This window comes from Anomalospiza imberbis, chromosome 5 (assembly GCF_031753505.1).
Source record: "Anomalospiza imberbis isolate Cuckoo-Finch-1a 21T00152 chromosome 5, ASM3175350v1, whole genome shotgun sequence".
Lineage (NCBI taxonomy): Eukaryota > Metazoa > Chordata > Aves > Passeriformes > Viduidae > Anomalospiza > Anomalospiza imberbis.
The window spans coordinates 7,980,640-8,045,139 of record NC_089685.1 but is presented as its reverse complement, the minus strand read 5'-3'; the positions used below and the strand labels follow the sequence as shown (position 1 = coordinate 8,045,139).

Below are 64,500 nucleotides of genomic sequence, written 5' to 3'. Positions count from 1 at the left end.
ACACCACATTAGCTACATCTGGACAAAACTTCTCTTAAGATGTGTATTCAAAGTTGATTTATGTGACATGATGTATGCATGTCAGGAGATTTCTGTAAATCTAATTTTTAAAATAATAAATATTATATCTAACACTTACAGGCTTTATAAAGGTATTGTGAGAAATGATACTCACTTCCAAAAAATGTAAAAGATTTATTAAAACCTTATCAAAAATACAACAGAAGACTGAATAGAGAAATATATCATGGCGTCAGGAGCAGAGGATCTTTCTCACCATGTGCTCATCCACAGAATTAATGTTGCAGCTTTTAACCCTTTAGCCCCTCCCAAAGTTCTGTCCTTCTTCACTGTCCAGTGGTGGAGCTCACTTCCTTAAATCGTGATTGGCGGTCAGATGTTGCCATAGCAACAAGCCAACTGTCCCAAACCCAGGCCACCCCCTGACAACAACACAAGAGGGGTAAAACATAACTGTAAGTCTATAAAACTTCTCTTAACATATATACATAACATTTGCCTTTTAATGGTAAGAGTCAACCATCACATTACTCATCTATCACAGTATGTAAAATAAAATCTTCTTCAGCAAAAAAGAAACATTAAGAAAATTAATGTCCTATATGACTAACCCAGTGTAGAGACACCCACATGATGCATCTCATATTTGGTGTTATTTGTAATTACACATATACAAAACACATTTTGGATACTCCATACAGTTTGAAAGAGTAACACATTTTAAAATATTCTAGATACAGTCTGCTTCTCAGACATTTCTGAGCAATACAGCAGTAGTAATCAGCCTAGCTCAAAGAATGTTTTTTTAAAAGCTGCTGTGGATTTCACGTTGTGATTAGAAAGGAATTCCCATCCCCTGCATCTTCATTAGTCATGGAGTTTTAAGACTCTCACACTGTGTGCAATCCTGTGTTGCAGAGAGATTTCTTTCAGCGTAAACAGAGGACTCAGAAAGAGGAAAAGGAACAGGTTCTATGTCTCCTGGTTAAGAAATATACAACATACAGGGAAGATCTCAGGCACCACACTGGTCTTGAATTCTTTAGGCCTTATTCCCAATCCCCTCACATGTCTGTATTTTCAAAGAAGTACTATGGTAGCCTAAACTTTTGCAAGAAGGTAAAAACTCACTTAGAGCAACTCTTAAAACTAAAACCATTTCCCAGAATGCACTGGAAATCAAGGAGCCAATGGGACATGTGTTCAGGAAGACTGATGAGCTGAGGAAAGCTGGACTGGATGCAGAGCTATAATAACCACATGAGAGGAAGAGGAAACTGAGCAGCTATGAGGGCAGTCACAGACCTGCCACACTTGCCAGGACAGGCTGCAAATGTGTGTCCTGTCCTCCTTCTAAACACAGGCTGAAGGATATCTGAGAAACCCCTGTATGCCTAAAGGAACAAAGCATCTTTCATTTTGAGCTAAATTATACAGAAAGAGGTCCCAGAAGAATGGTGGTTGAAGACAGAAAAGTATTTGAACATGTATAATTCAAGGTCACATGAATGCTTATCACATCATGTCCTGAAATCATATGATATTTTGTTGTCCAATTACTCCATTCTTACCTAAAGGCTCCTGAGTTTGCTGGAGTCATTCAGCAAATCTCTGCTTTTGTGCTTCTTTTACAGTTCATTTCTTCCCCCTCATTGCTTCATTTCATAAAAGAGGAAGGAGAAGGGAGAGGGGAAATAGAAGCAAAAAAGCATATCTGGAAAATGCATTCAGTGAACAATCAAATCTGAGCAGGAAGCCTTCAGAAAGAGGGGCAGACTGGAAAGTGAGGCTCACCTCTTATGAATCATAGGTCAAATTTCATAAAGACAGACAGAAAAGGGCTGCATCTGCTCCACTGTCATTGTGTTTCATGGGTGTAAATGCAGAGAAAAATGTTCAGGATGGCTGAGTCACACCCCCCTTCAGGAAGAATCACTGAGAAAGGGACATTGTGACAATGTGGATACCCATCCTTCATAACTTTGAGTGTCATAAGGGCAAGATAGCCATGTTGAAGATCTCAACTCAACAATCAGAAGCCTTCAGATATTATTATGCCACACTTTTCAAAGGGATAGGAAGCATAACAGCATCTCACTATTACATCTGCCATTTCCCAGCCTCCCTCATGCTCATTGTTGTACATTTTATCCAAGTAAGGAGGAAAGAAGACGTCAATACCAAATTGTTGATTTGGCTGCTTCTGCATACACAGGCATTTCTACAGAAAGATCGGTGCATAAAGAATACAGAAAATACATTCTTTTTCCGTACTGTACTTCAGTCTTGTTTCATTCCCATCTCCATTATGGTCCAGAGGATTCCTAGATCTTCTTTCAGAGAAAAACTTTTTCTCATAAGGACACGCTGTTCAGAAATAGCAGAACAAAAGCTCACCATATTCAGGTTTAGTAGAGGCTCTTTTAGATCCTTTCTAAAGGAGCAGGTTTCTATCACAAAAGCTGAAAATATATGAGCACAGCAACAAGGTGGCTCTTCTCGGACTATGAAGAAGGAAACATTCTGGCTTTAGCTCGAAATAATATCTCAGACTTGAATTTCTTTAAGCCTCAACCGTGCAATTTTTTCATTGGTAAATTAAACCTTTTCTGATCACTTTACCCTTCCTGGCAACTGTTTACATGCAGCACACATCATCACTGATAGAAGAATGGAACAGGTCCTGGAACAAAAATTTCCAGTGCATTCTCTCCTGAAAACCCCAAAGTATTTATTGCCCTTACATTCAGCAGGGAGGAAACAAGCTGCAAGAGAATGAGCTCTTCATGTAATGCTTCTCCTTAATGTTTTTTTGGCTAGAATGGAATTCCCCATTTTTCCTTTTCCCTTCCTCATCACTCCACACAGCTTCTTAGGTGCCAAATCACTTAATCCAGCAAACTCATACCATCCCTAACACCTCCTCCTTTCTCTTCACACATTTAAACCTTCACCTTCATAGTACCTCATGAGAACAATATTAAAAATTTTACTATAGGTTTTGAGAGTGATGAAACAAAGTTGCCATCAGGTTTTGTTCCTATGGACTCTTCAATCTTTCAGGTCTTTCCTTTTCATATGCTGATTTTATATTGTGGGTTTACAAGCATTTTATTTTAGCTCTCCCATTACCATCATCTATTACAATGCATAGACTCAAGGAGACCTTCACTGGCTTCATTGCAGCTCTGTAGCTGTTTGTATTTACCCTTAATGAAGTCAGATTTCAGGATCAGAGACTTCAAAACCTGTTGGTCAGGAAGCTACATAGTGGTTTCCATGGAAGATCTTTCTACCATCATCTTGCTTCTCTAGAAGCAAAAGATGTATGTACAACTAAAATAGAAATCCACTGCATTTCAGGAAAGCCCTGAAAGTGCAATTTGTGCTTTCCTGACTAATTAGGAGAGAAGACAGTCTTGTACTATCTGCTGCACACCTGATGGCTGCCAGAATTGTTAAAACAATTTTTATCTTTGTTTCCAGGATTACTGAACTAAATACAATGTTTTAGTTGTGCTGAGGAAGAGAGAAGGGGGGGAAATACAGAACAGTAAGGTGAGTACAATTTTTCACTGACAATTTGTTTTCTGCTCACAACTTACAAGACATGAATAAAGATGAAAGGTGTTGTCATTAAGAATCAGAATGAGTGAGTTTCTTGGCAGAACCAAAGAAAAAAATATTAATATGCTGACCTATGAAATCTATAGGTAATAGTCAAATCACAATAAAATTCATTTGGCAAAACAGTAATATATGTGGATAGTAAAAACAATCTATGCTTTTTGATTTTTGACATCACTCTCTTCAGCCAAGACCATGCTGTTCTTCATCTTTTCAATGGTTAAGGAGTCAAATTTGCAAGTAACAATGGTTACAAAGTAACCACACATTCATGAGAAACAGAAACAGAAAACTATAATTTACATTTTCCTAGAAGGAAAAATTCACAATGAATATGACAAAAGTAAGTAAGCAAATAAGGACCTGGTTTTAAATTGTGAGTGATTACAGTGAAAGTAAACCCTCCTTAATCGGACTGCTATCAGTGCCTTCAACACAGTGGTGCCTGTTATCATTCTTATAAAGTAGAGTCTGGAAGCCTTTCCCTTACAAACCAGTTTTTCAGGTATATGCAACTCCACTCTTAAATGGAATGAGAGCCCACAATAGATTTAATTAATTTTCAATTGGTAAAAATACATTCCTTGATTTTTTTTTTTTTTCATTTTATCTCAAGGACTGTGACTCTTGCCACAGAGATCTGGGCTATAAGATGTAGCAAAGTTATCTGTCTCGCTTAAGCATGCCATGTTCGTGTCCAGAGAACGGCCCGTTGTCAGAACCCTTTCTGAAGATGCAGTTAGTTGAAAATTGCAGGTGCAGGTGCTTGCAACTACTCCAACTATTTGTGCATCCTTCTGAGGGAAGCACAGTCTGAAACGTAGGAGTGGCAGTATTTTGAAGGCAAGTGCAGTATAATGAGGGTAATTGGTTTGGAAAGGTAGGGATAGCACTACCTAGAATTTCACAAAGCATACTTTGAGAAAGGAAGAGCTGCATGCCTTAAGGTTCTTAATATGATCAGCATGTTCCATTCTGAACACCTGGACATGCTTGCAAAATGCAGGGCATGTCTCCATCCAGGCTGGAAAGAAGGAGCCCACTGCTGCAGGGTGAAGTGTGTTCCTTTGTGCAAGTCAGCACAAGTCCCAAACCCCTGAGGTGGTTTTGAAGGTACACAGCTTCTAGACACAAGCTATTGCCCGACTGTTTTTTAGTGTTGCCTGTTCCTCAGAGTATGGACTAATCTCCACACTTCATTCCCCATGCCTGTTTCTTTCATAGGACTCATGCCTTTCTGACGCAGCTGAAGGAAGCTGGCAGGTTGCTGAGCTGAGCTGAGCTGAGCTGAGCTGAGCTGAGCTGAGCTGAGGTGGTAGGCTAAGCAGAGCAGTAAAAGTGATTCACAGTCAGTGAGTTGACCTCAGGTCCTTCAAATAATGCAGTCCATGAGGATTTTGCCAGTATTTCCACTGGAAGCTTACCATGGGTAGCTTGTTTTTTCTGTGTTTGACTGGCTGGTGCATTGGGAGGAGGGACAAGAGACTGAGAAAGGTTTGACCAGGGCATGAATGAAATTACTTTTTTCTTTAGTTGGTCCTAAGCATCTCAACCTGAAGTTCTAAGGAGAGAGAGTAGGAGTAGCAGAGCTCATTTAAAGCTGCCTTTTTCCCAGGATCACTAAATTCATAGATCTTTATCACTCTGGGTCTAATAATGTGGGTTTTCAGAATAGCTTTAGCTGTAGGTGAGTATAAACCACCTCCCTTATAGTAGGACAGAGGTTTTCTCTTGTCTGCTTGATGCTTAAGTGACTGGAGGTCAGAAGACATTTTCCCTCCTATTCTTCATCTTATTTACTCATGTGCCTCAGGTGAGCACTCTGATGAGACTGGAAGCTTGTCATCAGAAGAGATTTATAATGAACAGGGTGATATGGGTTGCTGAAACACAGTAGCCTGTGAAATTCATGTCTCTCTCCTGTTTCTCCCTGGTGATGCCTGTGAATGACCGATCAGTGGCTGCTGTGATCCTGTCTTCCTCTGCTTCCCTCCCTGCTAGGTAACACTTGGGACGTGAAGCTGTCCAATAGTGACCTCATATAGATGGCAGAATTTAGAAGGCATTGTTTGTTATTATATAGGATGGTTCAGAAAACTGTGTTTTCTGAGTGCAGGCAACTGTTGCATCGCAGTTTGGGGTTTAGGTTAGGGGTTCTGGTCTGTTAGCTAGCCGAGTTCTGTGTACCCCCACACAGCCCCTGTGTCTGTTCCCTTTTCCCCCACCCCGCGGCTGTTCACTCCGGGTCCCTGGCTGTTAGAGCCACTCCTGTGACCACTCCCCGTCCTGCCTGGAGGGCTCAGTGCCCCTCACTCCAAATTCCCATCCCCCATCCACCCAGAGCCCAGGGTCTGCCCCGGTCGCGTCCCCGTTGGGTGCCATGGTCCACGTCACCGCCACAGTGCCTGCCCCCATTGGGCGGGAGGGCCCCTGCTCTCCTCGCTCTCTCCCCAATATAATCCTGCGCCTCGGAGTGCCCAAGGCCGTGTTTTCTAACACGCAAACTGGGAGCGGGTCGCGGTGCCTCGGCACAACTCCCCACGGCAATAAAAGACTTTCAGCCTTCCAACTGTGGGGAAATATGGACATTCCTTCACTCTTTACTGGTGTCTCTCGCTTGCAGTGGCGAGAATCTGCTGGCACCCCTGCCTGGACTGCGGCACGGAGTCAAGCCTGGAAACACGCGGCGATCCCGGGTCCTGGAGGGAGGCGGTACTGCTCTAGGTGCCAGAGCTGCCTGGGGGCCGGGAAAACACAGAGAGACGCCACAGGCAACTCTTGTGTCATGGGTGGAGAAGAGAAAGGTAATTATTCAGACATTCTGTGTTCTGTCAGCCCTCAGCTGATAAAGAGATCGTCCAAAAAGAATTTGAGAAGCCTAAGACAGCAAAAACCTCCCGCTGTGCTGTGATCAGCATCAGAGAAACTCTTCCCAATAAACTGCTCCATCATATGCAGTAGCAAGGATGTTCAACCAGAAAAAAAGCAAAGGAGGAGGTTTGTACTGAGGATGGCGTCCAAATGCAGACATGTCTACATCCCAAACAAAAAAGAGTTTCTCTCAGAATGGTTGTCATGCTAGGGTAGCCAGTTGCAGCAAGTGTCAGGAGGGGCACATCTTTATCTGTTGTTGGGGGAGAGCACATGAAAGTGGAATGAGCTACGCTCCAGAGGTTCTGTGTTTCGAGGACTTTTCTTTTTCCATTTAAAAACTTGTATTTCTTGATTACAGTGGCTTGCCCAATCTTCAGCCAGACTATTGATCAGCTATCTCTGGTGTAAGAAGTAGTTTGTGTGGGCCTGAGGATTTTTATACTGCTGTGCAAACCATAGGTTGGTCATGTGTGATCTTTTGTCAGTCAGTAAACAGATCTTTGGAAGTGTTCCTAGTTCAGAAGAGAAAGCCTACCACATCTTTTTTTTCACAAAAGATCTGTGAGGCAGGACAGTGCTGGTGTAAAGTAAGTGTAGGCCTTCAGACTGGATGACATTACAACTTCCTGTGCATCATTCAAGCATCGTGGATTTCTTTATTTCTCACTAAATCAGTAAATAAATATTAGCTGCTATGACATGTTGCCCCCAAAGTAATTGTCACGAATGGGTGTGCTTGAGATCACCCAAAAAAAGAAACAGCTGATCGCAGGTGGTGTGTCAAAGCCAAGGCCTAACAAGTATTTCTCAGACCACACTGCAGCCTGGAAAGGAGCAAGGGAGGGGAGATGCACCACCACAATAATAAATATCAATATAGATAGCAAAAAAGTTCCACCTCGCATAATAAATAAAAGCTTACACCTGTATAGTGAAAAGATCCATGGGTCATGTCACCCAAATTTGAATTTGACAAGGGTTGTGTACGAGGTTGCTTGTGCCTGCTTTCTCAAGGGGAGCTCTGGTGTTCCCAGGTTCCCGAGTGATGGATCTGCACTTGGTGCCTGTTGGGGCTCTGGGTGCCCAGGGCCACGATGAGTCCCCTGACCGGGCTGGGGACGGCGGGCGGGGCTGGCCTGTGACGCGCTCTGGGTTCTGTGACATCACAGGCGCCGTGTCACAATGGGGGCAGCTATAAAAGGCCTCAGCGAGTTCCGCTGCCCCAGTAGAGCCTGGGCAAGCGGTGAGTGCACAGCAGTGAGGAGACGGGGCTGGGGGGTTGGAGGAGGGCTGGGGGGAGAAGCGCGGGTACCTGGGGCTGCCCCCGCATCCAGGGCCCAGCCCCGGCGGGAGCGCCTCGCTGAGGGCGCGCTGCTTGCTGGGGCAGCGGTGCAGGCCTTGCCAGCTGCCGGGGGCCCTCTCCTTCCTGCCGCCACATCCCTGCCGCTCCTGCCCCTCGTTGTCTGTCTCCATTCCGGCCCCACTGAACCCCTTCTGTGTGTCCTCCTGCAGACCATGGCTTTACTGTCACTGCTCTTCGTGCTCGTGCAAAGCCTGATCCAGTACCCCCAGCCGGCTGGGGATGGGCTGGATGAGGCCACGCACCGGCAAATGAAGGAGCGTCAGGAGCTGCTGGACCATGAGATGGCTCGGCTGCTGCAGGAGCTGGAGCAGGGGCCCCTGGAGCAGCAAGACGAGGGCTGGGGAGCCGTGCTCTTTGGTGCCCTGCAGCAGTGGCCATTCTGGGTTCTTGCTGGCGTCCTGCTCCTCTTGGGCCTGTGGCTTAGCTGCAGGAGAAGGAGCTGTGAGGCCTGCAGCAGCAGCAAGGACCAGAGCTCCTGCAAGACCTTGGGCGAAGAGAGAGGAGCAGAACAGGAAGAAGACAGAGCGGATTCAGAGGAAGGCGGAGAAAACATTGATGTGACTGTGGAGACAGACGACAGCGAGACTGAAAATGACAGAGAAGGCAGTCCTGTGGCTGAAGATGAAAGAGACAATGATGATGCCATTGAAGGCAATGATGATGTGAAGGTGAAGGAAGACAGCGATGGTAACAGTGACAATGGCCATGACTTAAAGAAAGATGAAGGACGGAGTGATGGGGATGTGCCAGGAGACAGTAGTGGTGACGGAAATGAAGAAGAACCTGGCCATGGTGCTGGAAATAAAGAAGACCTAGATGAAGCAAATGAAGGAGAACACAAGGATGTGCAGGTGGAACAAGACAAGGACACTGGAAAGGAAGAAGAAGGAGATGGAAATGAAGAAATAACCAATAGTGTGACTATAAAGGTGGGCAACAATAATGATGTAAATGAAGGTGAAGACAACATCGATGGACAGGAAGAATACATGGATGTGAAGGTGCAGGAAAGCAGTGATGCCAGTGAACAGAGAAGCAGAGATGTGACTGAGCAGGAAGATAGTAGTAAATGCGGGAATGAAGGTGCCCGTAATGGTTTTGCTGGACCTGAGAAAGAAAATAAGGATGTTACAGAAGAAGATGGCAATGACAGAAACAAGGATGAAGAACAGGGTGATGAGAATGTGGAGGGAAACAAGAATAAGGACAGAAAAGAAGATGAACAAGGTAACGTGGCTGCCAGTGAAAAAGTTGGCAGTGATCGTGGCAAGGAAGAGAGTGGCAATGGTGGACCTGAGAACAGAGAAGACACTCAGAATGCTGGGAATGAGCAAGGCATCCTTTTAGCGGATGGCATACGGTGGCCTGTGGAGGACCTGGAGAGAGGTTGCTCAGTGATATCTGAGCTGATGGAGAGCTTCACGTGTGTCTTTGTGGACAGCGTGAGCAATAGCTTCTACCCGGTGCCTCAAGAAGCCATCGGGGTGGGCAGTGCCTTTGAGGGCTGGAGTCCCCGTGAGTGGGATGGGGTGTACCGGGTGCTGGTCCCACTGAATCCCCCGCCAGGGCACGTCTTCCACCTAGAGCTGAACAGTGCAGGGCAGATGGCAGCAAGGACCTTCAGCGTCCGTGTGGAGCTGGTGTGCATGTGCGAGAGGGAGCGGCTGGGCGAGAAGCTGTTGTGCGTCCTGCACCACTCGCAGGAGGAGCTGCGGCGGGAACAGAAGCGCAGCCTCCTAGAGACACTCTGCACTGGCTCCTACCTGGATGTGGAGAAAACCTCCCACTGGTTCTATCAGTTGGTGAGATGCTCGTGGCTGCACGTGCCTCAGTCGTACTCATGGCACTTGGTGTTTCAGCCCTGCAGCCGGTCCTGCCAATTCCAGCTGTGCAAAGGCAAGAGGAGCCTGACGGTGGAGATGCTCTTTGGGGTGCGCCAAGGGGACTCTGACATCTTTGTGGTCAGCCATTCCACAGAGGCCCAGAAAGGCAACTCCAGCAACTCCGTGAGCAGTCAGCCTGCTGAGGCCAACATCATGGCAAGCACAGCGTGGCCTGAGACATACGCCGTGGCAGAGGCAAAATTCTTCCAGCACATCGCCAAGCAGGTGCCATGTGAGAGCTTGCACCTGAAATGCCTGCAGGTCTTCACCTGCATCCTGAAGGGCACAGGTTTTTCCAGCTCTACCTGGAAGACTGTGGTCATGCACGTGCTGACCACCGTACCGCTGTCCCGGTGGCACAGGAGGGAATTTGCGCAGCGGCTGTGGGACGTCATGGCGTACCTGCGCCGCTGCCTGCACTTGAAACGCCTGGAGCACTTTGTGCTAGGCAACGAGAGGCTTCCTGCAGAGATCAGCTTGCCGCCGGCAATGCGAAGGCTTGAGCCGCTCAACCTCTTTGAGCACCTGGCCCGAGATCCTGCTGCCCACCTAGAGGCGCTGAAAGCTTATGGTCGGCTGCGATTTCGCCTCTGGATGCTGCTCTCCAGCCACTGAGAGGAGTTCCCTGCACAGAGCTGTGCTGGGGGGGTCACACCCGATGGCAGCCACGTGAACGCTGCATAATTGTTGCATTTGTCACTGGCAATCCTGAAGCTGCTTTCCTGCTCCTGTGGAAGGAAGATGCTGCAGCACATGGATTCATTGTGCAGACACATCTGAGTGGCCTTGCCCTTCACCTTCCAGTTATGACAGTGCTGTTGCCTAAGTCTGTGAGGCAGAAACTGGCTCCACCTGCACATCCTCACAGAAGAACAGTGAAGCTGATGGAGGTTGCTTGAAATACCTCGAAGACAGCAACCTAGCTTGTTACGAACTTAATGTAGTTATAATGTAGTGAGCTGTAGCTTTAATTAGGCTTATTACTCAGCATTCCTGCCCGTTAGTCTTGTCAGTTTACAACTATTTTGCAAAGTTACCCTTAGCGTAGAGAAACAGAGTTTAGACTAGGTCAGTTTAAACCCTTAGTTTAGAGAATTACCCTTAGTTTTGAGTTACCCTTAGTTTAGAGAAACACCCAACTGTAGTTGCTTGTCTGCTTTTAAATATTATTTGAATATCTATGTTTGAGAAATTAATAAAAGAAAATAAGTTTCTCAAATTGCCTGAAATATGTAATTCTTTGTATTTAACCCTCTGTATCTTAGAGGATGCCCTTCCTATACCTCTATCTGAAATAAAGACTCTTTGCAAACAGAGATGTTGGATATATTAAGTGTGCTGTCTCTTGAGAATTTCCATAAAGATGCTTAAAGCTTGAAGTGAAAATGCCCTGAAGTGCCTGAAATTTTGCAGCAGAGTTCTCCTGTATTTTTTAGGAATATTTGGAATAGTTTTCATTACACAGTCACTTTTATACACTCCTAGGGAACAATTCAGTCCTAAAAGATTGAGCTGCCCTTCAGTAATAGTTGCCCTTCAGTCATATCTACATATATATGTGTGAAGAAATAATAAAAGGAGAAAAGTTTCTCAAATTGCCTGAAACATGTCCTTCTTTTTATTTAACCCACCATTTCTTTAAAAATGTCCATCCAGTGCAACTACCTGAAGAAATGACAAAGTGGCTCAAATGGTGATTTTGTCCAGCAGTCACTTCTCGGTATTCTGCTTCCATAGCACTTTAAAGCAGGGCTATTAATTTTGCCTTGTGAATTCAACCAAAAGTCATGATGGTCAAAACAGCTAAAATATTAATTAATATTTTAGCTCCCACTGTCATTTTAAAAGTTCCCCTTCCTTCAGGGCATGGAAAAGAAAGCTGCTGTGGCCATGTCAGAGAGAGAAGCCTGCTGTGGGGACAGGAACAAGCAGATCCCTGTAGGGAGAGCAAGTAGGAACCTCCCGAAGGAGGATCACTGCCAACAGCAGAACTTGCTGCTGCACTGAGAGAGAAGTGTGCTCACAGAGGTCCCTGCTTTTTGCCTTCTTTGCTGGGCAGGCACTGCCCCCACCACAGCCCCTTTGGCCCAGCTTGTAGAAGAAGGAGAAGGCCCTCCGTGCTCCCCTCTCCCCAAACACACACACCCACTTTGTTCCTCTCTGCTCTGCCCCCAGGGGCAGAGACCTCTCCTCTCCCTTGCCCCAGCTCCAGCGCCCATCAGCCCCTTCCACAGGGACACGTGCTCTCAGTGGCAAGGCCTCGATCTCTGTGTGCGTCACTGAGCCTGACAGCCTGACCACACAGCTTGTGTGGGCTCTGGAACCCTGCTTGGAGTCACGGAGAAGCATGGCGCCCATGGCTTCCTGCTGCACAATCCACCCAGGGCTAGATTTGCCAGGGCCAGAATTATTGCAGGTGGTTAAACTGCTGGTCTGGCCCTGAGTTTTGATGCAAGTGCAAGCGTGCTGCGCTGTGAGGGGCATGCTGAGGGAGGGGAAGGCTGGAACATACAGCTGTTCAGTGTTGCCATTGAAACACTGTAACAGTGTAACTCAGGTGCTGATTTTTACTGGTGGGTAGTATGCAGTAACACTAGGATGGAAATTGAAAGCAGTGTTCAGTAAGAGCAAGCAAAGGCAAATGATCTGGATGTTTTTCTGTTGCTGAGCTGTTCTTTTCAGGCCTTGAAAACAGGAGGCAGCACTGATGAAGAAACTGAGCAAGTCCGGTGGGTATTAACTGCAACCAATCAGCTCTCTGTTCACATGGCCCTCACATCTCCCCAGCCAATCACTGCCTCGCTTCCAAGCGGCCCTAACCCCGCGTTCAACTGACTCTCAACTGGCTCTCACCCGAGCTGCAACTGAGCCCTTCCCAGAGTGTTGGGGAAGATGAAATAGGAAAACCTTATAAATATGACTGCCTGGCAAAAGATTTGGAAAATACAGACATTGAGATGAGAACTAGATTTGAAATAGCAAACCTTGACTACTGAATAACTAGAAAACAATAGTATAGCCAGGCTGAAAGCAATCCCCCCTTCTGATTAAACAATGCCCTTTACCTGCAGATAGGTCCAAGGGACAAATGGAATGCTCTGTCTCACCCCCCAATGTATGGTTCATCCCACACCTGTGGCCCTCCCCTGAAGTATCAGGTATCTGTGACCCCATTGGCCCAAGTCCTGTTCCAGCCCACCTTGAAGCCCCCTGATAAGGTGTGTCCGAGGGACCGGACGCTCTCTTGGACCTTCCTCTCTTGGACCTTCCTCTCTTGAACCTTCCCCTGGGACCCTCACCTGGAACCCTTGCTCCCTCTCTCTCTCTTTCCCTCTCCCCCTGGGCCTGCCACGAGTTGCGCCTGGCAACTCCAAGCAGGGCCTTTCCCCCTTTTAATAAACCACATTTTCTAAGACCTGACTTCAGAGATCTCTCATCCATCCAAACCATCCTGGAGATCCGCGCTCGTTACACCAGAGTGCCTTTCGGTGAGCAGAATTTAACAATTTTAATCGATTTAGCAAAGGCTGAATGGAGCAAAGCCTGGTGTCAGATGAGCATTCGGAGGAAGCAGCTTTGAGTAAAATGAATCACAGCCAGAGAACTGTCAGCGCGTGCCAGTAGTGTCAGAAGAGCTCTTGAGTCAGGTCAGGGTTTCTGTAGGCAGCTGTCCCTTGGATTTACTGAAGAAAATCACTTACAGGTTGGACACTGAAATCCACAAGAAAATTCACATTTGCTCCAAGTGTGAAGCCAAGTCCTTTCTCTTTCTTCCTGCTTCCTTCATCAGCAAAGCACAAACTGAGTTAGAATTTTAAACTGTGTTGTGTTCTGTACAGCTGCTACCAGAAAGGGTGAGAAGAAGCAGCAGGACAACCTGTTGCTGTCTTCAGGTTTATTACAGAAATATGAAATGTCATGGAATCTCACTGGTATAAAAAGATTGTTCAGGTTCCCAATTACCATTCCATAATTTTAAATAAAACTGAATATGGTCTGACTCCTAAGAATTTTACTGCACCTGCAAATCCACTGATTTGATGAGAGGGTGGGAGGACTCAGCCTTGGAGGGAAAAGAGGGTAACATAGGTCATGAAACTGAATCCTATTGAAATTATTCTTCATGATAAGGTCACATCCAACCCTTTGTGAATCTAAGCTGAAGTGGTTTTGATGCACCAAATCTCTTGCTTACAAAAATCTGAATCAGAACTATACCTGTATCATCTAAACCATCATTTCCAACAACCAGTGTGACAAAACACTAAGTTCACATAAAAGCAGATAAAATTTATCTTTTTAGCCATCATTTTTTTTCATCTATCCCTGGGATCTCTATTAAAGAGTGATGGTAGTAAGCTCTTCCTAAGGGATCAGTAAAAATATGCGATGAACTTTGCTAATAGCCTAGTAGAACAAATACTCTGTATTTTAACCCTACAGGGAAGCTCCATGAAAGGTTCGTTCTTTTTTATTTATTCCCACCCTGTCACTCCACCCTTCCTGACCCACCCCCAAAAATATCTTGCACTCATCTTGCATAATGCCAGCAAAAACAATCCATGTGTTATTCCTGACTGCTAATTTTTCTTAAGCAATTTTGGAGTGATCAGATTCTGGCAGCTTTTGGAAGCAGTCTTCACTTTAATCAATTTTAACAAGCCTATAAGCAGAATCATACAATCAGGCTAATAATGGGACAAATAGAGACATTTGTAAACTAGGAGGTTTGACTGGTATTCTTAACTATTTTCCAGACAACTTAAAAATGCTGAAGGACAAACTTCCTGACTTGTACCTCTCTTAAAAACAATGAACCTCTGACCACAGAATTTTTCATCTTTCAGTTTACATGACCAAGATCTAATTACATTCTTGTGGATTGCACCAAGAATCTGGGGAAGGAAACTCATTTCATTGCCCCATGACATTGTGTCAGTGAAGAGAAAGGCATTTTTAACTGGGGCATAACAAAGAGTCAGCTGGTGACGTATTTTCCATTGGTTTAAGTGGAACGTCACATGGTCTGAAATTCTGAAAATCTAATAAAAATGAAATAAATTATTTTTAAAAAGTAATTCAGTAATAGAATTCATAATACCAAAAGTCACAGTGATACCACAGTATATTTAAGTTTTGTTTTTTACATGTATTTTCAGGCTAAACTTCAGGAAGGTGTTAATTTCTCAGTAATGAAATCACCCAGCGGAGCCAAGAATGACAGATCTGTTACCATCTCTACCAAAGCTTTTCCTCTGGTCTTCTAACTTTGACTCCTTATCATATATGTGTTGCCTTTTCTTCATATTCTAATAAATATTTCTTCATCTTTTAATGGTTGGACAAAGCTCTAAAGTGACCTGAAAAATATTTTTGTTTGTACAGGGGTTTTCAGGAAAAAATGTTTCCTTTTCTCCAGAAGAGGAAAATCCAGACTGAATCAGGAAGAGCTAATAGTTAATTCAGGTTCCTAATCCACAAACAATATAGATAAAGCATTCAGTCAGTTGGAGTGAAAATTGTACTCTTTGATACTTACTTGTCCCTGATGAAAAAAACTTCAGGAATTAAATGCCCACTAATATAAAATTCTATTTCTAATAAATTGAAAAAAAAAAAAAGATTTATGGCACTACTAATTCACATGATGGAGAGGTGAACTTTAGCAGATGTAGAGATCTCCAGCTTATTACTGCAAATAGCCAGAAAAACATTTCTCATCCTTTACACAAACACATTGTAAAAATCAGCATGAAAAGCACTGCCACATTCTAATTCTCAAGCCCTACTTGATAGCACCTGAACATGTAAGAAGCCTTTTAATTATTTTTGTCCTGTCTGCTTTTGTATGCATTCCATGTGATACTAAAGTCAACAAATTTTATTTATTTTCATCAGCAGAGATAAAAATTAAAAATTCATAGCTTCACTTCTAAAGGTTTGTTCTGAGCTAGGAAGAATCAAGGAAACAAAAGAAGAGAAAAGATCTGAAAAAGAAAATGTGCACTAGAACTTTTCCATTTGGATTCCTGCAGAGACTTTTTCTTTTCAGGAGATCATACAGATTTTTATGTATCTTTTTTTATGTAATATGAATCTATCTCTATTTATTTTTTTTTTCCCTTTGGTCAACAGGGGACTTGGATTAGAAGAATAGATGACTTAAAACATGATCAAAAGTGTATCCCACTTGCCAGATAATTTACCAGTAGAATATTTTTCTGGTCCGAAGACTACTTACTCAGGCATTTCTTGGGTTCACAAGACCTTATACTCCGCAACTATCTTGCTGTGCAGATAGATGGAAAACTTTCCAGGTCTGTCACAGATCTATGATTGTGGAGGAGCCTTCTGGCTGTCTTAGTCTTCTGGGCTTCTTATCCAGATGCAGGGAAATCTTTCTTCCCCATGATACAATGCTTAGTCCTTCAGCACTATCGGGGGCTTCTTGAGTCAGGGTAGCAGCTAAACCTCCAGTGCCAGCATCTTTGCTAAATTTTTTAGGAATTTTATTTTCCAGGAGAAGCTTCAGACTCTCTGGTTTTTGTTCAGATTTAGAATAAGATTTCTCCTGACATACTGGATTTTCCCACAGAACAGACTTTTCAATGTTGGGTCTTTTTAAGTATACTAATACATCTCTATTAGTATTCTGATTACTTAATATCTAGTAAAATCTTCTTCTGAGGTTATAAAATCAAATAATCAGTTTTCTGCTGTACTGCAAACATAGCTATATTTCTTCCAATTAGGAAAAACTGATGAGTCTTCATACCATAACAAAATGTTGCATAACATAAAACTTGGAAATTATGGCTTCAGCTTCCTTTAAAATGGTTTACTTTTGTGTGTGTTTTTTTCCTCTAAGGAAGATATTTATTCGTCTTTCAGAAGTGGGGGATTAGGTCACTAGTAGAGGAGTAATCATGGTGTTTGCTGTGTTATTAAAATGGAGATCAGTAATGACATTATCTCATCAGTAGTGTGACATACCATCAGTTATTCTGTCACCATGGATTTGCAGCTGCATCATCAGGAGTAGGCTGAACCTAACTTATAGCTCGACAGCAACTTCCAAACATTTAAACTCAATTTTCATGGCTATTCGAGGTAAGAACACATGGTCTTGTGTTGTGTGCCAATTGAAAAGTACTCCATGATTTGAATTACTTTTTTGAGCCAGGGATGATTTTGTAATGGACAAGTACAGACCAGTATAACAGAATTGGTTCCATCTGTCAGCTGAGTTATGATTCTATCACCCTATATATTAGTCCTTTCAGTATTTCTGGAATTTCTTGCCAAAATTAGCCTGGCTTTGGATTCAGCAGTTATTCAAACCAATGTAAAGGCAAATTCATGTGAAAAAAAATAGCAAGTCAGGCTAAGATCAGGGAGTTTATTTGGCAGCCTTGCTGAATCCCTCTAAGGCATTTGATTGCAAGGAGCATACTCAATCTTTTATGGTACTCTTTATCTACAGCCTAAAGGAATATTTAGTTTTATCTCTTGATATGCCTTCTTTAGGCAATAAATACACAGAGGGTGCTGTTTTAAGTTAACATTTACCTCATGATATTTATTGCTACCCATACTTAACCACTCATTTTCAGCAAAGTTCTCTCTCCAGATAAGGTACTTTTAAAAGAAAGTATTTACTATTTGTACTTTTTCTCCAATTATTCAATTTAATTTAAAAGTTATAGACATTATATCTGAGTGGAATCATTTCACATACATACAAAGGGAAATGAAAGAAAAAGTAAGAATAGGAAGATAACTTTATATTAGCCTGTGTTTAACTAATTAATTTGTTTAATTCTTATCCTTGAGTTTGCAACTAACCTGAATATCCAAGAGAAACCAAATAAATCTTTATTGCACCTATCAATGTTGAACCTCATCATTTTTAATTAAAACTAAAATAACTGCATTTTCTAATAAACAAAGGCACAGTCTACCCTCATCACCATCATCTAAAATGTTCATTCCATTAAGTTCTGTAAGATTTTTCTTTCAGAAAGGTTCTGTGAACTAAATTTCCATACAGCTGAGTGAGCAGGACATTTGGAAGTCCACTCCACACCCCCCACCCCCCGCCATGGTACAGCTGCTGCACAATGTCAGTCAGGGCTTATGACTTCACAGTGGTTGTGTGCAACCACAGCACAGAGCATCAATTGTGAGGTTGAATGATGGCATAAACATGACACATGGCTCCAGTACTGGATGATTTTGGAAATTAATTGTGGACTCATACTCAGCACATCTTTCTAAATTTGCTTAAAAACATTCCATATGACTCAGTCTTCCACTTGAATATTAATCCAAATTTTCAACAATTTCATCTCCTGAACAAGGCAATAAATATTAATTACCAAATGCTACCTTGAATATTGCAATATAGGCTGTATAAAATGAAACAGTTGGTTTAACTTTAAAGATAAGCCAGTAATCTCTTGCCTCCAAAATAACAACAATCTCCCAGTGGTGTTTGGCACATCTGATAAAGAAAAGAGTCAAGCAGTAGGTCCAGGAGCTGGAATGTGTAAGCAATCTTCATCCCATCTGTGGATGCATGCCATAGATGGGTTGGCCAAAGTTACAGATGTGATTGACTTGCTACCTAAATTGCTCTCCTTCAGAAGCTGATGATTATGGAATGTAGAGCTGTATGTTGAGAAAGTCCAGATTGGCTAATGGCAATTTCCTGCTGTGCCTTTGACACAGCTTGACTCTAAATCAACAAAAGGTTCCTTCTCTATAGCAAATGCCTACATTTTCATTTGACAATGCTAATTGAATACTTCCTCCTCAAAATTTGAACACTGGCATAGAAGATGTAATTATGCGTTGACTTCCAATAGTGAAGAGTTAATGAGCATGCAACAGTTCAGGGCAGAATCAAGTTTCATGTGCACAAAAGCCAAAACAACCTTTTTCAACATCCTATTCATTTAACATTAATTTCAGAAAATAATGAGAGGCCACACTATAGACCAAGGTGTTATTGTCTTTCAGGTCAGGTTTGTTTGCTGAGAAAGGGAGGTTTAATTTGACTTGATCAGCTAAAACAGTGTCAGCTGTGTTTATTACTAAATGATGCAAGCATCTAGACAATGAACTCATAGATACTCTGACTAGACTGTTTCCACAATACTGGTAGGCAAGGATCACAGAATTTAAAGAGAAGGAAAAAATAATCAAGCCAGGAAGGTATCTGGTGTTAGAAAACACAAATGACATATTTCTTCCATGTGCAAATTAGTTCAGTGATTAAACTACAATGCCATTTGTGTATTCCTTGTGTTCAATTATATACTAAACCTGCTACACCCTTCAAAAGCCACAGCCTTCCCTGGATAGGGAATTCTTTTTGTGCCAAACCATGTGGTGGTTTTATACTGCAAACAAATGAGAACTGGTGAAATCAACATCTCGTTTTGGGTTATGATCTAAGACCGTATGAACGGTGTTCCCCAGAGATGCATCCCCAGAGATTATGTTCCTTTCCATTGCACTGTGTATTAACATCTTTTAACAAGTATCTGTGACTACAGTCAGTGGAAAAGAAATACTCATCAAGCTAAAAGGTAGAATTGAAAGAATAACCATTTCCTTCTACTCACAACAATTCATATTTCAAATAAGAGTTTGAGTACAGCAGAACTCCCTCCTTAAGGCAATTAAAGCTCTCAACTATTGGCCATATTAGCATCCAAGTTCCAATGAGGATACATTTTTGTAAATCCTTCTTGTTAATTAAAAGGTTTCATAGTTTTTGTCATGCTAGAAACAGAATTTATATTTGTATTATCTTTGTGTTCATAATCTACAAATGTGGCTTTCTTTTTTTTCCTTTATTTGTCCTCCCCCCAGCCCTTCCCTCTTATTACAGTAAAATAATGTAACTTAAGTAGGGAAGTAAACCGAACCAAACATACAAACAAATCTCTCTGCATCTCCAACAGCAGGATAAAAATGCCAATAATGCCATTCAGTATTCTTCCTCTGGTTCTTTTAGATTTAAATAAATCAAGGTATGTTGCTACAAAAAAAGTGCCACCAAAGTCAGGTTGTTTCTCAGTCTCATTAGATGGAATTAGCTGTGTGAGTTTCAAAAATCAGTCACTATATACAATGTGTTCTGGTCACTTCAAAAATATGGCCAAATTTAGAAAAAAAGTTATTAAAATCATAATCCTTTTGCGTTAATTAATTTTGTACATTCCTGGAGCAAGTGGCTCTCTATAATTCAATGGTCAGGGTAATCTGAATTGTAGTTTACAGTGAAAATTCTCTCTGTCATACTGAGGAGTATTGAACTGAGGAAAATAAATAACTCTGTAATCTAATAGTTTGGATTTCCAGATCCTAATTTCTTCCCATTTGAGCACTGCAGTGTTTTGAAGAGTAGACCAGGTTTCACAGGCGATATCAACATTAAGAAATCGTAGACTGAAGAGTTTGTGAAAGAAAATTCTCCAACTTGAGCTGGTGGTAAAAAATATTGTTCTAAATCTCTTGCCCTGTTTCAAGGATTTAATATTTGACTCAGGATGTTTCAAGTCCCACATAACACTGGCTTATACATCAAAGAGCATGTTGTAACATCACCTCTCCTCACTGTGGAATCAGCCTTTTTCATATACTTTTAATAGCCAGAGGGAAAAGCATGGTAGTAAGAATACCTTTCAAAAATTACTATCAGGCCATTATTTAAACCTTTTTGTTCAGACACTGGAATTAAAAAATAAATTGGACAAGAACCTGACAATGACTGACACACTAATAGTGAAAAAATGGTTTGATCCCCAGGAGACTTTGTGAGCAAGGTATGGACAAACACAGTATCTACACCTTCATAAAAAACCTGAAAAGCTGAAGCCTACATTAATTGAAGCAAGAGATATCACAGGTATGTGGCTGATTAACAGTAGAACAACAAAAGTTGGAAGAGAGAGAAGTTTGACAATATTGGACAAGAAGATGATAAAAATTACTGGAAGACTGAAAGCATGGGAGACAAGGAGGAGACAAACTCAAATTACTTCAAGAATGTGAACATGGAGAGGTGAAGCTTCCAACAACTGTGTAGAAAAGCAAGCAGAAGAGATACCAGGAGGAATTAGTACTTCTATCTCCTTAGACATATTGAAGTTCAAACTGGCATTAGAACTTTAAAAGGGGGATATTAGACAACTCCATACTGACTATGATCTGGAATTGCTGAGGTAAAAAAGTAAGTATGAGTGATCCACTTTAAAAGAATCATTCATATCTTGAAGTCATTAAAGAGAGAGGTATGCAAAGCAAGACAAAAAGAAATGGACTATATAAGATTTTGAGGCAGTGGAAGGAAAAGGCAAAGCTGGGTAAATAATGATCAGATTAGACAGAAAGAAAAAATACAGGTAAAAACAGAGCAAGAAGAAGGCTGATGTGAGGCTGTGTCAGAGACTTCAAATAAGGCAAATAATAGTTTATTTATAAAGCATGAGAAATAAATATGCAGAGTAATGCTTAGGAAGTTTAGGCACAGCAAGGAGAATGAAATCTATCCAGGAAGAAATCAGTCAGCTGAAAGAGAAAATATGATTGCTCAGGTCCAATTCATAAAGTTTTGGATCTGGGTGATTAAATGTCATTTCAGGCTTAGCTTGCTGAGTTAGCTTTTGGACATGTAACTACAACAGCAGGAATACTTTGACTGAAAGATATGAGTGCAAAGGTAACATAGTCAATATGGTTATTAAATGCAAAGCCAAAAGAATAAGGAAACGGCCAGACTCAAGCTCTCTTTCAATGTTGAAAATGTAAATCTCATTAGGTCATTATAGTCCATGTCTTGTCCCTTGATATCCCAAGCTAGAAAACAATGCTACCTTTTAACTGCTTCTATGCACAGAGAGATTTTCCTTTACTTCATGCTCACAGGGGCAAAGTCAACAAAAATGCTCCTAGGCTATTCCCCACTACTGGCTCTGTCAGGCAATTACTGTGAAAGGGGTGGCATAATAGAAAGGACAAAACAACTACTGTGTCTCTGGCTCCAACTGTAACTGCAGCTCCTTTAGCTGTTTAAAACATTTCCTAGGCACCCATGCTGAGAGTCAGCCTTGGCTGTGCTGACAACTCTGGACATTTTCAATGCAGTGCAACAGTAGGAATCTTTCAAAGCCACAACCAGGACTTCTTTATTTAGTTTTGTTTATTCCTGCTACTATGTTTTGGATTAGGTTGGATGTCAGAGTGATTTCATGCACCAAACCTGCAATATATTGAACAGTGAAGTGAGGTAACAGCTGTGTTGTATGGTTAACCAAAATGTGCACTCATTACATTTCTGTTGATGTTAATGTTTTTGGACAGCAAGCTTCCCTTTGAAGAACAGGAATATTCATGAAACCTGCTTATTTCTTTTCTAATCACTGTCCCCTATTCCTCCCCTCTCTCTCCATCCACTTCCTTAAAAAAAGGCTCCAAAAAGCTCTGGTCAGTGCCAAAGCCCTGAGGAACTTCATTTCAACGAGAATTTAAGCCTATACATCAACTCCTACTCTAACACCAGCTCCTTACCCAAGTAAATCATTGAACTGCAATTCCAATGCGAAATTCCACATGAATTCTAAAGCAAACTCTCATTTTAGGGTTTTATACAGTAATATCTGACAGTGTTTTTCTCATTCACTTAGTAGCAAGTGATCTAAGATTCCTAAGACTTGGAACTTTGGGCCAATTTCCATTCAGAAAATATTCAACACCTACTTGAGCCCTTTCAATAGGTGAGACTTTTGTTTTCAAAGTCCTTTTCAAATGGAAGCTTCCCAGAAAATACCCCTGGTCTCAGTGTGTCAGAGGAGCTATGTAATTATTACCAGCGGACTGACAGGGATCGTTCCATTGCTTCCTTTGAACTCTCCTCTGCCAACAAACTACTTGAAAACTACTGGAAACCCTTAGCAAGATATGAGGTTTGCTATGGCAGTTGACTGAGCCTGCAGAAGGTCGTTCAACCTCTTAAAAAGACGAATGTTGCTGCCTTGAGGAGGAGAACTCAAGAGCGTGAGAGGCGCAGTCAAGGAGGCAAGAGCCAGGGTCCGTTTGTGAAAAAACACTATTTCTCAGGGAGCTGGGAGGGTCATTAACTGTGGTCAGTGGTATTCAGGGAGAGGCTGTTTTAATAAAATCACCCACAGAATCATTTGGGTTGAAAGGGATCTAACAGACAATGTCATTCTGACCCCTCTGCCACAGGCAGGAACATCTTGCAGGAGACCAGGGTGCTCAAAGCCTCATCTAGCCTGGCTTAGAACACTTCCAGGGATGAGGCAGTCACTTTGGGCAACCTGTACCGGTGTCTTGACACCCTTACAGTGATGAATTTCTGCATTATGTCTATCTAAACCTACCCTCTTTCAGTTTAAAGTCATTATCCCTTGTCCTATCACTACATGCCCTTGTAAAAAGTCTTTCTCCAGCTCTCTTGTAGCCCCTTTAGGCACTGCAAAATGTTGTAAGCTCCTTCCCTTCTCCAGGCTGAACAACCCCAGCTCTCTCAGCCTGTCTTCCCAGGAGAGGTGCTCCAGCCCTCAGAGCGTCTTTGTAGCCTCCTTTGCACTCACTCGAGCAGTTCCGTGCCAGTCTTGTACTGGGGGCCCGAGCGCTGGACACAGTGTTCCAGGTGAGATCGCACCAGAACAGAGCACAGGGGGAGAGCAACGTGGTTTGGTGCAGCCGAGGATATGGCTGGCTGATAATCACTAATCACAGCCCCCGTCTTCCCCTGGGGAGCAACAACAAGCTTTGGTTTCCCACGTCGGGCAGAGAGGTCATGGCACTCCTGGTGCTCCCAGCACCTCCTGCTGCCCTGCCCAGCTGCCTGCTGCGGTCACTGCTGCACACAGCAAATCTCTCCTTGGTGTGACGGCACCACCGCACTGCAAACCAGGCTTCTAAGTGCTAAGGCAGTGCCATAAACTAAACAGATTCTGGGGAGCCAATTCATATATTCTACCATTCCCCAAGTTTCCTGAGTATTTATTAATGTTTTAAAAACAAACATCCAAGGAGTCTTTTGTCACACATTGCAGAGTGTCGGGAATCCTGTTCAGCTTCAGCCAGCAGATGCTCATTGCGACAGAGCAGGGACACTGCTGTTTGTTTTTAAATATTAGAGGAGACACTTTGACTATCATCTCACCAGATAAACATTTGGCCTTGTTTTGTACTGAAAGAAGAGTTTCCTTGATGCAACAGCAGATTATGTAGCTCTGCTCAGAGGCCCAGGAGGTGATAATGATTTAAAGTATCTGCCATAAACAATCACTTAGCCACAGCCAGGGGCAAGGGAGAAGAAAACATCAACGAAGTGAGAAGTGTCAGATTCCGTCCTGGCAGGGGGTGGGAAAGAGATAACGTCCTCTAGGCCATAGTGTCTGCCTATAAACACCCCCTTTGAATTGGTCAAGTAAGCACAGAGTTGTGCCGTCCACCTTTGGCATGGCTTCAATAAATCAGATCTACAGAAAGATGTTTGACAGGCTTTTAAAGTCGATAGGGAGTGTTATGCTGAGGGAGAAGCTGTTTTTCTCAAACTGCAAGATTTAGACTTTTGAAAAAAGATAAGCAAACAAATCAAGGAGCCCCTTTCACAGATGAGGATGAAAAGAGCAAACCTCCAACTTTTAATACCAGTAAACAAATGCAAATTGTGAAAGTGGAAACGTTCTGAAAATATCAGAAGTATGTAATGTGATTACAATGCTAATTTTTCACCATCTGTTTTACTAGCTGAAATTCTAGTCCATAAGTTATTTATTCTAAAAGCTTTTTTTTTCAAGTTACAGAATGTTAAAAAAGATTTCTGAGAGACATTTCGTGAAGTACACATTCATTAAAAAAAAAAAAAAAAAAAAAAACAACAAATATGTTCACATCTACCCTTTGTGGGTTCTGCATCTATAAGAAAAGGACAAAACGGTGCATTTAAAAGTCTTTGACTAGATTCACTGACCCTCTGTGCAGAGAGCTGCCACAGTGATGTCCTGGCTCTGGCTGACTCCTCCAGTCCAGTCTGGTCCGGTCCAGGTGGGTGGCACAAGGATTTTCAGGATGAATAAGGCCAGGTAGGCACATACAAACATATAGCAGCTAATTCCATTTGGATGCCAACAGCAGGAACAGAGCAAAGAGCTGAACTCCTGGAATTAAGGTAGCCAGTCACATATTTTGGAACAAGCCACAGACTATATCAGTGCTTTACTTCATATGATTGCAGAATTTTTGATCATGTATTAAAGTGTTATAAATAGATTTATTGCCTCGTGAAGTCACAGCCCTGGTCCTTTCAACCGAATAGCTTTTGCTGCCCCAGGTGAAGAAAGAAGAGAGTTAAATACGTTAATTATGACAACTGATTGTAGCTGTTTCAGTTATTTACAAGGGGGCTAATTAAGTTTGATGGAAAATATTCTGTAGAAACTGAATTTACTTTGTCAAGCAGATGAATGAGAATCAACAGATTCAATACAGTTTTGATGTTCTCCACGGAAGGCAGGAAAATTAAAACACTCCCAAGTAAATTAATAGCTGGGATGTTTCTGTTATGATTGCTTTGATTCTCAATGCAGAAGACTAGCATAAAAACAAAATGAAATAATCTCTTTCTGCAGGAATTCCTTTACATACAGGCTTCCCCGAAGTCATTGCTGCTTATTCAATAATTGCATAGCTATAAATTTTCTGTCTGTCTTCTGCAAAGAAAAATATGGCTGCAGGCCTACAGGAGGAAACCCAAAACTGCGCTACACCTGCCCGGATTTACCCATAAGTAGCTGTAGATGGCTTAGATACTGACAAGTGAGTTCCTCTCCTTTAGTGACAAGATTTATAGCAAAAGAGGTAGGCCCCGTGAAAGGCTTCATTGTCTGCAAGTTAAATGCCAAAGTGGCTCCTGATCCCCCGGAATGGAAATCAGAAATGTCTTAGTGCAGCAGAAAGCAGTTTTCCAACAGAAAATTTGGGGAGAAAGAAGTACATTAAAACCCATTGTGTGGCAGATGGGTCATTTACAGCTACCTGATAGAAACAGGAGCATAGGGTTATATCCAGAGAAGTTTGATACTTGACTGAAGGCTACAAGCAGTCACCTTCTACTTCTTGCTGGTCCAAACCTCAGGACCTTCTCCTGAGAACAAGGACCTGCCATGCCAGCTCAGGAAACAGCACTTGTTCCACTTGCTCCTGTATTTTTATGCTATCTAGCAGTACTGCCACTATCCAGGGAGCCCTGTGGCTGGTAAGGATGTGCCAACACATCCTGGGGATACCTCCTGTGAATGGCTCATGACTCAGAGGTTCTCTGTTAATGTAAGAAGCCAACAGGAGGTGTTACTGTTATCAAGGCTAACACAACTGTCCTGGGTGATGGAATGAGGTTTGCCTGTGTGTGTTGGATCCTCTTTGAGAAATAAGCCTTTCAGCTGAGTCTTGCACAGCTGCAAGATGATGTTCTGTATAGGGAAAAAGCACTGAGGTGTGAAGTTTGGGTGGTTTAGGGTGTGAATGGCCTGCGTATGAGAATCTTTAGACTCCATGAACAAGGAAATGGGTTTTTAGGTAGTTCAAGGTGCCTGTGTCATTCTTCTTCTTAAGCATCCAGCTCTGGAATGCCCAGCACAGGAACAACATTGACCCGTAGGAGCAAACCCAGAGGGAGACACCAAGATGAGTAGAGGGATGGAGCACATCTCCTGTGAGGAAAAGCTAAAACAGTTGGGATGGTTCAGCCTGGTAAAGAGAAGGTGAACTAATTGCAACTCTCCAGCACCTGAAGGTGGCGTGCAAGAAAGATGGGGAGAGACTATTTGCAAGAGTCTGTAGTGACAAAACAAGGGGAACAACTCCAAACTGAAGGATTGTAGGTTTAGATTAAATATTGAAAGAAAATTTGTTATTGTGAGAGTGACGAGGCACTGGAACAGGTTGTCCAAAGAAACTGTTTTTGCCTCATCCCTGGAAGTGGAGTTTTGACCAACATGGTCTAGTGAAATATGTCCCTGCCTACAGCAGGGGAGTTGGATTAGATGGTTTTTATGGTCCCTTCCACTCCAACTCACTGATTCTATGATTCTACAGTCCTTAGATCTAGCTTTCAAACTGTTTGAGGGTTATGGAAGAAAGCCCTCTAGTGCTTGGTATGTTGTTCTGTGCCATTAGTACTGTTCTGAGGTCAACAAGAGCCTCAATCCCTATTATCCATTCCCATGACTGCATGGAGTGCTGGTAAACCTCATTCTCTTCACTGTCATGACCAGTGACAGGACCCGAGGGAATGGCCTGAAGTTGAATCAGGGGAGGTTTAGGTGGGATATCAGGGAAAGTTTCTTCACCCAGGGGTCATTGGGCACTGGAACAGGCCCCCCAGGGAAGTGGTCCCAGCACTGAGCCTGACAGAGTTCAAGAAGCATTTGGACAACTTTCTCAGGCACACTGTGGGATTCCTGGGATGGCCCATGCAGGACGAGGAGTTGGGTTCAATGATCCTGATGGGTCCTTTCCAGCTCAGCATATCCTATGATTCTTTTATTTCTATTCATGCTATACTTTAAGAAGTTGACACATCAGGCAGCAGCATAACACCCTCATCCATAAAGTAGCAGTTACTGAGCGTAACATACTTTAATAGCAAGCTTGTCTCTTTTCATCATCCTCTCTTCTCTCATCCTTTCTAAGTAATTTTGGCTAGACATGTTCCAGTTCTACTGTCAGAAAGGTAATTGTCCAAGTATCAAATATTGATGTGTTTTTCTTATCAGGAGAGAATACAGCTTGATTTTAAAGAAATTGATAGCACATATTCTTCAGAAACCAGTTTGTTTGTCAGGTCACACAGCAGTACTATCACTGCTCATCTTCTGATAAAGTCACAGATTCATCTCCTTTATCATCAGCTGTCTAAAGGTTAGGCATCTGGCCTCAGCTCATCATCTGGGCTCTCCCAGTAGTCTCTGATGAAAGACAGACTTCCTCCTCATCCTTCATATACATCTGTCCTTCGAGAAGATGAATTGTCCTTTGTAGGTGCCTGCCTCTTCATAAACTACCGAGTACTGGCATGGCTGGCTTGAACTCAATGCCTAGCCCTTAGTTGAAATGGGGTGAGATGTATTTCACCCTGTGAGGACATGATTTCCTCCTTCTATTTCTGTTCTTTCAATCCTTTGAAAGCCATGTCAAGAATTTTTATTTTTCTCTGTGTGCCCGTTGAAAACAGGGGCAGACATTTGACTTGCAGGAATGCTGTTCAATTCAGTTGAAGAATCCTGATCCAAACATATCAACCTGGGCTTAGGAAACTCTGCCTCTCCTTATGTGTGGCACCTTCAGGTTTGGTGGGTTTCAAAGTCTCTGCAAATCTATTCTTTTTTGACATTGACAGAAAATCTTCTTAATCCCATGCATAAAGAAAAGGAGCAACAACAAAACCCTCAATAAACCCTCAAAAGAAAAGAAGATAGTTTTGATAGCAAATTTTGAGATAATCCCATGGAAAAGGTCCTGCTGTATTCTGTCAGCACTCCTACCTTTTTCTTCTCTTGGATAGAGGGAGTGTGGATATTCATGTATCCCATTGTCCAGGAATCTGTCATTCAGACAAGCATGGAACTACCCCCTCAGGGACAGTCTCAAGCAATCCCCCTTCCTGAGCTAAATTGGGATTTAGGGAGGGCTTTTTTCAGTAAAAACTGCCTCAAGGGTCTGGAGAGCAGATGAAAGAAATCACAAACTTCCACATTTTCTTGCATTAACACCTGGACTTTTCTGCATGCTTGCTAAGTAAGGTAAAGTTTAAAATCTATTATCTCCTTCACAATCAAGGATATAACAAGTTCAGCAGGTGTAAATAAATGCCATTTTTCTGTGAACCAACATACTATTTCTTGAATTTGCTGTTTTACTACTTTAATGGCCTTCCTTATTTTTGATTGCAGTGATAAATGTAAATATATTTTTTAAGGTTGTAGTCTGATGATCCGTTTAAATTAGGTGGTGGGTTATTGGTTGTTTGTTTTTTTTCTTTTTCTGGCAGGGTGACAAGCATTGGTTCTGATTGGGTTTTGTGTTTAATTTTCATATTTCAACAGCACTGAAAGGTCCTCTGCACTTCTAATGAGCTAGCCACATATTTATTTTAGGTACTTAACTTCTGGCATCTGACTTTGAATGCCTTGTTCAAAGATCAAAGTCTCTGAATTTGACAGCTCTAGTTAAATTATACTTTTTAAATTATTTTATGCTATTACACAATTTATGTGCACTACATATCAAAGCTGTGTTGGTGAGACAGGTAAAAACATGTTCATACAGAGAAAATTGATCAGAGTAAAACTTTAGCTGCTGGGGAGACAGGAAGTGATCCAGGACTTTCAGTTCTAGTTTCGAGCCAAATCTGGTGGCTCCTGCTGCTCCCTCAACTCACTTCTCAGAGGGAAGAGGAGTTTCCTGACTCCTCCTGATCTCACTTCCTGCTCCCAACACACATACCACCAGAGTATGAGAGGTCACGCAGTTCTGGGCTTAGTCTGAGTCTTGCCCTGTCCTTGAGTCCCTGTAGGTCCTGGAGCAGACCCATCCCTGCAAAAGCAGTATGGAATAGATGTACAGGGCTTTCCTGATGAGAATGTCCCACAAGGCAACTTCAGACACAGGAAGGAGAACATGGTGGTAAATGGGAATGTCTCCAGAAGAAACAGAAAAGAGGAGATAAGCTAAGTTAGCTGCTGACTGCATTTGCCTCTGAGTAAAGTTAGTTCCAAGAAGATCAGAGTATTGGAGAAAGCAGGGGAAGGGAAAGGTGAGTGAGCAAAGCAACAAACAAGAAAAGAGATCACTATGGGGACACTTCAGAAGAAGGAGAAGTAAAAAGGGACAGCAAGCAGTTTTCCAGTTAAAACCCTCCCCCTGTTGGACACCAGAATTTTCAACAGAGGAAAAAGCCCCCAAATGCCCATTTTCACATCATTCTTGATTTAAGCATCAGCCTTTTCCTAGTGCAGGATAAAACCTCTGCTCAATGTAAGCCGCTAAGCAAGCTGTGGCTAAAGCACCCCACTGAACTGAAATGGGGAGAGCTTTGATCACAGTGTCTGTTGGAATTGTTTTCTGAGCATTCACCTTCTCTTCCCATGCAGATCAAACGTAAGGATATCACTCTGTGTTTGAGATAATAAAAACCTTGCTGGAAGGCAGACATCAGCTCAAACAAATCTCTTCATTAAGATGGTTAGCACACTTTTGCTCTGGGGCTGCCTCTGTGGGCTCAAAGGACAGGATGAGCCAGATCACAGCAAACTACACCCATCTCTGTATACACACTACTGCATATTTCACATAAACTTCTTATCTGTACTACTGCATCGCTTCTACAGTAACATTTATAACTAAATAAACCTGTTTTCTTATTGATGGATCCTTCACAGCTGGGGTCTCTAGGGTGAGCTTTGACAGAAATTCTCCCTTTAATAGGCATCTTCATTATGTCTCACCCTATCTGGTGAATCTAAGCCTCCAATAGAGTCTTTCTCTCAGTGGAAAACAAATACTGTTTCCCCTTTTAGTCAGCTGCTTCAACACATGAAGGGACAAAATATCTTTGAGAGTTTCAGATCTCTGTCAAAATGCACTGAATTTGACAAATGGATTCAAAAGGTATTGTGGGGAAGGGGATAAGACAAAATGTGTAGGTGTACATAAGTGATCCCATAAACTCTCATTTTGTAAGAGATTAAGCTAAAACATCAATTTACTACTGTCTGAAGCGTTCTTCTCTTTAGTACAGGGATGTTCTTTGGAGTCAAGAGAATAACCTTCTGACCTCGAGCCACCTCCCTGACTAACAGCTGGCCCGTACAGCTAATCCTTCAATTTCATGAGCTGACCAAAATAAAGCCATAATTATGCTATTTGTATTTTCTCTGTTCTACAATTTTAGGCCATCCGTAAAAGACATTTGCCAGATGTTTGAGAAAGACACAGGGTGCTTATGGACAAAGCCATTTTCGAAAAGGTAAAAAATAAAGGAGAAAAGAATTCACCTTTATGAAGTGAATACTTTCACCTATAAAATGGTATATTAATATGTCCCTGTATTTCCAAGGATTCACAGCTTTTGTCTTTTGTTAGATTTACTTTTACACTGTTGTGGTTACAGTGTTGTGCTAAAAGCAGTGCAAACAAATGAGAAATCAAATCTTCTAACAGTTAAGATAACTTCCATGCACATCCCAGGAGCATAAACTAAGCATGTATTTCCATTAATAGTATATTCCAACATTATGTTCAAAACAGTAGAGCAAAAGGCAAGTAATGAGATCTCATTGGGCTTTTAAACAATTATACCCAGGTGTTTGTGGTTGGACCAAACTGGCAAAATGTGACAAGAAGTAAGGGATGCATGCTGGACATCCTCCCAAGAAAATCCATTCACCTGCCGCCCATGGTATGGCTCTGTGTACACCAGCCTGGTACAGCAGCACTGGTACTTTACCATCCTGTCCAAGCAGTTCTGATGCTCAGCAGGGCTGAGATCAGCAATGCTGAGCTAACACAGATCTGCTGAATCTGCCTCTGGACCCAGCTCTGGGGGCTTTGGCATCTTTCTCTTTCAAAAATGAACAAATCCTCTCCATCCAACCTAAGTGAAATGGCCTCAGAACGGGGAAACAGATATTGCTTTTGTAGAAGATGAGTGCTGGGGTCCTCACAGACTGCCTGGCAAGCAGTGTGGGGAGCACTGCTAAACCCTTCTTTGTACTTCAGCGTGTAATTAGAATAAATGCAGTTCTTTGAAACAAACTGGCATCTTGTATGTTGTTCATTACACATCTTAAAGCCTCATACATTTAGCTCAGGAGAATAGTAAATGAGTTATAAAATTGCCCATGGAACAGCATCACTGTAAACATTAGGTACTAATACATTACGGAGTAAAAATGTCACTGAAATATTAGCTGAGGGGAAGCAGTTTCCTTCACACAGTATAAATGACATTTTTACCCCAAAGAAGAAAGGAGTTGTTGTTCTGCTATTACAAAGTAGCCATGGGAGGAGGGGGAAGAAAGCATGTTGGGGAAAAATAAGGTTAAGGGACATAGAACTGGCCAAGGGGATGCTAATGTCCATTTTATTGTGATTTTTTTTTTATGAAAGGCTTCTGTCTTTTGTCATTCCTCCCTTTCTGTGAGGCATAATCTCTCAATTTCATTGCTTTTGCAGAAGATCTGTTCCCTCAGGGGTTGTCCTGGTAACACACTGGCAGGTTATCTAAAAGACAACCAGAAGTATAGAAACGAAGAAGTATGCCTAGCAATTATAATTTATAACTTACAACTATAATCATAGTAACAATAATATGTTTGTGGCCATTTCTGTTTTCTTTCTCTCTCTGTGCCAAAAAGTGGAAATTTAAAACATCCTTGCATTAAGATAACAGTGTTTCTATATTTGTTTCGTTAATGTCAGTGGTGATTTCTCTTTGGTTTCTATGAGAAGAAAAGCATGAAATTGTACACTTTAATAAATGTCTCAATGTTTCTTAATGCATTTTTAATTTATGGAAAAGAATGGAAGGAATAAAATAATGGAAATATGAAAACTCCGAATTGAAATAGTTATGTATTTTCCTGTCACTCTAGAGTCATATATTTCCAAAGTTTTGTCTAGTTTAAAACAAACACCTTTCTAGTTTCAAGGCAGTTTCCAGCAGAAGCCCAAAATAAGCAATGTAGAAGGCAGAAAGAACACAGAAGCAATTGTAGGCTGAGCAGATGGGAAGAGAAAGCACCTAAAAGACAGAGGTGAAGGAAATGCCTAAGATAGTCTCCTATTTCAGTTTTCAGAGGATTTTCCAAGCTTCCCCACAGTGTTAGTCAGCACCCCATCATTTCCCTTCTACATATGGTAACAGTGGGTGAGCTAACTCCAAAAACCACATTTTCTCCCTCAGTTAGTGAAAGGCTCCTCCACGGGCCCTGCTTGGCGACATTAAATGTCAAACACGCCTTCACTCCCACCTGCTCCGCCCAGCCTTATGGGAAGGGAGCCAAGTAGGAAGGTTTGTTCTAGCAAGTATGTGGCAAGGACAAGCAAGACAAAAAACTCAGTCTTTTTAGGAGTGTCCCCATTGCCTTTCATCCTTAAGAGAAAAAAAAAAAAAAAAACAAAACTTAAAAATAAAAAGCTATTCCTTTCATAAGACACATAGCTGTTATTTCACCCATTTGGCAAGACAGTGCAAAGGATGTCAGAGGCCTACTGGGTTTGTTATGTTTGATCAAGCTTTGGCATTGCTGTCCTATGGGATATTACTGTTAATTATCAAATTTATTTATTCTAAGGCAGCAGATGTTGAGACGAACACAAGTTCACAACAACTACTACAATCATGTTGATTTTCCCCTCAGTGATGGCGTTTCATTAAGAGAGTAATTTACAAAATCTTAGGGGGCTTAAATGAAAAGACCTAACTGGAGGTGAGAGCCACTGCCCTACCATCTTTCCTGTGCAACAGACGCAGCACCAGAAAGACAGGGAATTACTTTGGGCTTCATTTTCTTACCTGTAAAACGCTGTTATTTGGCTCAACACATAGTGCAGTCTGGAGTCTCCTGTACCTGGAGGGGAGGAATCTGCATTTGGCTGGATCTTCCCTGAGCCACACGGCTGCAACCCACTCTGGTCTTGAAAAGGCTTGAGAAATCTCAAGTGTATCTTGTATTGGGTAGCACAATCCTTTTAGTAATTTTTGTTTCTGTTGGCTGGAGACTATTTTCTCATTTTCCCAATTTCAAAAGACTTTATCTGCTGCTTGTAATCCATTGTAGGGCCAAATTGTGGCAGTATACATCACAGGGGTCAAACCTGAAACTTTTTCAATTGATTTTCAGTATGTATAATGAGTAAAAATAATTTCTATTTGAAAATATCACATCATACTTTGTGTATCATACTTTGTTCACTTATGTGATACCTTCACAAATTTTAAGGCTTAAGAGTACTTCAACCTTCACACACAGCTACTGAAGATAGATATGAAACACATGTACCCTTAGATGTTATATTATACTGTATGAGAAACAGGCTATATATGTTAGACCAATTAGTGACGTTTTAGTCAGCTGTGCTTAGTTAACATGTCATTAAATGGCCAACAACAACCACATAAGTGCAGATTGTCAGGGTTTGATTATACTTCTCTTTAGTCAAATAAAGTTTTGTCAGACCTTTGATGTATCCCTAACTCTCTGATGGGTTCCATATTTATACCAGCAGGCACAACAATGCTCAAACTGCTGCTCAGTTCCCTAAGGGAAGCATATTTGCCTTTTTGGACACCTGCAGTGCTCTCCAGTAGGTTTATCCTTTCACCAGCTACTGGCTCTAAGTGAAACGACATCAGTATGGGTTGAATTTTACATGAACAGATGCTAAGAAATTTATATCAAGAGATAACACTCCTGCTATTGTAACCTAAGCCATGGCAGAAGAGATTTTTCCTTGGTTTAGGGAAACAGTATACAAAGTATAGAAAAAGTACACATTTATTTTTTCCCCAGGCAGCTAATGCATTGATCATCTGCTAAAGCAAATAAAAGCAGCTCCTTTCAAGAGAATAGAATTTAAAAAGCTAGTGTTTGACAGGTATTTAGTACAATTCAACATGATGTTTTTCAGCACTGTCAATCAAAATATATCTCTTTTATGTCTTTCTGTCTTTTGTCTGTTGAAAAGTTTAGATTTTTATGGAATGATATCTTTTCTTTAGCAGCAAAAAAAGAAAAAAAAAAAAAAGGAAAAAAAAAAAGGAGAAAAAAATCCTGCAAAAGAAAATCCTCCAGGACATCAGAGATCTAAGCTTCAAATACTAACACTGTTCTTTACCTGAAATCCAGCCCAAGATGGGGGCTTCTGTAGGATAAAACTTCAAACTAGCTGTACTCTGCCAGGAAGCCCCTTGGCATTAGAGCATTCCCAGACCTTATCTTCTGCTTTAGGAAAACAGTTGTGGCTTAGTGAAAAGAAACAGTTTGTGTGCCTTGAGACTGCTTCTCTAAGCAAACCAAAAGCACAATATTTAGGGACAATAGGTGTCTAGCTTCAAATTCACACTTTTGATGTGAATTAAAACACTAATGAAGATGTACTTAGAGGGGTCATGAGGCCACACAGTACAGTTTCTGTGACAAAACATCCCACTAGCCAGCTGCTGATGGAAAAAGAACACTCTTTGTGAAGGAGTATTTTAAAATAAAATATCATCAGTTCTGGTTTGCCTTAATCTTCTGCTTTGTAAATAATGATCTCTGAGCAGCTGTGTCATGAGCAGTCCCTCTGCCTGGATGCCCACTGTTCCAGAGCAGGGTGGTGGGGCTTGGGCAACCCAAAGGCAAAAATACTCTCCTCTGCTTGCTCCCATTTACATTTGAACTAGATAAGAGGGTGGGATGTACCCTGCAGGCTTTTGGGATCTGAAGGAAGGAGGGGACCATTGGCTCCCATTCCCTCCGTGTGCCTCCCACGTTGGAGCCAGCAGGTTGGAAGCAATCTCTCTCCTCCTGCCTTTCTGCCCATGTTGGTAATTTCTGTAATGTAAAGGCTACCAGCTCCACACAACTTCTGTGTACATTTCTCCCTATGAGGTCCCACTGCAGCGGCTGTTCCATGTGTGTGCTTTCATTTCAACTCCGAGATTTGCACAGCTGAATCCTGTATGTTTGAAGCTTTTACTGGAAACACTGTCATAACCTTAAGCATAGCAGCATGAATGATTCTTCTATAGCACTGAGGTAAATTTTATAAGGTAAATAAACTCCAGTTATTGATGTTACAGAGGGTACCTCACAAAAGGGATGAATTACTTTGGATATATTCTGGCTGCTGCTGCTCAAAATGGCAACTTTTACTGTAAGTGAAGAAAAGTGTATATTTATTCTCTTTGTGTGTCTCTTTCCGCAATACTCATGTTCTTGATGGGGGATGACAGTAATAGGATCAGCTGTTAATACTTCAGCTATATGATATCTGACTTCACAGGCTGCTCAGCCAGTGAGTCACATTGTCCCAGCAGGTGCAATGTGAAACTCATCTTTTCCCCACTGTTTTAGAGACCATTCTACTAAAATACTGAAATGAGCTGGAACAACAGAACCGAGTTACTCAAACTGCCCTGCATTTCAGCTGTGGTTCTGTTCTGGCATGTTAAAGAGATGCAATCATATGGGTTATGGAATAAAATCTTTTTATTATCACCATAGTAACATTGGGTTGGATTTTGTTACAATATGCTGAGGAAAAACAAATTAAATATTTTTCTTTGTGTTTCTGTACAGAAAAAGGTCGCAAAGACTTGCCATTTAGCAACCTTAAGGATTTAGTTTCCAAGTAATAAATTCTTAAATGGTCTTAATACAAACCTAAATATTTAAATAAATGCTGCCTGAGGATGTTTATTAATCCAGTTTAATATTAGCTATAGACAAGCTCTGATCTAATCTCACAGATTTTTCATAAATTGTTTGCATGTAAAGAATTTAGCTCATTAAATTACTAGATGACATGCCTACTCTTCAGGAAAACATAGAGACCATGGAAAACAATGTAATTTAAAGGATGTCCATGTTCAACACGTGTGTAAATGAGAGCAGCTCTATTTTTTCTTGTTTCATAACTCTGTGTCTTTGTCCCTACTATATATTTGTCATAAAAATGAGCTTGGCCTTACATCATAGCATGTCCCCAGCTCACATTTTTAAAGACTTCTGCCTGGGCTATGTTGATCTCTGGTTAAGACTTGGAAAGGTTTGGTGGCCCAGAATAAAGGTGTGCTGGTCCATGATAGCATGGGCAATGCAGCTGTCATAGCTGTTTAAAAAGCTATTTCTGAGTGCCTTACAGATATTGAGGGCTGCTTTCTTCCTTACTGAGTAGTAAGGTGATAAACACGTTCCTCCTCCCTTAAGTTTTGGGAGATATAAGGACCAGCTAGCAGAGGGGAATTGGCCCAAATATGATCATGCTCCAGCCTTGGTAAGACAGTACTGGAGAATCCCAGAACTGCTGATGAGAAATAAAATATCTGGGAGAGATCCTCCTCAATGTTTTGGTGTTCTAAGTGTACTTTGAAAATGATAGATGAATTAACCTTTTCCAGTAGCCATGCAAAGCAAGCAGCAAGCCCAGCTTGCTTGAGAGAAATAAGATCTACTGCATATACAAATTGATTATACGGCTCATAGACTAAGGGAGGATGACAGCCTATAGCCTTTTCTTGCCTCCAGAATATGTTGTGTGGCCTGTCCAGAAAGGCTGAGCAAAAGATTTGAGCTGGAGTTCACCAAGGCCATCTAAAAACTTGAAGGGTGAAAGTTGAATCATTAGTTTGAGGTTTTTCCATGGATTTTTTTTATACCTAATTATTCAAGATGTAAAAATACATCATGCTAACAGGATTCATAGATAGGACTCCCTTTTCTCATCCAAATATCCTAACCAAGCTATGAACAGATGTTCCTTTCTTAACACAAAAAAAAAAATTAGCTTCTTTTTGAACAGTGTCATGGACTCCCAGGTAAGATTTAGTGTGCCATTGCCAGGTCATCCATGTAAGATGCACTAGCAAAGTAACAGGTATTGCTGTGAACCCCTGGAGACTGAGCAGAAAACTGAACCCAGAGGTCTCATTAGAGCTAAGAATTGAACCACACATTTTACAAGAAAATCAGGCTCCCATAAACACACATGAAAATAAAGCTGCAGATGTGTGCAAAACTTTCAGGGGAAAGGAGAGCTGTGGTTCCAAGTATGTGCAGGAATGACTGACTTAGTTTTCTTTGCTCTGTCATCTTTCCCATATAATTGCTTATGTAGCTGTTATCTCCCAACTTCTCCTGGGAAAAAAAGTATATTTATTGACACAGGGACTACCTTTACCACACGTTTGCACTGTACATCACAGTTCATAATACACTCTGCCTGCATGTGCCGTACAGGGTCACCCTTAATTCCACATCATGTTAGCAGAGTATTCAGCTAACTCTGAGGGCCTTTGCACCTCCAGAACAGATGTAGCCAGTGATTTTCATCTACAACTCAGGTATAACCATGGCCTCGAGCCAATGTACACACAAAATACATAAAAATTAATGTGCACTTGATCCTGGTGTTGGCAGCAAAGAGGCAGCTCCTCTTGGCTCTTATTTGGAAACATTCAGCTAGGCATCCATGTATGCTCCAATGTAAGCTTCCCAGAGTTACTGTAAGAATTCTGTTAACCACAAGCAGGTCAGGTTCCCTGCTCACAGTTCCTCCTGGTCTTGCAACCTACAGGCAGAACCATTTATTGGATTTATACATGACAGTGCTGGGTTGTGAACTCCTAATGGCATGGACTGTTTGCTGTTTGTGGTCCCCACACACCTACAACAGACTGCTCATGAGCATTTATGTGCAGACCCTAGATTTCACTGGAGTTTTACATGGGGCCATTACACCCTATTGATTTGCTCGACTCATTCTGTGACCCCTTTTAGAATGAAACAGATACCTGGGATGCGATCCAGCTGCCTAAGTCTGTGTGTTTTATCACATGAGATGCTACATGTTATTCAAGAGAGGAGCAGAAAAGACATGGGCCCCTAAGGGACACCTAGCAACTTCCTGAAGGGATAGTAGGTAAACAGGCAGGATCCTTGGAGCACCACAGACATCAGCTTCCTGTGACTAGCCAGCTGACCAAGCCAAGATCCTCATTGCTTAGTCATGCCAATAGAGCTCACCTGGTGACCAAAAAGGTGTGCATTTTATGGAAAGCTGCATAGCTCCTTGGTCTGTGTATACTAGATCACTAGTGGTGAGAGGGAAGTGTCCAAAACCTACAGTCAGACATCAAAATTGAGTACCTTGGTCTGTGAGTGGGACCTGTTTCCTGAAGATTTTTCTCTTCATAATCCACATCCACATTAGATGAACATCACACATCCTTACAGGAATGAAGGGAATGATGCAGTATAACAACAATTATGCACTGTCTTCATGATTTCCAAGTGTGAAACATCACTTCTAAAGACATGGCTAAAATATTTTACAGACTTTTGGATTTGTGTTGTGGACATGGACGTCTCTCAACCCCAGTGTTTAGACTATGTTTTTCATGTAGGCCAGGTAAGGTCCTGTAATTTTATCCTGATTTTGAGGCATATTCACATGTCCTTTGGTAGATCTAGCAAATATGCTGAAGCTGTCTAGCAAATACCTTGAGCTACTTGTGACTGCCCATGACCTAGCGTTCATTGTTTCTGTAACTGAGATGTGGTAAAAGATCAGGTAGGAGCAAAACAGGCTGAGTGGCTTTGAGGGTTGTAATAAGCAGTGTAAGCGATGTTTGTGTGGCATTTACTGATGTGGGAAGGATAGCCAGCTTGATGAGAGAGTTCGTAAAAAACAGAAAGAGGCAGTGGTATCCTAAACTACCATTGCAGCATCCAAAAAGGCAGGACTGATTATAGTCTGCAGTTCTGACCAGATCGGGGCATGAACCAGCTTTTCACTGTAAGTTTGTTAACACAAAGGCATACTGGCCTCTTACCAGGAATCCCAGTACCTCTTACCAATGCCATGAACTACCTTTGGAGTGATTGAAAGACTGGGCCATCTAGACTGGTGTTCTGTTACAGCTTTCCTCTGCTAACCCCATGACTTCAGTACTTGCTCCCCTTTTCCTGGCACTGCTTCCTTCTGCCCATGCTTCACCCACTCATTTTCTCATGCATCTACTTGAGTGGATGGATTATGAGTGAGAGGAAGGAACATGTCCAGGTTAAAAGCAGAATATTTATTTATTTGTTTATTTATTTATTATTCAGAGACAAGACAACAGGTAAAGGTATGGCAGAGGGCTGGGAGAAAATCATGAACTGGGAAGGAAGAAAGAAGAAAGAAGAAAGAAGAAAGAAGAAAGAAGAAAGAAGAAAGAAGAAAGAAGAAAGAAGAAAGAAGAAAGAAGAAAGAAGCAGTATCTGTTCAATACCCATTCAACCACTGCTTTCATGCTCACAGGCTGCTCTCCATGAAGCTGAAAGCTACAGCAGCCAGTCTCTGTCTTTGTGTGGCTCATTTAATGATTTAAACTCTGGGTTTTCACATCTCTCTGCACTTGCCAGAAAAAAAAAAAGAAAAAAAAAAAAAAAAAAAAAAAAAGAAAAAAAAAAAAAAAAAAAAAAGGAAGGCTGTAAACAGGCTGGAAAAGCCCTGCACACTACAGGGTTTGTAATAGCTCTGGTATGTTTGTGTTCAGAGATTAATTTTACAAAGCCGACTGGAGCACGTTTTGTGTGTTTGTGCTTACTACTCCCCTGGCATGCATTTTCCCCCACAGTAAGTGCTTGAAGTAAAGTAATGCATCTCTAATCCTACCGGTGATTTCTGCCCTCCTTGTTTGTGTCACACAGAGGGTTTGTGCTGGCTGGAGGAGTCTCCTCCTGTGGTTTCACTCGGGTCCCCTTCTTTCAGCCTTTTGCTGAGACTCAGCACTCTGGGGGTGTGTAGAGCCTGTGCCACGAGCTGACTCCTGACTCAGCGTTATGGCTGGGTGGACACTGGGCTTTGTGGTCACCCACTCTGTCCTGGTGACTCAGAGATAAAAATTCATTCCCTGCCTTAACTCTGGTGTTTACAGCCTGCCAAGCTCCGGCCTGGAGCATGCTGTAAATCTCAGAGAGCAGACCATAAACAAAAAAATGCAGCCCAGTACCAGTCCAAGCAGGGCTGCTAATATTATGCTGCTCATTCTTAGAGTATGGAGAAAAACAGCTTACATCTCTCAGCTAGAAATCTTTTTTTTTTTTTTTTCCTATAGTAGCCACCACCACAGCCATAAAGTACTTATAGAGATTTCGATTGGATATTAGGAAAGATTTCTTCACCAAAAGGGTTGTCAAACACTAGAACAGGCTGCCCAGGGAAGTGGTTGTGTCATCATCCCTGAAGTTATTTAAAAGATGTGTAGTCATGGCACTTGGGGACATGGTTTAAAGGTGGACTTGGCAGTTCTGGGTTAACAGTTGGACCTGATGACCTTAGAGGTCTGTTCCAACCTAAATAATTCTATGATTCTCCTGTGCAGCAAACTGCATTTGCAGGGCAGTGCTGCCAGTGGGCTTGGACAATGATTCTGATCTCCCATCTGCAGCTGGGAAAACATTTCTAAGCACAGAAGCAAACTTACAGTCTTTTCATTTAAGAAAGTCTTGGTTGTTTGATTGTCACTATAATTAGACTTTTGTTGATTACTACTAATATGCAAATAGCATTTGTCAGCTGTGCTGAAGATCTCAATGTATTAGGAAATATCTGTATATTGGAAATAAGAGCCCAATATGCCAAGTACTCTCTGAGTAAAAGGTCAGGAGCATTGACTGTCTAAATATAACAACAGACAACTGAAAAGAAAAAGGATGTTGCATCAATAAAATAGCAACAAGAAAAAAGTAAAGCAGCAACTGCAGTACTCCCACAACTTAAATTCTGAGTTACTGTAGAAGAAGTTTGTCTGATCCACAGATTATCCACAAAGCAGTGAATGAGATGGCTCCAAGGAGAATTGCCTGTGTTGCCACAATTTGTTTGAAAGCAGAGCAGCTCTGCTCTCTCTCACACTAAAAATTATTTATTCACTCAGTATGTGGGTTTGGGAGCTAATGCAATTTGTAAATTGGACTTTGTTCATTCAAGAAATAGTAATAAATTTGGAGATGATGAAAGCAAGTAGTTTGTTAAGTGCTAGACACAAATAGAAAATTCAGAAACTTGAGGAAGGGGGAGAAATTTTATCCCCTTGTAGGTGAGTGCAATAGTGCATTAATCAGGATGCACACCTAAAATATTAGAACATTTTACTTGGATGAGAACAAAACCCAAATGCCTGGATGCTGTGTACATATTTAATCATCAGCTTATAGGTATCTTCAGGCACTTCTTATCCAGTGATAAGGAAATCCAGCTGCATTTGTAGGGACCTCTGTGAGATCTCTGTTCCAGTCTGCTTTGCAGTACATGGATTCAGACTGATGCCTCTCTGGATGCTGTCTTTAACTTAAAAAAGTGAAAAGCGTGTAAAAGAAATGGATATATTTTCTGTGCCTTGGTCAAGCTGATGGGTTGCCTTGAGTTCCCAGCAGGACTTCAGAATTTAAATTAGTTGCAGGTGGTGACAATAGGCAGATTTGCTTTAGCTGTGGTCTGGCTCCATCAAGTTTTTGGTTTACTTCTCCAAGGCTCTGGAATCAGGCATTTTCTCTCAGCTGCCCATTATTTTCTGAACTCCACCCAGCCCTGGCCATCCCTGGCCATTCTCTTGTACACAATGCTTCACTGAAGGGTGATCTTCTAGAGATTCTTTAGAAAATAGTTGGAGTCAATATTTTTTTGTGTTCTAAGACATGCAGAAAGAGACACTGAGACACTACCAAACCCTTCCACAAAATGCCAGCAGAGAGTCCCTCACCACCTCTAGTATTCTCCATGTACAACGCTGAAAACTATACTCATAACAAGGCTGCTGCCTTGTTTTTCTCCTTTCTCATTTGCTTTCCACTATAAGCATGATGAGGTCACTGCCAGGTTTTGTGGATCACGGCGGGTCCCCTTCCTTCCGTCCCTGTCCTGGATTCCTCAGGGCTGTAGGCACACATCTGGCACCTCAGCCCACCAGTGCCAACCCTACCGTCTCATTTAGCCACCGCGAGTGGGCACACATCCCTCAGTGGTTGTGGTCAGCCCTCACAGTGCTGTGGGCTCACCCTGTGATGCTGCTGTTCAGCTGAACCGAGGGCCTCCTTGTGCTGTAAGGGCCTGGACAGATCCGAGATGGAAAGTTAAATGAGCCTTAATAATGGCAAATTATCGACGGATCACTCAGTTTTGCAGCAGCCAGAAATTTCATGGTTCTCACGACCCTCCCTAGTACACTTACAATGCTGGCACTTTAAAATGTCACAGCTGACAACCAGAAAGCAAGGGTTTTAGGCATGCTGGACTTGTTCCCTATATTTTCATTTGAGAGTGCCAATCACTGTGGTATCTAAGTACTAGTTGTCCTCTGAACAGCCTGTGTCACGTAAAAAGGGATCCATTATAGTCAGCTTTCTAAAAGTTGCCTGGCCTCCCAAATTCAGCAGGTTCCCTTTGCAGATGAGGTGAGGAGAAAAACATGTCCAGAGGGTTAATTTTCACACTTGCTTCTTCTTGCCTCTGTCTTGCAGTGGAAGTCAGGGAAGGTACAAAGCTGATGGGAGCTGCTGTTCATAGACAGCTTTGGCTGGAAGGGTTTCAGACTGCTGAATGAAGATAGGAGGAAAAATCAGCCTGCAAGGTATATGTACCAAAAACAGTAAAAGATCCCTTTTCCTCTGGTATTTTGCTGTTTTGAGATGTGGTATTGTGAGGTGATGTGGAGGGGGACACCTCTGACAGTATGTATTTCACAGATAAGAAATAGCATGTTTGAGATCTAACAGCCAGAAGCTAGAAATTCAAATTCAAGCTAGAAATTCACATTTTAACAATATAAATAATTCATCATTGCAAAAGTTTGATGAAGGACGTGGCAAATTATTCAACATATGAAATCTTCAACATATGAACAATATGCAAGTGATATTTATGCTGTAACTAATACAGGAATTACAACATGGATGTGATTGGGAAAGGTTCATTGCTCTATACAATACAGAGAATTACATTTGAAAAAACAATGTTTCTTTCTAACTTACAAGATTACTGAAGTGTACAGTGCCCAAAGATGGCAGCCAGAATGGGAATATGCAGAGAATTCAAAGAATTAGGAATCTAAACCTCCTGGAGCAGAGATGTACTTGGTTTTCTATCAAGCTGTGCATTTATGGTATTGTGTGTTTTGTTGTCTATATTTTCCTTCGCAATTTTGCCCTCATTCTAACTGCAAGAAAATTCATTGTTGTAGCAATTACCGAAAAGCTCACTCAGATTGCAGGCTGAGTGGAAGCAGTGAATTTTCTGCACTTTTCTGCTTTTGCTAATCCCAACAAGTCTGATCCTGTTGGGAAATCCTGCTGCAGTGGTAGCTGCAATGCAAATTAGTGCTACACTTGATGGCCTTGAACCAAAGGCAGTTGAAAGATGTTTAGTAGTGACTGAATGACAAGGGAGCCCTCAATTCTGAATGGAATCCTGCTAAAAATGCAAAGATTTACAGGCACGCAAAGTACAAGTTCCTCTCCAAACTTGAAAGGGGTGCAAACCACTGTCTAGCTGCTATTTTACCTACACCCATCCCCAGCAATCCAGAGGGAAAAGTCCACAAACCTTGTAGTGAACTCTGGGTTTTCCCATGGAGCTGATGATGTTATTCCCTTATCCTGATGTCTTTGCTCACTGTCTATATTTGCCTATGCCTAAACATCCCCCAGCTGGTGTGTCCCAGTCCTCAGAGTCCCTGGAGTCCCCCTGTCTCTGGTGTTCCCCATGGCAGACCCAGAGACACAATATTTCCAACAACCCAAGGTCCTGGATAGATTCCCTGTAAAGACATCCATGCCTGCAGCTCTGTCAGCCACTGGATGCAGCAGATGGCAAGAAGTCAACACTCTGCATTTGGTGGAAGATGTTCAACAAATGTTGTGACCAGAGGATTTCAGATTTAGCTTTCTAAAGGAGCAGAGCTGTACCACAACATTTACAAACAGCTCCAGTTACAACTGCGTAACACCAGCCAGTATTCAGAAGCTGTGCCAGGAAGCTCTCCACGTTGTTACACTCCCTCATTAATAGCATTTTGCCAAGCTGCCCTCTGGGACAAAATTATTGTAGAGTGGTTAAATGTCTGCTTGTGGAGGAAAGCTTTATTTTACCGTTTAACCGCAGTCTGACTCGAATTCCAACGCACAAACAAGGAGGTACCTGGGATGCATTATAGCTGCATCTGGCTAGATTTTCTGGCCCTACAAAAGACCACAGACATGAGTGAGATTGATTTATTGATCTCCCCTCACTCCTACAGCTTACACAAGCAGTGGCAACAAGCTACTCCCACACACACACACACACACCTGCATCTTGATTTACTACATAAATGTTACAACAAGCAGCACTAAGATCACACCCACCTTTTCTTTAGCCTTCCAAAGCTCCTAACCAAAACAGGTTTATCAAGACAACATATTTCTCTGATAAGAAAACCCTGATATGAAATATGTCTGTTGAAGCAGAATAGGGAATATCTAAGAGAAGACTATTCTTCTATATGCTGAGTGGGAATGTATGTCCCACTGCTGACCTCTTTTGTGCAATGATCTCCTTCTGTAAAGTAGGTCTGAAACTCCTTTATATTTTTCTGTCTAAATAATTCAGTAGTCATTACTGTGAGAAGGGAAAAATAAAAAAGTCCAAACTGACACAGTGAAACACCAGCCAGCGAAGAGTTTCTCCTAATGGCACAAACCAGAATGAGCAATAAAGACCAGGCTGTCTGCGTCCAATACAGATCCCATGTGTGTTTTAATAACAAAGGATAAAAATCACTGGGTTTCCCTCCTGTATTGAAATACTAGATTATAAAAAATAATGACTAGAGCAACAAGATGTAGCCAGGGGGAAGTTCTAGGAGAGGTTTCTGTTGAAATGAGACAGACATCATGCAACGAGACAGAGTCCTTGTCTGAACCTTTTAAAAGATGATTTTAATCTTGTTCATACACTTGAACTACTGAGCAAATGAATTGGACTAATTAAAAACTACTATCCTTTGGTGTTTGGCTGTTCTACAAATGTAGCAACGTTTTTAAGCCAAAAAAATCTCATGACATATGCTTAGTGAATTCCAGTTCTTTGTGTTTTTCATTTCAATTATGTGAAAGCAAGGAGCACCTCGCTTACGAGGAAAGGCTGAAGGGGCTGGGACTGTTTAGCCTTGAGAAGAGGAGGCTCAGGGGGATCCTACTGATGTGTGTAAATAACTGAGGGGAGGATGCAAAGGGGACAGAGCCAGGCTGTTTTCAGTGGTGCCCAGTGGCAGGACCAGAGACTATGGACACAAAATGAAACACTGGAGGGGTCATCTGAACATCAGGAAACATTTCTATTTATTGTAAGGGTAATCAACCTGAAATAGGCTGCCCAGGGAGGTCGTAGAATATCCATCCTTGGAGATATTACAAAAAACTGTCCTGGGCAACTGCGTGGCCCTGCTTGAACAGGAGTGGGGGAGAGAAGATGACCTCCAGAAGTCCCTTTCAACCTCAACCATCCTGCAATTCTGTGATCTGTCATTCTGTGAAGGTGGTTGCAATGCATCAGGGTGTTTTCTTCATGATTCTGGTGCTACTAAAGATGTACCTGCACTGGTAAACTGATTCATGCCTTCAACTCTGAATCATTGTCATCTTAGCACCCACACATACCAAAAGAGTATGCAAATGGTGTTGGAGCAAATGTGGTTTTCTTAGAAAATTAGACAAGATATACATGATTGGGCTATGCCAGGGCTCATTCATGTGTTCCACCTGCACCAGGTGTGACTTTCAATGTGCTCTGGTGTAGTGAGGGACTCCCTTGTGCTCTCCCAGATCAGTCAGGAGTGTGAACTGTGCTAAAAATTCTTATGTTTTAGCAAAAGAAAAACAAATGTTTCATGCACTATTGTGATTGGCTGCATATTGCTTGGCTTCTGACAAGCAGGACAGTGGGAGTCTCAGTGTCCCAATGATTCTGACACAGGAATAGATGGGCACAAGTTGGGTCACAGCAGCTGCCAAAGGAGCTCTTTGGTGTGACTGTCAGCACACACATAGGTGAGAGAAAGTGACCCTTACAGTTCCTTCTTTTTTTACACACATAGATTTATGCAATAACCTTTTTGCTTGTAGGGAATTTATGTGAAAGTGAAGAATGACTGTTACAATAGATGAATATTCCAACCACTCTCCCATTCCTCCATCCAGAACAGCAAGCATGTGGCACTTTGAGAAAGAAAAATCAAAACCCCCTCAACACATAACATATGGACTTGCAGAATAGTATTGCCATTAGTATGGTTTGCTCAAATGTGTGAGATTTTCCTATGAATGGGAAATCACGATATGTAAATTATGAGGATCTCACTTGCAAAGTAGGAAACTCAACAAGTTCATAAAAAGGATTTGAACTCAGTTTTTTTTCTGAAGGACAATATTGATTTTGAGACTTAGCTCTACTTTTCCCTTTCACTCTCACTATTAATTTGTTTTCCCCAAGTCCTAACTGTTGAAACAGACCAAAGTAAAGAAAATAATGCAGGCAAATATGTATGAAAAATATGGTTAGATGTATCATCAGCGTGGTGGAGGATAGACTGGGACACTCTTAGGTTTCTTCTGTTTCTGCAAATTTCCCTCATTTGCTGTTAAGTGTACTGAGCTGATGCTTCCTAGTTATGCATTTTCACTTCTGTCACTTGTATAATTAACAAAATAGATGCAGGAAGTGCAAAGAGCTCTTGTGATTTTTGCAAGCAGGCTTCTGGAAACCTGAAGAGACATGACCAAACAAGCACTGGAGTAATAGTAGGGCTACTTCACACTAGCCAAATGCCAGGAAGAGGAGAACAGTGTTCAATATTTTGAATCCTTACCCATTGCTAATTTTATCTCAGCCAAATCAGGTTTTAAAGCTGAACAGAGGAAAACCAGATGATTTCTGGACTTTGATGTTCCTCACTCTGTGTAGGAGATCAGACCATGCTAGTAAAAAAAAAAAAAATAAGAAAATAATCAGGGAAGGATAGAAAAGTGCTTACGTCAATTTTGCTTGTCAAGATTTTTGTTAATCAGAATATAATTGTCAATAGACATCTCTAAACCTTTTGAAATTAAAAGTAGAGCAATGCAAGTACATCCATGTACCACTGACTACATGTTCTGGTTACAGAGTTAAGCATCATTCTAAAATAAACAGAATATTATGGAATAATAGGGAAAAATCCCAGAAAGTTGAACAATGAAGTTTTTCCTTTTTCTCCCATCTCTCTCTATGAGCCAAACACACATTGGAAAGATTTCAAGATTTCAGTTCTCATGTTTTGTTTTTGCATGACTTAACTCTGAGCACCCAGAATGCTTTAGAAACAGCAATAAATAATGTAATCTTTACCTCAGGTGAAACTAGATTATGTACATATCCACCACAAATAACAGGGAAACTTATCAGACACGACACTGATTTGGCCCAATGGGGCACTAACAAGAACCTAAATTAGTATAAACCAGCCACAATTCCCTGACAAAATTCTCTTAGGGAGTAGAATTTGCAGGAGCTTCCAATGAAACAGATGGGAAGGAAATTTCATATTTCCCAATAATATCAGGTTAAACTGGCACTTGGTGTAGGTGCTACTATCCATATTTGAAGAATATATTTTGCACACAAAATGTAAATCCATTGAAAAAATTAACTCTTTTGTAAATGAAATGCCTATGCATTTAGGTGAAGCAGTTAATTTTGTTTGGAATTTTGACACAACTAGAGTCTTAGTACCTGGATTCCCACATGCAGCAGACATTTTGCCACATTACCACAGACAACCATGAGAACTCAAGAAAATAATTTCCCAGAAGACATTTTAATGGTAACCTTTAACTATTAAAATTGTTTCTGTTGGCTTTTTCAGACCACTACAACTGTTTCCATGAATGTAATTTAGGAACAATTAAATCAATGAATACTGCCGTAGCAAATAGTTCCAGTAACAAGAAAATATGAAAAATATTTAATTTTATTATTTCTGAAGCCATGGTTGTGGTTTTTTTTTGTCCTTTTTCCCCCCAAAAAGTTAAGTTTGATTTCTTCTTTGAAAAACCAGTGTGGTCATCCTTTTCCTCCCTTTTTCCCAACTTGACAGTAGACAGGAAAGAAGAAAACCCCTACATTCTCTGAATGCATTTTTAATTGAACCAATTGATTTCATCCACCCAAAAAAAAAATTGCCATTTTCATGACAAATTTGAGTGCATGTTGAAGTGTGCATTATGTGCTGCCTTGGTCTGTCAAGGAGTGACAGAGCTGTGGGAGAATCTAAACCAGTTCAAGCTCTGTGCTGTAGCTACAAATAGTGTTTAATTTCTCACATCCTTGACAAGCATTTGATTTGTGTCAATTCCCTCTCTTTCAGAAATGCCTTGACATGATTCAAACATGGCACGAGTCAGATGCTCCTGACAGATAGCATGAGTAAAGTAAATTAATTTTGAATGGGAGTGAGCTACTTCTGTTTGTACAGTGTGGTCCAGAGCTGCATCCCTCCAGGTCACACCTGTGGGTCTTGGAGGCCAGCACTGTGGGACCTTGAGGTCCTGATCTTCTCCCAGCTCTGACCCCTCAGTTCAGCTCCTCTCTGCAGCATTACCTCAGCTCTGCAAAGGGGGCAATCAGAGAGCTGATGTAGTAGGAAAACAAGAGAAAGAGAGAGAGAGACGTGGTAGCAGTAGCTAAGGAATGTTGCCATCTTCATGTGTGGGCACATCCAGTCTGCTGCAAAACTCTCTCTACATTGCCTCACTGCTTGGCAAGGTGTCTGGGGTAGCAGATAACAGAGAAAGGGAACAAAGTTGGTTGAAAAATATCAGTGAAGAGAGCTTAACAAAAGTAAAAACAAAGGTGACATCCTTCCCTCTTCAGCCCTCTTGACTGTATTGGTTATATCTTCATAGACTTCAGCAGTGGCTTAGATCCCTCACTCCTATTTAGAAGTCGAGCTGTAACAAATTTGTGACCAACTCCTACCCCAAATGTGATCTTCCAGTCAGAATCTTTGTTTACTTTCCAAAAACAACAGACATAATTCCTATTTTTATTCCTAAGAAAGAGAGAGAAAGTGTTTCTTTTGGTTGCATGTTTCCTGTGTACATCTCTAACTATGATCACAATACTTATTATCATTGTCACTGAAGGATTGCCATGCACAGATAAACTCAGCCACATGATCAGAACCAAACTGCAGAACCACACGGTGATATTGGAGCAGGAAGATGCCTACATGGGAGGATGACAAACAATGAAAAAGGAAAATGGATCCAACCATGGGTACTCTAATTCATGAAAAGGAGAATATTTTCAACTTCATAATAACAAAGCATTAACAAGCAAACCTTCATGTTGGTAAGCTAGTATTCAGCTTGTGGTCAGAAATAGCACAGAATATTTTTATTTTGGTAATTGATATAAAATATGGAAATGGCACACTAAGAAGCCAGTTTGTACAATGGTTTTAAGCCATTCAAACACTATAGTTGTAAAGAAATGGAGGAGAAGAAAAAAAGCATGTTTGTTTATATATTTCTCTCTCTTTGGTTTGAAGTTGCAGCGCAAATCACATTTTTCAAATAACTTTGCTATGGTAAGAAAAGGGCATTTAGAAAAGTCATTACTAGAAGAAAGTAATAATTTTGTTTCAGTAAAACTCTCTGCAGTATGGATTGCTAAAGTACATGACTCTTATAATGGATATCCAGAGCTTTTAATAACAACAGCAGGAGCTATGCAAGCAGGCCTGAATACAAAGCTCTGTGCCAATGCATATTAACTTGTCCCATGTAACTTCTACTCTTCCAGCCACTGGCCCATGTCCATCCAATTTAAATGTTGAATACAGAAGGGAAAATTGTAAACCTTCTGTACTTACACACTGCATCTTTTTATTTTTTTTTCCTTTTTCTGAATTTTTACCCAGGGAAGAATAGATCAGAGTTATATGCTTCATAGAGTCTGCTTGATATGAACTTTTTAAAGGCTTTACTTTAATCCTGTACACCTGATATTTCTGGGGGTTCAAACACATTTATATTTCTTCCCTACCAGCTCTCCTATGACTTTACAAGAACAAAGCAAATAAATTCCACAGCATCAAAGTCAAAAGCAATTGGAAGCTGTTTCCTAACCCAGACCTACATAGCCGTGTGTTTTTCCCCATATTCCACATCCCTAATGACTGGATTCTCTCTCTCTACAGATATAAAACAGTCAATCATTTGTATTTGAATCCCTTTCTTTAATATTATTAGACTACATAGGCACATATTTAAAGAGGTCAGATGACTTGTTAACACAGTATATATTGGTATTGTGCAGCTCTCAGCAAGCAGATTTGGAAGAACAGATATTTTAAGACAAACATGAGAACTTACAAAGTTGAAGAGAAAAATAAAAAGTTACTTTCTATTCTCAATAAACTAAATCTACCTTATGAAATAAGATCATTGAAAGAGAACAAGCCAATGCTTTGCCCTTTCTCAGCATCACTACTGGATTACAGATTTATTACTCACCTAACTCTTTGCTGGGAAGTTGTAGCAGCACAATATGTACATTTTCCTGAATGTAACTTTACTTTCTTGCTTGATTCATAACACTTAATTGATCTGGAAAAAGGGAAATACATTTCAGTCCTCAGTGTAGGACACTACATATCTTCAGGAAGGCTACATTTATGGAAGCACTCTATTCCCAGAATGACTTAACAGGGAAGAACAGAACCCTCCAGAAGTCAAGTAAAACTTGACTCTCTTCTGGTCTTTAGGTAAGCATTTCCCTCCTGAAGGAGACCTGGAAAGCCTATAATCGTTGAGCTAGGCTAGTTTTTGTTACCCTGTATAACTGAGGGTAACACTGGGCTCATTGCCCTGTAATTGTCTCTGTGCAGTGAGGCTGGGATGCAGGTTCCTTAAGCATTTCCTTTGCTCGTGGTGTCTCTGCACAGTGGTAACACAGTGTGGACTTTACCTCCTCAAATAGCTTCCCTCTGATCCAGTGAACTAATCATAGAGGGTATGGTCTGCAGTACAGCATGGCTGGCTAAAAATTTCCTTCTGAAAAGCAATACAGATATTTGAGAGGATTTAACCAACAATTTGGTTCTAGGTATGTAAGAAAATAATTATCCTTATAATCCTAGGAAACAAAAGCAATCCATTTTTGTTGATGCTGTTAAGGGTGTTTTGAAGCCTAACCTTTCATAGGCTCTTTATACACCAGAGGTTTTTGCTGTAGTTGTAACTTCTTTTCTTGTGACAGTCCAGATTTCCCAGAAATTCCATCTTACCCCAGAGAGAGAAAGAGAGACAGAAAAAGAGGATTGGAAAAGACATCCCCTTGCTGACTGTTAGGGTGGGATTTATCTCACCTAACTCTAAGAATTTATATTAATAGGTGTCAATAGCTGAGCTGGTCACTCTGGGCTCTATTTGCAGTAAGTGGGGAGAAATTGTAACATAATTTGTCTAAACTCTTCCAGGTATTTGCTTTAGACTGAACTAAACTTTAGAAATGCTTTATTCTCTCCTCTTACTACAAGGGCATCTCAGTTTTTACTACATCACAAGTGAATGCCTGTTGTCATTCCATTAGATTGTTTTTAATGCACTTTCTTTTTTGCTTTTTTTGTTTTTATGTCATTTTTACTCTTCTTAGGACTACAAAAAAACCCCGTGACTGCAAAAACCCTGTGACTACAAAAAAACAACACATGGAAGACTTAGCTCTCAAAACATAACAGTACCCCTCACAATTTCTGCAGCATTTCCACTAGTGACTGAATTCTGTAAGGATAAAAATATTTCTAATACTTTTCCAGTACCTAATAGATTGATGAACCTTGCTTCTGTACCACAGGTAAAGAGTTCAGGATGGCAAAAATCAAGAAATCTGTTGCTAGTGCATTACTACCAAAACCCAAAGCAGAGAGTTTAAAATGAATTTTGGTACATCTGTAGTAGCTGCAGCCATCTCTCTGAATATAATTACCAAAGAAGTAGTTATTCCTACCAAATTGCATTAAAACTATTAAATTAGAGACCATATAAAGCAAAACTATAGGTATTTAAGGTTGCTGAGAGACGCTATAGGGTCTCCACTCTTAGACAAAATTGGATTGGACACAATCTTGCACAACCTGTTCTGTTTATCCCTGCTCTGAGCAGGGGGTAGGCATGAAGATCTCCAGAGATCCAATTTTACAAAATTCCAAATTCTTTTGTTCTATGAGTCTAAGCATGAAGCCACATTTAGTTTTGGTTTAGCTGAGATGTTTAAGGTAAGTGCACCTCATACATGTGCATGGGTTTTGATTTTCAGACTTATGTCCCAAAGATGGGAGCACACATCCAAGTTACACTCAGAACTGAGCATGTTAATATCTTTGCTTCTGAAGTCCACAAAGTCTTCAGGAATATCTCATTGATACACAAAATATGTAAACTTCTGAACAGAAACACACAAAGACACTTAGAAATCTTTCTTTTGTCATGCAGGGTGGATTCATTTTGGCAGTACTTTTGTGGTTTAAAATAGATTTCTGGACTAAATTCACCACTAAAGGGTGTGAATCATCAGTCCAAAGATACAGGCACTGCTAAGAGATGATTTGATCTGTCTGAAGTCAGGTTTTGAGAATACACAAAATGAATGTCCCAGTGGAGTTCTCCATTTATTTTCACTACAGAATGAGCCTGCCCTGCTGACTGAGGCTGCATACATAAATTTTAGCACTGAAACTTGACAAGCGCAATCTGAATCTCAGCATGGTTTAAAAAGAGTGCACCCCTGGTTCTAGCACTGTTCATGAACAATGAAAACCTTCTTTTTTTAAAGTCTTTTATCTTCAAAAACTGTCCTAGAGAAATTTTCACATGAATGGTGGCTTGAAAAACTTAAAAAAACCCCAAAACTACTACGAACACTCTTCTGAAATCCATGTAATGATTTCTTACTCATCTAAAAAATTTTGAGGGGAAACAGTTATTAGGTAATTCTGTGAACCAATCATGAATAAAACACTGTGGACAATGAGCTGCCCATAAAGCAACTGTGCTTCACTCTTACTGAATTTGCTTTTAAAAACTTCACAACGCTCACCTTAAGAAAAAAAAAACAAAACAAACTAATAATGAAACCCCACAAAAAATCCCAACAAAAACCCGCCAAAACCAGTAAAGTCGACAGTGTGACTTGTGAGAATTCCATATGATTTCAGTATCCAGTAGCTGCCATGCAAAAGGACCAGTTAATTAACTGTTTATTATTCTTACTTCAATAGCTTATTTTCATATAGCCTGGAAAGCCTTGCAGAGATTCCCCAGAGCATATCATGGTGGTGATTTTTTAGAAAGACAGCATAATCAGATAGGAATTCCATTTCACTTCAATAAAAATATGTTTTCTGTTGAGTTTTACACTTCAGTCTCATTACAGCAGCAGTTTTACTAGCTGGGTTTATCCAACCCACAGGAAGTGCATGTACACAGAGATGTTTAAAGGGATGTTGGACATTTGTATCCAACAATAAAACCTTGCTTGCTTGTGTTTCACATCACTGGGATGCCATGGAATAACAGGAGAGTAAACTGAGCTTTATTTATTATGATTGTAATTCTTGATTATGGAAGGAAAAATAAATGTTAAGTATCTGGAAACAGATGATAGTTTTATAGCTGAACTCGGTGATTTGCACATAAAGCTGGGGAAGTAGAATACTTAACTTACCATTATGTCATGATTTATTTTACAAAAGCTGAGTGAGCTTTGAGTAGAGCTAACCTTGTTAGAGTTCTAGGCAGATGTTATAAACTCTCTTGGGACTCTCATGGTTCAAACATAAGGATACCACAGAGCTTTCTTGGCTAATATTAGCTACTACCTTACAGCCTTCTCTTCAGATCCACGAATTACCGGCACTCAGTGTAGCTCATTCAAGTCAAGACATTTCTAAGAAACCCTGGGGAATCTGTGAAAGTGCCCTGATTGCTTTGAAAGTGTTTCAGTTTCCTGCTCTTAAAAATCACTGCCCTAAACAAGAGCTGTCTTAGGAGGAGGAACATTATCCAGAATTGGATTCATCAAAAAAGGCTTTGAATTTTAAAAAGACAGGTTAACTTAAAAATTCTGATTTTCAATAACGTGGTAACATTTAATAAATGTCAGAAAATTAAATTAAATTTGGATCATACTTAAAGGCTTTACTTTAGCATTTCTTAGCTGTTCAATGCAGATAGCTAATAGCACCTGGCATATCCTGGAAAGTCCTTAAATGGAAACCTTTTCTGTACCATTTTTTTCCCAGGGAGTTTATAACAAGTTACATTTCATGATCCTACTCTGAATGAACATTTCTTTGTAATTTGGAAATGGGACCTCACGTAGTAGTGCTGAAATTTATCTATCATGTTTTCCCCTTCTTTTTATAATTGTTGATGAAATTTGAACAATTAAAGAACCCTATAAAATTCAACTTACTAAGATTTTTTTTCTTAGAAGAAGAGAATAACATAAGAACACAAGATTAATTTGTAGATTTTATCTTCCCAACTCACTGGCTGAATTCAGATGAATCCATCACACTGAACTGTCATACACCTAAGAGTTATGTCTGAAGATATTTTACATCTCTTTTTTTCAGCATTGTCTTTGGTGCATCAGGACCTAGGTGATAATTTTCCCCAATGATTCCTGCACCAGGTGAATATCCAGTCCTAACTGGGAATTTAAGTGGCAGACCCATAAAGGAAATGGGTGTGAAACATCAGCAGTGAGAGTCTTGAAATTTCTGGATTTAGCTTCAAGGCATTGTCCCAGGCCCAGTGCAGGTTAATGCTGCTGTACCTCAGCTAAAGCCAGTCATCTTTGTGGTTTTTTGGTTTTTTTTTTCTTCTTTCTGCATTAGTGTCTGCACAGTGATATATTCTCTGTAGAAGGAGTAAATAGTGACTGCAATCTCAGTTACAGGGGATGAGGTCACTTTTCAGAGAAATTAGTTGCAGTCTTCCAGACCAAGGAGGGAGCAGGATCCAAACTACTGCTTGCCAAAGAGCTTAAGCAGAACTCAGAATTGACACAGTCACTGAAATATTTACACTGGGGAGGATTCTTAAGAAGCAGTAGTACTCTGGAGGCTGGATTTCTTCCTCTCCACTTCAGGTGCCAGTCAATAGACAGGAGAAAGTTGTGTATCTCAGAGGTGTTTAAGCTCCATATACATGCCTTTTTTTTTTTTTTTTTCAATCTACTAAACAATTCTCCCTCTGCAGGTCTTTATCTGTCCTCATTAACTCTAACAAAGAGTCTATAATTACCAAACCCCTTTCCTAAATGTCTCATTGAAGTGCTTAAATCGAGGCAAAATCTATCTGGTCCTAAGCGTCTCTAGAGCCTTTTGCTAAAGATGTGTCCTGACAGTTGCAGCTGCACAAGACATTTCAAATTAGGCATCACTGTAAAGTCTCTCATGAACTCTAGGCCATAGCCATTAAACTTCACACTTTTGGGCTTTGTTGTTGATTGCAAATTTTTTTCTGTTGAAAAGTCATGTTAAATCCCAGTGTGACACCCAAGGTTACATTGTGCAAAGAAACTGCAAGTCACATTGAGAAATACCAGGAGCAAAATTTCAACCTATACAAATACAATGTGTACCTCAGTTGTTGCTTTACGTTTCCCAAATTTATATTAGGAACATTTGAGTTCTATAGTGTGGAAAAATGATGATCTCCATAGAGTCCAACTTCTCTAAAATTTTCAATTGCTTTTACCCATAGCTTACTAGATTTCATTTTTTAAGACTAATTTTATTTTCACTGACATGATCTGTCAGGCTTGGATGCATGTGAGTTCCAAATGGCAAACACATATATGTGCACGGATCCTAATGAACCTATGGTATAATTATGCAGAAGTATGTGCACGTTGGTTACTGTCAACAAATAACCAAAGCATAAAACTGTAATTAAGAAGTGGGAATGTGATACTCCTGGATGGTATTATTGCTTTTTCTGGGAAGAATTGTTGCCTCTTTAGTCACATTTAAGGTTCTCAGAAAATCATTTGCCTCAAGCAAATGAGAAATTGGAAGAAGAAATGAGCATACAGAAGACATCCAGCAATCTCCACATTTTTCCAATGTGATTAAACAGAAATGTTTGGATGCAATAAATGTAGTTGAAATAAATCTATTGTGACACCAAATATTCTATGGCACTAGAAGATCCACTCAATGCAGCAATTGCATCCACTGCTGCTAAACTAAATTTTAAAGAGAGGCCACAACATCCCAAGAGTTTCTCTGCCAGAACTATCTCACCAACTCTCCTGCCATCTCACAAACACTTAACCAACATTACTGCAGAATCCTTTTCCTTAACCCTTAATATAATTTTATTGTAACATTCATCAGTGACAGAGCAATTACATTAACAAGTCCCTTTCTCTATTGTTTTTTTTCTAAACATGAATGAAGCCGAGCAGAGAAGTCAGGAGCATGACCACAGTGCATAAAAGCAATGTTGATGGCTTTAACATTTATTTACTAGTGAACTGGATGAAAATAAATGTTTTAAGAAGGACAGACTGCTAAGTGTGTAACCACTAGGTAAATCTAATTTCTTTTGCATAAATGTCAATTAAAGCACATAAATGCAGAAATTGGAAGACTTTATAGATACAGGCTGGCCTTTGTTTCCTTTTCATGTGATAATTGTATTTGTTTTTTGAATTATAATAGTTATAAATTAGTACTTACAGCAATGAATTCCACTATTTTGTTTCACAAGGATGTGTTTAAATCACCTATGAAAATGGAAGTAAGAATTTCCAATGGCATAGAAGTCCAACACAGTCAGAAATTATGACTAAGCAGATCACTTCTGATAAGCAGTTCAGTTATAGATCTTGTCCTTCTGCTCTCACTGTATAAGATCAGGGGAAAAGGGGATTCTGCACTCCTTGTCTTTTCTGCATGGATAGCACAATAGATGACAGAGTCTGTTAAGTGCCATTTTAAGTTGTCTGAGCATGACTTAGAGTAAAAATTCAGTTTCTCCTTAACATCACTGTAGATACATGAAACGATCCAGAAAAGCTCAAAGTGCTGATCCACAGCCACTGAGCTGTGCAGGAGCAGTGCTCACCTCTCCTCTTTGGGGAAAATGTGAGCTGTTGCCATCCAGTGTCCATTCTAGGGCATTCTGAGAGGGACATTTTTAAAGACAAGCAAGCAACATAGTGGTCAAGGAGGTGTCAACTCCAAGTACGTCCACAGGGTCAGCAGCCCCTCTCCTTCCTCACAGGGCTTTAACAGCCTGTGCTAATGGTCAGGTCTGATATGGTGGAGCCACAAAACCATGAATCAAACTTTGTAAACACAGCAAAGTGTGTGGGGAAACAGTGAGAAGCCTCACCTGCTACTTCCTTACCCAGGAGCTGCACTTCAGCCACACCCTTGGTCTTGGTGCATGCCTTCACTTCACATTCCCATGCAGTTAAAAATCAGAAGGAGAAGGATGCTGCAGGAAGTATTCCAACTTTTCTTCAAAAATGCTAGTGGCTTCTAGGTGGGGACAGCAAAGGAGCTGAAAACAGACAGCACTTTCTCGCGCTCCAAAAACACACAACATCCCTGAGGATGCCTGGAATGAGAAGTGCAGGAACAGTTTCAGAGAGTTCCTTCAAATGAAATGTAATTATTTACAGGGGATTCTGACAGAGAAAGGTGAGTCTTGGGACCTGGCTAGTGAGATTTGAGGGGAAGATTCAATTCTGCCAAGCAAAACACACATAACTTTGCATTCATTCTGGAAGCCATAGGAAACAATAGGGTGTCATTGTACTAATGAAGTGGTTTGATTGATTTGTTGGAAATAAAATAGAGTTGTTTTATTTACTCTGAATTGAAGAGCAAGGATTGACACATTATCTTTATTACCTATACATTTCCATCCTTTCTCTCATTTAAATGCATATATGTTGTCTTTTTTTTTTCCTCCCTATATACTCCTAACCCTGGTTCCATGCTTCAGGTAATCCAGTTAAATGCAGGATTAACAGTAACAAAGGTTATATTTTTTATTTTGCATGCACTCCATCATGCAACCCATCATGCAAGGTATGCCCATTTATCTGAATGCCTTCCTTATGCATCCATGAAGCAAACACAGTGATTCCATCCCAGAAGAGACTGGGTCAAGGTGCACATAACAGTAAAGTTAGGTTTTACTTAATCTGGACTGTTTCCAGTGAATCATTTGGATTTGTATCAATTACTACTCCTATTGATATTTCTACATCCTGGGAGATCAGAGCAGAGCTGGATCATACTTCTAATTCAATTCTTTCTAAAATGCATGGAGAAATCACAGTTACTTTCACATCAATTTAATGCACACCTGTATAGGAGTAGGCAACTTGTTCCTCAGGAGAAGTCACATCTGTTGGAGGAACCCACTGTGGTGTGCGAAGTCTGTTGCAAACATTCAATCATTTCTATAAATCTGCTCAACACTCTTTCCCTCTGACACCCAGACTGAATGGATTTCCTCCCCATATATCTGACACAAGTGCTTCTGAGGTTGATGAAATGTCTTTGGACACAAAAAAGGAGATAGACATACTTTCAAAATTCCTAATCACCAGCAGGAAATAACAGCTATATCATGATCAGACAATTAGTGATAAACCATGATGCTGATGTAATCATATCTATAATGAAAACTATGTAGTCATAGCAAAATTGTTTTATAACTAAACAAAACACTTAACCTTGTTTTGACCCATCAGAAAATGTTATATTCTCAATTTATACTGAACACAGCAAATGTGCCAGTCTCTCAGAAACTTTGGTGTTGCAGTAACATCTTGTTGGTGCTCAGGCATTTTGTAGAAAGGAAATCCAGCAAATGTTCCAGGTAGGAATTTCAGTATGCAAAAGAGAAACCTGATGTTGGTAGCTGGGGAATGAGAACCCAGCAATGTGTCAATGAAGTCTAGTCACTCTTTCTTGTAACCCTGAACTGTTGTAGGAACCTGAGCCCTGGCATTTCTAGAACCTTGGAAAGAGACTGGATTCTGTGTCACAGCCCCAGGAGAGAAATCCCAGGTAAAGCTAAATCCCAAAGAACTTGGATTGATAGCAAGAACTTCTCGTGTTCACTTCTGCTGTCTGAGCCTGTAATCTACCTGCTGTACTTTCTCAAGAGCTAAGGTCAAGTGTTTTATGTCAGCTTAACTGTGGAGGTGCATCAGAACTGTTTTGACAATAGGAGTTTGTTCCCTCATATAAATGCAGTGTTTTGGGGAATTAAAATGAATGTGCTGTAAATGTGATTGCTGATAGAAATAGGACTTGTGAAATCAAAGGTATGGGTCAGAATAGGAAGCTGTTTTTCTCGCACAATGTTCTGTGTATGCTTGGGGTCTTTTTATGGCCAGGAACTTATTTAAGAAAATGACATGCTCCATTTAGTGAAAGCAATGGAGCTGCTTCAGTGTGAGATAGATGTAATGAGTGCACTGTGGGGATGGAAAGCTTCCATCCTAAATACGGCTTTGGACAAGAACAGATTCAGTTGTCAATGGGGTTGTGTCTATTTACAGCAGGACTGAGTTTACTGCAGTGCTTTGTCTTTTCATCATCATTCATTAAGTTACTTAATCCCCTATTTGCCCCTGAAGAAGGCACTGTATGAATATCCACTCTGTTCTCATTTATTTTTATATGGAATTGCTCATATTTAGATGCCTTCAGTGTGTTATGATGATTTGATCATTATAATGATCCATAATACAAACATTACACTCTGTAAGCTTTACATCCACTAAAAAAATCCTGTCTGATGTTATGTGGGAAATATGGAACTGTTTGTTGTTCATGGGAGCATTGGGTCAAAATAAATTTTATCTCTGAAGCTGCTACCATTTCCAAAAAATTTAACACATGCTTTTGTTCATTCATAGATTATCACCTTTGGTAACCTTTGATATTCTCTGAAGTTTGAGTCATTTAGGAAATGTGTTGTCATCTTATCATTAAACCCTAATTTTAAAGTTTATTTTGTGCATATTAGTAGTTTTTCAAGTGGTATTCATAGGCAGTGGTTAGGTTATGCAACCCTTAGATGAGCATTCTGTGTTTACAGATAGATCCTATTTTCTTTTCAAGTTTATTTCTCTAATGCATTCCCTCCAGCCACTCACACATGCAGGGGATTGTTTTGCAACAGCAACACGACACTCTCTATCTCTCACAGATAATCTGTTCCTTGCCTGGTCAGCTGCATTGGCCTGTGTTTAATGTTCTGCCAAACCTTGAAGGTGGGGAGATCATAATATTTTGATTATATCTAATCCACTCTGAAAGCATTTTCATTAATGGGCAAAAAAAAAAAAGTGAGTGGTGGAATAATATAGGACATGAAAGTGCAGAGTGTTTTCCAGCTGGGTAGATCAGCTTAATAGATCAGCCAGACAAAGTAGTTTTCTGACAAACTAGAATAAGATATTTAAACTCTAGCAAGATTGTAGGCCTATTCTTTATCACAGCAATGATGAAAGATACTCAGATGTGTCTTAAATGTCTTTCTGGACCACAGCCTCGATAAATTACAAATTTAGGAATCTCATTTGTTCCGTGGGTTCCCTCTGGAGCCCAACAGTTGTCATGTGTACATCCATCCCTTCAGTAACTGTGGAAATGGATTTTCTGCTACACAGTTTTCCATTACAAGGACTTATGCATAGCCAGGAACTTGCTGAATTTCCTTCAGCTACAGCTTTGACCCCGTCTTCTCTGTTCCTTACTTATTTGTTCTGAGTGTATAAATTTACCATGATAGCTCAGGATGGATATATCAAAGACAGATTTATGTCACTAATCCAGCCAGGTTAGCTGCTTAAATAACCCTCTAAGACGAGGTTAGAGGTGAAGGTTAAAACCTTAAACTCCTGAGATCCTCATGCATTAGTTCCACTCTCATTTCCACATCCTCAGTTTCAAAGCTGAGTGGGAGTGCTGTGCCCACAGCACAGAAAACTGGTGCCTTCTCTTTTGCATGGATTCCTGGTATTGAATCACAGAATACATCCAGAAGATACTCTTAAATAGGGACATAAACAACAGGATTAACTTCCCCTAACATTAAATGTGAGATACAGCTCCAAATTCAGAGATATATGGGCTCAATTCAACTGCCCACACATTGGTATCCTGTGCCATTTGAGGAGCCCTGGGCTGTCTGTGGTATTTGCTGAGGGATGTGAATTATGGGAGATGTATGCTTAGGCCAGTCCTAAGGCATCTCAAACTGTGCTGCTTATCTACATGTGGGCAGCCTCTCACTATCACAGCCATGGACTGAGAGACTCCTTCCTTGAATAAAAATCTCCTCTCCCCTAAAAGGAGTGTAGGCCACACAGGCATGATTCATTTGCTTCAACTTTGATATCCACTGCCATTTGAGGTGCTCTATAGCATCCCAAAAATGCATCTGGAGCTGGGAAAAATTACATAGGACTCCCAGAAAATCTGTGGCCTTCTGGAGCAGCAGCTGGGCATCAGACAGGATTTCACAGCAGATGGGCATCAGACAGGATTTCATGAGTCAACAGAAATGGCTCTAGGTGCCAGTTACTAGACCCCTGAACTAAAACCTTAGCTAAAAAATTTATGCTATGAACACCTAAAGTTAGGGGAAATGAATCCTATTTTTAAATAACAGCATCTGGACATTTCACTTTCCTTCCTATCAGGGCAGTTATACCTTATCATACATTGATGGGTCCTTCTTCCAGTTTTACATTTCTTCCATTACATTCCAGTAATTTTTCCAATGAATTTGCCAACAAATGCATTTCTGTGTCAATAAGCATTTCCAGGATATAAATCTAAGTACTGGAGATAAGGGAACAGTTCAGATTTAAGGCTCATTTGTTTTGGGGCCATTGAGCTGACATTATCAATTACCATTTCAATTAGTGCTAATTGAATTGCTGAGGTTTCTAGATGGTCGTCTGATAGCAGTAACTCATTTCATCCAGACCGAAAATTGCTAAGATCTTTCAATCACAAACTCTCACTTGTGATTATCATATATAGTTACCAAAAGGTGGACTGGATAGGTTAAAAAAGCAGCTAAAACCCCTAAAACGGTGACTCTGGAATACCTTGAACATGTGCATGACTTCTTTAAAAGCTCAAAGCAATAAAAGGAGTACAATCTATTGCAAAAGTCTGGAAAAAATTGCCATGACAATTTAGGCAGTTTCGGAGGTGTCAGGTGTTGTGGCCATAAAGGACAATATCACTTGAACATTGCAAGGGGATGTTCCTGCAATTTCTGGGTTTCAGGGAGATTGATGATGACAATACAGATGTGCATGCTTGTATGGGGTCTTCAAAAATATTTTTTCAATACTCTGACAAATGTGTGACCAACATAGGATTAATTCAGACATCCCAGAAGTTGTTCAGGTGTTTCTGTGACTGTCAGAAATTATGCTTGAAAGAACATCAGTAAAATAAAAATATTTCATCGGTAGTGAATCTGTACCTCCTTTCTATCCCTCAGTTTTTTCCATATGTTTGACAGTCACCATGAAAGGTTTTAAGTGGGTGATGTCACATACATTCATGGGCTCCCTAGAGTATTCCTGAAGCAATGCTAGGGTGCATCCAAAGGGCTTGATAGCTGATCTGGAGCCCAGGGAGCTGTGTCTAGTCCACATACCACAGCATTCTTTAGGCCTGATGCTCAGATATCTGTGATATCTGAGTGTACTCTGCTGATATTGTTTTTTCTGTTTATAGACGCATAATAAAAATAGTCTTGAACAACATCCTCAACAAAAACACCGAGGAAGTGTACACTTGGCAAAACTCACTCAAACCTCAGCTTTTCAATGGTATTTTCACTGTTCTGTTCCCCACTCCAGTGTCAGGAAGTACCATTGAAGCAGATGAAGCAAATAAAAGGAGTGTACTAAACTTTTTCAAACCTCAGAAGGGCTTTGAGGTTTGAGGAAGGAATTCAGCCAATTCTTACTTTATCTGAATCTGGTCTTCTTTATTCCTAATGTTAATATTACTCCTTACTCTCCTCATCCTCCCAAATGCCTAAAAACTTGTGGCTGAAAAAAACCCAAGAGGAAGAATTGTCCAGCAATTAATGAATCCACATAAAACTGAGAAGATTAAGCCTTAATTTCCTTTTCAGACATATGCATTCTATGTGACCATTCCTCTCTGTGCCTTAAATCTCTTTTTCAGGAAAAAAAGAAAGAAAGAACGAAAAGAGAATTTGCTTTTGTCACAGTAGTGCTGAGAGGCTAAAGCCATTAAAATGATATAGTGGAACAAATACTCTGCTAAGGGGCAACCATAAGTTCCTCAGGATATGTTCACAAGTTTCCAAGTGAGTAATTTATCACAGCTTAATGCATTGTTGCTTTCCAGCCCAATTGTGATTGCTGACCGTGGCATTCTGGATAACTGCAAATATGCATTAACTGTTGTAGCATAAACCATTTTGCAGGAGATTAAGGTCATAGCACATTACTTTGCAAGTAGGAAGGGGCAGGAAATCACACAGAAAGCTACTACTAATTGAGTCACAGGCAAAAGTCATTCCACTCATGAGAAAGCTACCCTTTGGTGAAAACACACTTTACCTGGCTTTACTAAAATTCTGCCAGAAATGTGCAATTATCCACTGAATGCAGATATACACAATTTCAAATTTTCTTTGGTGTTCAAAGCTTCTTGGCATCCTAGTTTTGATTCAAGCTCATTCCTAATTGATTATACTGTAATGAAGGGTACAGGATGGGAGCAGGAAGAAGAAAGCTCAAAATTGCCTT

At 40.8% G+C, this 64,500-nt stretch overlaps 2 protein-coding genes and 3 long non-coding RNA genes across 5 annotated transcripts; all 5 read left to right on the top strand.

Moving 5' to 3' along the window:
- The first annotated feature begins 7,909 nt into the window (after positions 1–7,909).
- On the top strand, positions 7,910–8,846 carry LOC137473773 (uncharacterized). The gene is made up of 2 exons (XM_068189740.1): positions 7,910–8,732; positions 8,843–8,846. Exons 1-2 carry the CDS (start codon positions 8,038–8,040, stop codon positions 8,844–8,846), a joined length of 699 nt encoding a protein of 232 aa, XP_068045841.1. The 5' UTR covers positions 7,910–8,037.
- LOC137473684 (inositol 1,4,5-trisphosphate receptor-interacting protein-like 1) lies at positions 8,749–10,541 on the top strand. The gene has a single exon (XM_068189550.1). The coding sequence runs from the start codon at positions 8,875–8,877 to the stop codon at positions 10,381–10,383; it is 1,509 nt and encodes a 502-aa protein (XP_068045651.1). The 5' UTR covers positions 8,749–8,874; the 3' UTR covers positions 10,384–10,541.
- A 2,706-nt stretch (positions 10,542–13,247) lies between these two features.
- On the top strand, positions 13,248–30,734 carry LOC137473682 (uncharacterized). Its single transcript, XR_010998930.1, has 4 exons — positions 13,248–13,471; positions 29,387–29,626; positions 29,964–30,054; positions 30,611–30,734. It is a non-coding gene; the product is annotated as an uncharacterized lncRNA (long non-coding RNA).
- On the top strand, positions 16,189–18,153 carry LOC137473681 (uncharacterized). The gene is made up of 2 exons (XR_010998929.1): positions 16,189–16,878; positions 17,789–18,153. It is a non-coding gene; the product is annotated as an uncharacterized lncRNA (long non-coding RNA).
- Positions 30,735–30,873: 139 nt separating the features above from the next.
- On the top strand, positions 30,874–47,984 carry LOC137473683 (uncharacterized). Its single transcript, XR_010998931.1, has 4 exons — positions 30,874–30,899; positions 35,660–35,733; positions 43,086–43,195; positions 46,725–47,984. It is a non-coding gene; the product is annotated as an uncharacterized lncRNA (long non-coding RNA).
- The last annotated feature ends 16,516 nt before the right edge of the window (positions 47,985–64,500 follow it).

Excerpts from the sequence above, each read along its gene's own strand:
- LOC137473773 (XM_068189740.1), top strand. The coding sequence starts at position 8,038 with ATGGCTTTACTGTCACTGCTCTTCGTGCTCGTGCAAAGCCTGATCCAG.
- LOC137473684 (XM_068189550.1), top strand. The coding sequence starts at position 8,875 with ATGGATGTGAAGGTGCAGGAAAGCAGTGATGCCAGTGAACAGAGAAGC.